Raw genomic sequence first — 72,089 nt, forward strand, 5'->3', positions numbered from 1 at the left:
TGTAGCTTCAACAACTCTTCTCAAGAGCCAATGCAGGTTGTTATTATCTCCAGGCTTCCAGGCCCTGGAGCAAGAGCTCAATGACCATTTATTGTCTTAAATAAAGTTTCCACACATCTTGGTTTGCTCAGGATCCATCCACTTTACACCTATTGTTCTGGCTTGCCGCTCAATCAACTATCCTGCCCCTTTCCTTCTCCAATGCATCCTGTTCTGTGCACTAAATTAAACAACCCCTCTAACCATAAGGGTACCTAAAAGTTTGAAAACACTTAGTATTATAAGCTGAATTGTGTTCACCCAGGTCAGAATGTGACTGTATTTTGAGATAGGGCCTTTCCAGAAGTAATTAAGTTAAACTGAGGCTACTGGGGGGAGGGGTCCTCATCTAATCTAATGTCCTCATAAGAAGAGAAAATTTAGACCCACAGAGGGACATCAGGTGTTCACCCATGTGTACTGAGGAAACACCATGTGACGTAACAAGACACAACAGGGAGGCCATCTGCAAACCAAGGAGAGGGGCCTTCAGAAAAAAACAAACCCATTCACACCTTGGTATTAGACATGTAGCCTCCAGAACTGTGAGAAAATACATCTTTGTTATCTGAGCCATCCAGTCTATAAGATTTTTGTTATGGTAGCAGCAGGAAAAACACACCAAAAAAACCCCCACCAAAACAACAAACAAAAAACTACACTTGGTAAAAAAAATAAAGTACAACCAATCTAAATACTGTTTCCTAAATATTCCAGTCCTCCAAGATGAATGCTTATATCATTTTCCAAGATACCCACTGTCTTGATTTTAGACTGTTGGGGTTCTTCAACTACATCCTAAAGGACTCGACTTCATGTCTTCACAGGATGTTTTTAGTTTTCATACACTGTGGGTCTATAACACCATTCTTAGATGGAAGACTGACAAGAAAGGTCACATATGGCCGTAATGGGTAAGGCCCAGTTCCTACCATCAAGGAGCCACAGACTGATCGAAGAACATCTCATCTCCAGGCAGCTCATAACAGTGAATTTTATGAAGGCTCAGTGCAAGGTCACTAAGCCAGCCTGGAGAAGAGTTTAGTACAGGTGCCTGTGTAAGTGGACAGTGAACAGGAACATTCAGTCAAGGAGTGGTGGGACAAGGATTTCCTGCAGAAGAAACAATGTTTTTAAAAAGGGAGGGTGGTCCTAGGTGATGCAGTTGGTTAAAGCATCTGATTCTTGATTACAGCTTAGATCATGAGCTCAGGGTCATGAGATCGAGCCCCGCATAGAGCCCCGTTTGGGTTCCTCTCTGGGAGTAGGGACTGCTTAGGATTTTCTCTCACTCCCTCTCTCTCTACCCCAACCTGCCCCCTACCCTCCGCTTCTGTGCATGCTCTCTCTCAAAGACAAAAAACAAAAACAAAAACAAACAAACAAACAAACAAAAAACCACAAAAAAAACCCAGAGAGGTAAAAGAAAAACCATGTGGTTTCTGGTGCTTTCGTAGCTTCCTTCACCCTCAATTTTAAATCCAGTCCTTTGGCTCTGTCCTCAGAGGCTAGAGGGCACAGCTGTTATCTCTCATTTTTCTAACCCTTTAAATATCTGAGGATTTTAAAATTATAAATTCTGTACTTTCAGCTTTTCTCTTCCCAGACTAAGTAACTTTGATCTGTCTAGTGTATTCTCCAAAATTTTAAATCCAGTTCATACACCGGCACCCATTATCCCTACCAATGTGTGCACGTGTGCATGTGTGTGCACACACGCACGTACACTCACACAGGGGCCAAAAGGGCCTGCAGTTCACCAAAAGGCTTTTGAATCTAAGAGAATGTATTTGCACTATCCTCTCACAAAGTACATCTAGATTAAGGTCACATCCATCACACAGCTATGTGAACCATCAAGTCATTGGTATATTTTCTTCATTAAGTAGAAAGCAACAGAATCAGACTGACATAGATCAGTCATTCTGAGGGATGACTCTATATGCCCAGAGGAAGGTATATTCCCTCCTCCACTTCTGACAAGTGAACTAATAATCTTTCCATTTGTGGGTGTTTGGAAACATCAAAGAACTGAAATAGATCAGCCCCACTGATACACTATCGTTCTTCTAATCTTATATCACAGCATAAATACAACAGCCCTTGTTTTCCACACAGATTCCTACTTCTTTCACACCCAAGCATATGCTAAGAGCTCTCAAACAACACTCTTCCTCCATCTCTGGGAGGTGTCTTCAAATATTTTTAGATCACCAAACAGAAAACAGAGGAGGATCTGCTCCTTTACTCAAGGATAATCATTTTCAACTGTCTATGTGTATTGCAGATGGAAACCAATAGATCGAAATAAACATATTTTCATTCTAAAATTGGCATCTGCTCTGCTATAGTTAAAGGGTGCCACGATTGTGTTTGAGAAACAATCACCAGGAAAGGCCATGTTGCTTCCCAATGTTCAGACCAAGTGCTCATGGAATAAGGTCAAGAGCATTAAAGAACTAGAGGAAGAACACTAGCCTACTGAGCTAATGGGACCACATGGAGACAGGAAATGCTCAAAAATCATGGTGAAATGTATGACTAAAAAGTCAGGTCTAATAACCTACAAGGAGGAGATCGTTCTCCTTGGAAAGAACCCAACAAGAAATGATTGACTGTGCATAGTCTAACACTGTGCTGTATAAGACAGTAGCAGCTAACCATATGTGAACAGCTAGAAATTCAGTCCGTCGGTTGCACTAGCCATACTTTAAGAGCTCAACAGCCACATGTAGCTAGTTGTTCTCATATTGAGCAACACAGACAGTAGAAATTTCCATCATTTCACAAAGTTGTTTTGGACAGTACTGGTCTAGGAGGTTCTGTTTAACTATTAGGTCAGCACTATTTTAAACATTAGGTCTTAAAGAGATGATGGAGAGCTCAACATATCTGCCAAATGTGACGATCCATGGCAGAAAAATGCGATGGAAAGGAGAAAATATTCTACTCCTGGGATGAGCTAATATGATATAGTATTGGAATTTTATTACAAGAAATATCCCTAGATGGGGCGCCTGGGTGGCTCAGTGGGTTAAGCCGCTGCCTTCGGCTCAGGTCATGATCTCAGAGTCCTGGGATTGAGTCCCGCATCGGGCTCTCTGCTCAGCAGAGAGCCTGCTTCCCTCTCTCTCTCTGCCTGCCTCTCCATCTACTTGTGATTTCTCTCTGTCAAATAAATAAATAAAATCTTTAAAAAAAAAAAAAAAGAAATATCCCTAGACAAGCAGAGAAATCTTGGCTACAATGGAAAGGATTTAGTAAATACTACTATCTGAATGTCTCATCACACTCTTCTAAACATTCCACAATGTACCAGCCTCTCCTCATCCCTTCGGGGCCCCAATATTCTGCTCTTTTGAATATGCAACATTTGTGAACATGTGTTTAAATAAATAGACACCCCAATCAAAATAGAAAAATGCAGACTCTTCCCAGTTTATAAAAAAAGGCAAGAACTTTATTTTAAACAAATCCTCAGTTGTGTGTTACATCATGTCCATATCTAAATCAAAAATCATAAATGATAATGCAAAGGAAATAGAGGGCTTCATAAAAGCAATTATCCGAATATTCTTCTTGGCCAATGCTTGAACTAAATACACAGCGGATGTGAAAGGTAGTGTATGGCACTTAAATAAATAAGAGCAAAGAGAAGGAAACATATTCACAGTCCAAAGAAACAGGTTTTTGAACCTTTGGTATATGTCTCAAATAAACATCCGTAAACACGTGTTTGCCAATAGTGTTTCGTTCCAGGTTTCTTAAGCTAGGTCTTGTGTATGTGTTTCAGAAATAACTGAAAAAATGATAAATTGAGATTCACATGGGCTGATTAAGGTCTCTGGTGTGAGCACACAGGTAAATTCAAACCATGGCAAAATGATGTGCAGCTGTGTTGCACAACGGAACTATGTAAGAAAATGAGTGAAATATACCAGTTAGAAATTCTGTGGCTCAGGTCGACACCCTTGATATTAACAATAATGACAAAATATTTTTAATGCTAGCCAAAGTCCACAAGCTGGAAGGCAGAAATATCCCAAAGCTCATAACCACATGCCTAACAGTGCAACAACCATCTCACAGAAGTGTTATAGCTGCATATTCCAATCCCTCCCTCCCACCCAAACCCTGCCCCTAATAAACAGCACCAGTGCAGTTTGAGTTAGAAAATTGGAAATACTGAGACATTCCGAAGGTTTTCATAATGACTAAGGGCTAGTCGGATGGGGCTTTAATGGAAACCTCTGCCGTGGCCATTCTCCAAAAAGCAACTCCCTGTAATTCTCTCTAGCTTGCAGATAAACCATATTAGGTATACTGTAAGGCCAGATTCAGAAAAAAAGCTGGCATGCTATCCTGGGTTGAGGGAGAGGGGCATGCTAATAAGGGAGGTACATGGAAGATGCCTCAAGGATGTTTGTCCTGCATCCCAGGATGAAGAGATGTGTTGAGACAGGTCACACATTTTGTACCAATGAAATATTTGTCTCATGCCATTTACCAGGATATAGAGCTCAGCAGAGCTAGGTCCTACTTGGTAGCTGTTCAGGTACACTGTTGTCAGGATCAGACTGGGCCATAAACAAAGAGGGCCCCAGGAAGTCCTACTTATTCATCTCATCACTCTAACCCCATGGTTTCGGTAGGAACCGACGGTGTGATGCGTGATCATGTTCTGCTTGCTCTCCTCTTCCATTGATGCAAGGTCTTCTCTTAACCATTTTTGTCCTACATCTCAGTGGTAAATGAAGGCAGGTACAGTCACTCTCTGAGCGCTCATCTGCCTCGGGGCTCCTTTTCATTCCCCAGGCCTTCCCCCAAACTGCCCCTTTACACATAGGCAGAGTCGCTGGACTGAGTCCTGCCAAAATTGGGAACACTGACCCGGGGCAGGTCCTTGTTGCGGATCTCATAGACTGACTTCCTCTTGGCCTGGGCCCCTCGCACAGCCAGCTTGATCTTGCGCCATCCCAAGTGGTTGAGTTCAGCCAGGTTGAGCACAACACAGATGCCACTCACCGCAAACATGAACACTAGAAAGACAGTCTTCTCGGTAGGCCGGGACACATAACATTCCACTTCCTTAATGCAGGGGTAGCGGTCACACTCATACAACCCTGGGACACTGAAGCCATAGAGAAAGTATTGGCCCACCAGAAACCCAATCTCCAGGGCATTTCTGAACACCACTTGGATAATGTAGAAGCGGGAGATGCCTTCCTGCCTTCGGAGCTTGGATCGCGCTGCGGTGCGCAGCCCTGATGGGTGTGGGGTCAGCTCCTTAACCTCTAAACAATCTGGCTCCGTCTCCTTACTGGTGTTCTCTGTGTTCTGCAGCACCCCATTGACAATGGCATTTTGCAACTTCTTATCTTCTCGTTTGCCACCACCACTGGCTCCACTCCCAGTTCCTCCAGGACCCCCCATGGACTCAGGGGGTTCCCTGTCCAGGGCCAGGAAGACAGTAGAGTAGCGGCGTTCTCGCTGCTTAGCGGACTGGTGCACAGAGTAGGTGATGAAGCAGAGACTGGGGGTACAAACCATTATGATCTGGAAGACCCAGTAACGAATGTGGGAGATAGGGAAGGCGCGGTCATAGCAGGCCTGGTTACAGCCGGGCTGCAGGGTGTTGCACACAAACATGGTCTGCTCATCATCGTACACCGTCTCCCCCACAATGGCCACAATGAGGATCCGGAAGATCACCACCACAGTCAACAGGATCCTGAGCAGGGGAAGAGGGAGGGAGAGAGGTTCTCAAGGGTCTAGTCACTGACTTAAGAAACCCCGGCTCCTCCTTTCCCTGCTCTGGTGTTTGCCAGTCCTTTGACTGGGGAGCTGTCCAACTCTGTGTGGTACTGAGCTGGGAATCTAGGAAATCTTTTTTGGCTCTTCCCTTAATGCTGGTTGCCGGTAGATTGGAAACACTTCATAATACAAGGGTCTCAAGAATGTATATACCTCCATACACTAGATGTGGTGTATGGAAACAGATAGATTTCACCTGCATACATGGAACATACAGAGGCAAAAGGCACACCTTCATTCTGGATATGGCAAATGCACATGGAATATCTGAACAGAGAGTACATGTTTCAAAGTCTATACACAGAGTGTGCATATAACTATCCCAAGTGGATATTTAGTTTACCCTCAGTATAAATATTGAACTTAATGCTTTATATGAACAGCTATGAATAACTATCCACATATATACATATATATATACACACATATATATAGTGTATATACATATGAGTACATATATTATATATGGGAAGACATAAAAGTATCAATTGGAAGTGTGGTTTTCTGAGACCTTAAGTTTAACAGACAAATCAGTTTAGCTTAAGAAATATTTTGGGGGGAAACATACATCTGCTCTGAAGAAAAAATCCATCTCCCTATTTGCCCTTCTCTGTCCAAACACAATCTTGCCTTCCTTGTAGATTCTATTTAGGGAACCGGATGGAGATTGGCTCTGACTCCGGAGAGTGGGGGTACTACGACTGAGCCGACAACTCCTTTCCTAATGAGAGAAGAATCAACCCCCCGGTGGTACTTCAGGGGGAAGTGATGGAGAGCTGATCAGGGGCAGCTGGGGGAGGGGGATCACTGGACATGGGGTGCACAATTACTCAGGGACACAGGCGCACGGATGGAAGAGGATGGGAAGGGGGCAGTGGATGGGTTGGGGGCTGTCGGGGCTCGGTCTGGACGTGCCAAGGGACTCCCGGGGTAGCCCGACGGGGCCCGCTGACGACCGGCTCAGCGCCCTTACCTCCCGATCATAGTGGAGTGCTGCTGCACCGCGGCTTCCAGCAGCCTCTCCAAGATGGTCCATTCCCCCATCGCTGTGCATCCGGAGGCAGCAGACAAAGACTGGGCAGCACCGGGCACGTTCCCGCTCCTGGCCCCTCCCTGGGCCGCACCTCCCGACTGGGAGCGCTTGACCCCCGATTAAAGAAGCAAACAATTTCTTTAAAAAAAATCCAGGAATCCCCTCTCCCTTTTATTGCACTTAAAAGAGGGAAATGAGGAAAGAAATCGTAGCGATCCCGGATCGATGGGGCAGCTGGCGCGGTGGGAAGAGCGGGCACCAACCTCCCGCGCCGTCCCGGGATCAGGTCTGGAGCCCGCGGATGCCGGGGAGAGGGGCGGGGCGGGGGTGGCAGAGTGCAGGTCCCCGAGCTCTCGCCCGCCCGAGAGAGGTCTCAGCCCCGGGGTTGGGGGCCAGCGAAGGGTCCGGGCACCAGCCCCCGCGCCTAGCACTTCAGCAGGCACCGGGCGCTCCTGGGCTGCCGCCTGCGAGGCCCGGGCGGAGCGCGCGGAGCTGGCTGACAGGCTCGGGAATCCGCGGCCGCCGCCTCTAATCCTCCCTTAAGTAGACTCTGCCTGCGTCACGCCAGGTCGGCGGAGGGGAGCCGAGCGCGGCGCGCGGCTGTCGCTGCGCGCTGGAGCCCGAGGGGCAGGGGACGCGCGCGCGCGGGGAGAGGGGGGCAAGAGTCCTGGGGACCCGGCGGGGAGTGGGGCGACTTCGGGAGGAAGGATCGCGGCGCCCCTAGGGGCTTCTCGAGGCGCACAGGTAACCTCACCTGACCGCCAGTCCCCTGCAGGGGTGGGGGGAGCCGGGAGCAGACGCGTGGGTGAGCGGGGAGGGGCGCGAGTAGGTCGTGTGGCCTCTCTACGTGCGTCCCTCACCTTTTTGCTCTTTGTCTTCGGGGAGACAACCAGAACTCCCTCTCTAAATGGAGATGCTGGTTGGGGGAAGGTGAGTGGGAGCGACCGCAGGACACCTTTAAATCTCCTTTGGAGACTACTGAGTGTGAAAGAGTGAGCCTGCAGTTCTGTGCTTCCGTGGGTCGGATGCTCGATGATCGGGTGAGGGAAGCTCGAGGAGAGTCCACGTAGGCCAAAGCTTAAATGCAGGTTTGAAGCTGTTTCTGGGGAAGGGTCTGTGCACAAGTCTCTACCTAGGAAGTGCCTCGCGTGGGCAACTGGGTGGCAACGATTTAAGGTCTGGCTTCCCTCCGCACAAACGCAGATGCTCTGCTACATTTTTAAAAGAAAACATTTATTTGTTTATTTGTGTGTTTATTTATTTGCTGATGGAGGTACTTCTTAGGTTAACCTTGGTCTGAATCTGAATTTAAGGAGGCCCGGTACTCCATTGCCAGAAACAATACCGCTGACAACCTCACCCCATCTTTGCTTGGCTTATCTGGCCTTGGCTTTCTCCTCTCAACCAGCAGATCCTGGTTTCTGTCTTTAAATTTACATTTTGTTGTCAGTTCTATCCAGAGCAACTGCTTAATTGGTTGCTACAAAATAGAAACAATCACACCAGGCTGTTAATTAGCTCAAGGGTCAGTATTACGAGACACAGTAGTTGGGAGTGATTCATATAAATGTACCCAAAGCACACCGGGTAAGTGGTTGTCACCCTTTTAAAAATACAACTTTGTACAAGGGTTGCTAACTCATTCTAGGAGGCTTCATTATCCACAGGGATCATAGCACATAAGTGTATTACATAAATCACACCATGCTAAGCTTTCCGTTCGAGAGCAACCAAGATGTTTGGGTAGCAAGTGGCCCCGGGGTTAGGAGGAAGGGTACCAGGCATGGGCTTGAGTCCACTCACACTGCACTTTTGTGTAAAATAACTTCCAAGGCACAGCTCAATATTCAGTGCAAGAGGGATCAGTGAGATTTCTCCTAGACTGGACACCTTTACCCCAGGGAAGAAGTTTTTCACTGCAGAGAAGTAAAACAGTCTACTAAAAATGGGAAGGGTATAGGTATAGGGTATAGGGTATAAACGGAACATAGGGGCTAAGGCAGATGCCCCTTCTTTCCTGCTGGGCAGGGAAGACACACAAAGATGAGGATGGATGTATATTCTATTATCCAATTCACTTCCAGAAGGAATGGCGATCCCCCTGCTCAGACTTCCCCCCTGCTTCGTTAGACCCTGGCTCCCTATGTTCTTTTCTTTGGCAAACACTTTTGGAGTAAAGGATCTTAGACAGGGGTGAATAAGTGAGACAATCTTGTAGGAAATCTTTCTAGCATCTCCAAATGTCCTAAAATAAGCTGTACAACTCAAAATCATTATTTCTATACTTGTGGCTATACCAAACCCTTGTAGATGATGCTCCTAAGGCCATAGAATGCACGAAATACATTTTAAGTATTGTTACAATGCAATTTTCAAGCCCCAAATTATGACATTCGTTGGTTATTTTAAAATAGAGCTTAATATGTCATATAGATTCAACATGTGAACACACATATAAACACACATACAGGTTCTCTATGTAGAACCTGTATTTTAAAATACTCATCTGTTAGATCTAGTGGCCTGTTTTTATATGAAAACCTTCTCACCACCACATCTTGAAAACAATGAACTGTTGTTGTTTTTTTTAATACTCATCTATTCATTAGAGAGAGAGAGAGAGAGAGAATGTGAGTGGAAGGGAGTGGAGGGAAAGGGAGAGAGAGAGAACTCTCAAGCAGACCCCCAGCTGATCAGGGCACCCATCATAAGCTGATCCCAGGACCTTGATATTATGACCTGAGCTGAAATCAAGAGTCGGACACCCAACCAACCAAGCCACTCAGGTGCCCTGAGCTGTTTTATTTTTTTTTTTTTCCAAATCACTCATAGGTTGTTTTACTTACTACATTGTGTTTCCTTTTTTGAACCTGATCAATGACACGTTCAATTAATAATTTGCCCCAAGAGTGCTGCATTAAATATGGAGAGGTTCTGTGTAAAGCCAGACATTTCTGAATTTCCTCAGAGGGCTATCTCATCCACTGATTCTCACTGTCTCAATTCCCCTCTGATCGAAGATCCCCACTAAGTCAACTGGGAAGTTTGTTCCTTTAACTTTTATTTAAAACTCCTCTTCCTCTACAAAAGTCATGGTTTTAGATGAAAAACAGTGGAGTTCATAGAATAAACCTGGTTGTACAAAAGACCATTTGGGGGGAATGCATTAAAAAAACAGGCACTGGAGTCCTACCCCAGATCTGTTAAATTAAAGTCTATGGAAGTGAGATTTATGTATCTGTATTTTCATTTAATTGTTGCCAATGACTTTGATAAAAATAAAAAGTTGAGAACTTTTGTTTCTGTGAGTATTTAGGGCAGAAATGGTCCTAGAAATCAGGAAATCCCATCACCTTGTTTCACAGATGTTAAAATCGACCCCCAGATTAGGTGGATTACCTAAAGTTATATAAATAAGGGAAAGGCTAAAAAGAAAAGTGCTATTTAAATGTCCTAAAGAAGAACACCAAATAACTTAAAAGGATGGAAGATATGACCTTAGAAGAAGGAAAAGGGAATTAAAGTGGTTTGGATCATGGGGACATGCCAACCAATAAGTCTCTAAAAGAAAGTAATATCTGGATTGTTGGCCTTGCAAAGGCCAATATCTCACTAAACAGTAATTTCCATTAATAGAACAGGAAAATATTCTCCGCAGCTAGTGGAGAAAACTATAAAGGCACATAGCAAAGGGTATGAATATTCTAAAAAGAGGAGAGAATGAAGAATTACTGACAATGATTCAATTTACTACATGGATGTATCTGGATTTGTTCTTATCCTTATATGTGCTTAGAATTTCGTTTTCTTCTTAACCACAGATTCCCAGATGAACCTGTTAGCTTTTCATGTTCAAACATTTGGTAAAGGCACCCCCCACTCCCCAGCACTTTGTTGAAGGTGTAAGAATGAAAGTGAACCCACTGACCTCTCCTTTACTGGGCTGTAAATTCTTGGGGAGCTGAAGGCATACCTTACAGAGGTCATGGTACTTTCCACTGTCTTTAGCATTGTGGAGACTTATGTGAAAGAGCAGGGTGGCTTCTCTGGCTCTCTATTCCCCTCAACCCAAGAAAGCTGCCCATTCCCCGAGTAGAGGTGGATCCTGACTCCCCTGTGACCCTAAGTTACATTCAAACTGAGAGGAGAAAATGTTCCCTTTTGCCAAGGGAAAGTCCCTACACATCTGGGGCAGCCTGAGCCCCCTATTAGAAAGCTGTTTTGCTAACCACCAGCCCCCTGTTCTCACTTGGGGCTGCTTTCACTCATTGTGGTCCCAACACCTACTTCACTAACCCAGAGAATGATGCGGAGCTTGCAAAACTTGCTGCCCTATCAGAGAGGCAAGGCAGCCCAGGAGACTGACCACAGCCCTGAATGCATAGATCCCGGGCAGCGCCAGTATCTGTAGCCTCTGGGATTTGTTTGTCTTGGAAGGGACTGCGTTCAGTTTGGGATTGGTTTCTGTGTTAAAGTCCTCCACATTTCATTCACAAACAGCTAGGATTAACTGAGCTTTATCTCCCCCAGTGGTCTACATACATCTGTTTCCTAATGAAACCGTCAAATTGTCTTCTGAGGGAGCAAACCCAACCTGTCTTGTGAGACTTTAAAGAACCTAAGTGGCCAATGAAATCTACAAATCTTTGCTGCAAAGTGATTTCTCTCTCTCTCTCTCTTTTTTTCTTTAAAGATTTTATTTATTATTTATTTGACAGAGAGAGAAATCACAAGTAGGCGGAGAGTCAGGCAGAGAGAGAGAGAGAAGCAGGCTCCCGCTGAGCAAAGAGCCCGATGCGGGGCTCAATCCCAGGACACTGAGATCATGACCTGAGCCGAAGGCAGCGGCTTAATCCACTGAGCCACCCAGGCGCCCCTCTCTCTTTTTTTCTTCTGTGGTCCCTTACCCATATGTAAGCCCCAGCCCAGATGTTTAGGGAAGCACTTCTGTTTTTGCTGTCCAGACAAAATTTACAGAGTAATAGTTCCTGTAGGAGTAAAGTTGTCCAAACCACTTTTTAAAAAAGATTTTATTTATTTTTTAAAGATTTTGTTTATTTAAATAAATCAATTTTTTAAGATTTTATTTATTTATTTTAAGATTTTTAAAAAAATTGTTTTTAAAGATTTTATTTATTTATGTGAGAGGGAGAGAGAGAGAGAATGAGAGGAGAAATGTCATCAGGAGGAGCAGACTCCCTGCTGAGCAGGGAGCCAGATGTGGGACTCAGTCCCGGGACTCCAGGATCATGACCTGATCCTGTCGCTTAACCAACTGAGCCACCCAGGTGCCCCAAACCACAGTTTTAAGTAGCTCTGCATATGGTGGCTTGCTGTGTGGCTTACGACTTCCCAGAGCCTGTTACTGTCAAAACTGTTCCTCAATCTCATGGTCTCAAACACGAAGCCGTGTCTTAGCCTCAGGAGACCATGTAACCAGATAGTGGGGAAATAAACCATCTTCTGTGTGTTAGTCCTTTGAATAAAAGGGTATATGTCCCTTTTAAGAAAATCACATGTACAAATTTCCCCATTCCTCACCCACCTTGTATGTAGAGAATATACCTATGTGGAGTAATATCTCAGGGATTAACATAATATGACATCGTGGCCAGAGCAGATGCGTGAAATCACAGCAAATAAATTAACACTCCATTTAGAATCGAATCGGCCCTGCTGACACATCATCTTTCACGTCTATGTCAAGTCGTGATTCCCATTCACATCAGGAGCTTCCCAGGGGGGCTTATTAAACCTGCAGGAAGAGAGTTCTTTTAAGTCAACACTATTCAAAAGTCACTCAGCTACAGTGCAGAAGAGCCTGCCTGGGGTCTGGGCACCCGCCTCTTCACACTCTCATTGTCTCTGTCCAGCCAGCGTCCCTGCCAAGCAGGATATAGCTGGGCTTCCAGCTGAGTGCACTTCCAGGCTGTATAAAAGAGATGAGGAAATTGTAAGGGAAATGCACATGGGTAGAACCTGCCCCTAGCAGATTTGTTAAGCTGGAGAACAGAGGCAGGTTTCCACATGCTTCTCTCCTGCATGCCTTCCATATCAGTGTGCTGCTGTTCAAAGTTGGACTCATCCTGATGCTTCATATCTGTAGTCAAGAAAATTGTGTGGAATTGATATTTATCCCAAAAGGGATCTTCTTTAAGAGCTGGCGCTTATTTTCAAGGTTATTTCTTGCTTTCGTAATCATTCTTCGATTCTCCTGGTCGCCTGGTATCCTGACCCTCTGAAGTCAGCCAATTTCTGTTTTTGCCAAGATTCTGGGGGCTCAGGGATTACACAGCCCAGAGGCTTTTGTGATTTTCTAGCTCTTGTCTACTTAGCTGCCTTCTGATCACTTTGGGGCACCAAATCCGAGTCTGGTATGGAAAGCCTCTTGTTTCTGGACCTGGGGTGAGACTGGAAAGAAGCCATCACTCACTCACTACAAGCCGCAGGTTCCTCACTGTGGTGTTTTGATAGTCAGCCAAGGATTTCCCAAAACCACAGACTCCCAACTTGCCCGTTTGGTCTGGCTCACAATCTTCGCTGGTCTCCAAAATCCCACACTGAAGTTTTCTTTTTGTTGTAAAATCATCATTCCACCTGACTATAGACTTCCTTTGGTCCTATCTCCCATCCCTGGAACTCCCCTTGAGTCCTCAAGCTGGTGACCTTTGAGCTTCCCATTGCGTGATTTACCCACTCCCCACCCCTCACGTCACCACCGTAAATGGAAAGTAATCCGATAAACAAGCATACCAGGGTGTTAATAACTGATAACCACTTAATGTATTATCCTTCTCAGAGGAATTATCCTCATTTAACTTGTAAAGCCTTCATTCAAAGAAATAAACATTTCTGGGTAGTTTTCCAAACATCGTATTGAAGAAGAGAATAGCTATTTGGGGGTAAGCGATGTTCCGAGCCTCCTCAAATCACACCACACAAGTACTTGCTTCTTTTATTGATCTGTAGAGTGGTCCAACTTGTGAAAATACAGGAATTACATGAACACAATGGTTCTTAAATTTTACTGCGTGTTAGGGTCACCTGGAGAGCTTCGGAAAATCCCGATGCTTAGGTTGTGGCACACAGACCAATTAAAGCAGCATTTCTGGAGGTGAGCTCAATGCCTTGATTTTTTTTTTTTTTAAACTTTCCAGGTGACTCCAGTATGGAGTCAGGTTTGAGCACTAGTGCAGTAATACCCACCACCAATTTCTTAGACACAACAGCCCTGTGGGAGCCCAAAAAAGCAGGCTTTCTCCTCATGCTGGGAATGGTGCTTCTGGACATAATGCCAGAATTTCATTCTGAAAATGTGTTCCTGTGGTTCTGTAAGTACTTAGTATAATCCACACGGGCTAAGTAGTTAGTTGCTAAACTGCAAACACCCATCTCATTTCATCTCAGTCCGCTCCTGGCCATCTGCTCCTCATATTTCCAGCACAGGGCCATGTGTGTATTAATGAAATGATTGCATCCGATTACATCTTTCATTTGCAGCACAAGAAGAACAACAGCCCATGTGTTTTGTTCTCTAGCATCACTGTTTCTTTCATGATGTCAATAATTAAGTTACTCTTTTCTATTTCACGCAGAGGTGGGACAGACTTCCTTTAAGGTAAGAGCGTACATCAAATACGTTGTTGTTTATAATAAAATTTCAATTCTGCTGCCCATTATCTATAATATAGATATAATATAGATATTTCAGTCAAAAGCATAGACTTCCCCGGGTCGGATACTTGTTAGTAGTCTCCATTTCAAAAATGTACTATTATAGGGGTATCTGGGTGGCTCATTCGGTTAAATGTCCGACCCTCAGTTTCAGCTCAGGTCATGGTCTCAGGGTTGTGAGATGGAGTCCTGATTTGGGTTCACAGTTAGCTCAGAGTTTGCTTAGGATTCTCTCTCTCTTCCTTTCCCTCTGCCCCTCTCCATGCTTTCATGTGTAATATCTCTTTCTCTCTCTCTAAAATAAATAAATAAAATCTTAAAAAAAAAATGTCATGTGGGGCGCCTGGGTGGCTCAGCGGGTTAAAGCCTCTGCCTTCGGCCCAGGTCATGGTCCTGGGGTCCTGGGATTGAGCCCCGCATCGGGCTCTCTGCTCAGTGCAGAGCCTGCTTCTCTCTCTCTCTCTCTCTCTTTTTGCCTGCCTCTCTGCCTGCTTGTGTTCTCTGTAAAATAAATAAATAAAATATTTTTAAAAAAATGTCATGTAATTCAAGTTAATAACCAAGTTGTGATAATTGGTATACAAGCGAGATCACCTAAGATCACCAAAGAGCTGAATTAGTTGCTGTTTTCTCGAGTTTCTCTGCAAAGGTCAGATGGTGAGAAAGCCTTGTGCCTGGGCTGTATTTTTCTGCCACTGTTTGGTGGAGTAGGGAAGTGTTGGGGAAAGGGGACTCATTTCTTAGCCTAAATTTTTAATCACAGTCTTTTGTGTTGTTGCAGCAACCAAAACCAAAACGGTTCTCCCTCTAAGGAAATTATATAACGCCAGTTGTTTCAATAAAAAGGAAGTTTTTCCATCTTGTGAGATCTGAAGGAACAGAAATGAATGAAGAATGGACACAGAGAAATAGGACATTGTTCACTCTATCAACTAGTTACATTCTCTCCTCCTCTTTCACGTCACTAGAGTAAACATTAAAAAAATCAATAAATAGATATAAACATATGTACATTGTTGCAACCAAATTCCACCAACCCGTTAATAGCTGATCTTTGCACATATAGATTCTTGGCACTCACATTCATGTTTGTTCAGTGAAGATTTACTCACTGCCTAGTACGTGCCAGGGGGATACGGTAGTGAGTAAAATGATATAGTCCCTGACCTCATGGAGTTTAAAATCTAGTAGGAGAGATATATACAAATGAACCAATTGTCATGCGTGACTTTAAAGATTTTATTTATTTATTTTTTGACAGAGAGAGACACAGCGAGAGAGGGAACAGAAGCAGGGGGAGGGGGAGAGGGAGAAGCAAGCCTCCCACTGAGCAGGGACCCTGGGATCATGACCCGAGCTGAAAGCAGACGCTGAACAACTGAGCCACCCAGTCACTCCTGTCATGTATAATTTTAAAACTGTGATAAGTGCTACCAATGGATAGCTCTTGAAATATTCAGCCCTGAATATATGATAGGGCAGGGAGGGGCTGCCCAGCCTTGTGGGTAAGGGTTGGGGGACGAAAGGCATTCTTCAGCTGAGATCCAAAGGAAGAGTAATTGTAAACCAGGTGAGAAGGGTGGAAAGGATGAGTCTAAGCTCAGGAAACGTAGTGCACAGACCCTGGAGTAGGAGAGAGTAGCACATTCAAAGAACTGTGAAGCCTCGAGGGTTGGTTCATACAGTGAGATGCAGAGGAGGCTTGCAACAGGCTGGGGAAGGAGGCAGGGGTCTCATCAAACAGAGCCTTATAGGCTAGGGTAAAGATATTGGTATTTTTCCTAAGTGTAAAGTGCTACTTTCAAGAGCTCGAGAAGAGGCTAGTGACATGATTAGGGTTATTTTTGTTGTGTTTTGTTTTTTAAGATTTTATCTATTTATTTGACAGAGAGAGAGAGAGCACAAGTAGATAGAGCGGCAGGCAGAGGGAGGGGGGAAGCAGGCTCTCCGCCGAGCAGGGGGCCCCATGTGAATCTCTGTTCCAGGACCTTGAGATCGGGACCTGAGCCGCAGGCAGCCCCTTAACCGGCTGAGCCACCCAGGCAACCCTAGATTTGTTTCCTAGAGCTCAGTGCATGTGTATTAGAGAGAGAATAGATTGAGGCGGGTACAAAAAAGCAGGTGCCCAGAAACGGGATGACAAACCACTGGTGAAGGGTTAACTCAAGTCACACCCACTCCCACCCTTGCCTTCCCTCAGGGACTATGGGACTACACCAGGGAAACAACTCTGGTATTGAACCATGTGTGTTCTCAGGTTAATGAGCTAGATGACTTCTCAGGAACCATCTTGAATTCATACTCTTCTTTAATTATGTAGGAAATAAATAGGCCCTGATTGTAATGGTCAGCATAAATACCTCCATGATTAGTAGAATCTTAAGGGCATTACTAATTGTGATGCCTCTTTCAAACACGTTAGTCTCTGAGCACAGTAAACAAATTGTGGAATGCAGCCCCTTGGCACTGCGCAATTTCAAAGAAATAGGAAGAGTGGGCCTCCCAATTAAGGAGGACAGGGTTCCTGTGCAGCTTTTTTTTTTTTTTTTTTTTTTTTTTTTTTTTTTTTTGCCCTAGAAGCTTCTGTTTTGCCTCAGTCCTACAGTTCAGCAAAGACGAGAAAAAAGCTCAGGTGGATGGTAGGGCTCTTTGAAAGAGGAAGAGGACATTAGTATTTGGAAATTTCCTGTGATTTTGCCCATTTCTTTTGAATGATATATTTTTTTTAAAGATTTTATTTATTGATTGATTTGAGAGACAGAGATCACAAGCAGGCAGAGAGACAGGCAGAGAGAGAGAGGGGGAAGCAGGCTCCCAGCTGAGCAGAGAGCCCGATGCGGGGCTTGATCCCAGGACCCTGAGACCACCACCCGGGCTAAAGGCAAAGGCCCTACCCACTGAGCCACCCAGGCGCCCCTTGAATAATATTGTTTAAAGATGGCACCATTATCAAATGAAACTAAGGAGATCAACACTGCTGTTGATAAACAAATCCTGGGGAATGGAACACAGATGAAAGTTGTTTTCCTAGGAGAATATAAATATATTCCAAATTTGGTGCCATAACTCAAACTATTTCTGAGAATCCTCTTTTAGAATTGTCTCCAGAACCCCTTGTTAGCATGTAAAAAGATTCTCATTACTTGAAAAAAATCACACCTCGTTTTTTACTATAAGCTGTATGAGCCAGCCTGATTACTCAATTTATTTTCATTAGAGGCTTCTGAAAATACATATTTTAATGAATCTGAATTTAAAAGAGGGGGGGAAATGATTTGCACCTGCATCGTGTAGAGTTTCTTGGCAACTGTGAGCTGGGATTTGGGTTCCTTCTGCTTCTCCAGCATACAAGTTGGAAGGTTTCCTTGTGTTATCCATAAATATCCAGTAACTTTTGGTTTTTTACAAAATCAAATTCCCCTTCAAAGAATGGGTTTGCTATCACTGAAGATATTCACAAACCTCCTTGGCAGGCCCAGAATAAATACAATGAGCAGTAGGTGAGTTCCTGAAATGCTCTGTTGCACCCATAGGTCACTGTGATGGCCCACATGGGTGGCCTCGCTCTGCTGCCTTCTCCTGACTCCTGCTTGTTCCTCCAGACTCAGTCCAGCTATGCCCTCTGGGAAGACCCTCTCCTTCCCCACCATATCCCCTGCACAATTTCGTTAGGTGCTCCCAGCATATCATTTTCCATGCTGAATAGTTATCGTCCTCACCAATAGACCCTAAGCTTATCCAGAGCAGGAGCTGTTTTATTTTTTATTTGTTTTGCTTTTACCTTTATATCCTTCAGCACTGAGCACAATATCTGGAATGTAATAGGCACTCGAATATTTACTAAGAAAAGTAAATACTTAGTACTTAAATGCTTCATAAATAGAGCAGCCATAGAAAACTGGTCCAAGAGATAGAGGCTTAGCATGCAGGTTTTTCCATGGCCAGCAGAATCCATCAGTTCTCTCCTCAGACAACCACCTTCTCAGGAATCCTTTCTGATCTTAACATTTTTCTTGTTAGGCTTTGTGTCCCTTAGGGAGAATTTCTTTCTTTCCTCTGTCTTTCTTTCTTTCCTTTCAAATTCAACTTAGTTAACATACGGTGTAGTATTCATTACAGGAGTAGAATTTAGGGATTTGTCACTTATATATAATACCTAGTGTTCATCACAAGTGCCCTCCTTAATGCTCATCACCCAATTATGCCCCCTCCTCCACCCACCCCCTCCCTGGTAACCTTCAGTTTATTTCCTGTAGCTAAGAGTTTCTTATGGTTTGCCCACTCTTTGTGTTATTTTATTTTTCTTTCCCCTCCTGTATATTCATCTGTTTTGTCTCTTAAATTCCACACATGAGTGAAATCATATGATATTTATCTTAATCTGACTGATCTATTTTGCTTAGCTTAATACACTCTAGTTCCATCCACATTGTTGCAAATGGCAAGATTTCATTCTTTTTCATGGGTGAGTAATATTCCTATATTATGTGTGTGTCTGTGTGTGTATGCCACTATATATATATATATATATATACACACACACACATATATATATATTCCATATATATAAAATCACTTTATATATATGTATATATATATATAAAGTTATATTTTGTGTGTATACACATGCATATATATACCACATTTTCTTTATCCATTCATTAGTGGATGGACATTTGGGCTCTTTCCATAATTTGGCTATTGTTGATGCTGCTGCTATAAACATTGGGGTGCATGTACCCCCTTTGAATTAGCACTTTTGTGTATTTTGGATAAATACCCAGTAGTGCAATTGCTGGGTCATAGGGTAGCTCTATTTTTAACTTTTTGAGAGACCTCTATACTGTTTTCCATAGTGGCTGCACCAGCTTGTACACCCCAATGGTGTACAAGTGTTCCCCTTTCTCTGCATCCTCACCAACATCTGTTGTTTCCTGAGTTGTTAGTTCTAGCAGTTCTGACAGGGGTGAGGTAATACCTCACGGTGGCTTTGATTTGTATTTCCCTGATGATGAATGATGTTGATCATTTTTTCGTGAGTATGTTAAGCATTTGTATGTCTTCTAGGGGGCACATGTTTCTAAAGAGATAATGACATGATAGCATGAAAGTTTGGGGCTTAAATCCTGCTCTGTAGCTGGTTTCTAGTTGTACCATTTGGGTTCAATTATTTAGGCTTTCTGAGTGTTGATATCCTTCACTGAAAAATTGATAGTAGGATCAGTGGGTTGCTGGGAGGATTCCATGGCACACAGTGAGTGCTTAATAAATGTCAGCCTGTACTTCCCCCTTTGTGCTTCCTCAGCACTTTGCACATATCCTTTCAGCTTCCTTGTCTGCCTCCCTCCTTGGATTCCTAGTCAAGGTTTGTGTATTTCATCTTCCTACCCCAGAACTTATGGGAATTGCTCAATCATTGTTTGTTCATTGAATACTATCTTTCATTTTAGAAGCTTAGAGATGTTAAAATGACCCACTGAACTCATTCAAGTAGGAAATGGCTAAGCCAAGAACTGCACACAAGTCTAATGGTTTTTTTAATTTAATTTTATTTATTTTAGACAGAGAGCATGAGTAGGGTGGGGAGGGGCAGAGGGTGAGGGAGAAGCAGACTCCTTATTGAATAGGGAGCCCAATACGGGGCTGGAACCCAATGTGGGGCTCAATCTTAGGACCCCAGGATCATGACCTGAACTAAAGGCAGATATTTAACCAACTGAGTCATCCAGATGCCCCATACAAATCTAATTCTTTAGCCAATACGTTTTGGTCCAACTGGATGAAACCATGAAATCAACATATACATGTATCTATGAAATAACATCTGTGCCAATCTACACAAAGACTGATCAAGTATTAGGCACAATCTAACCTCCTTTAATGGAAGAAGAGGATTCAGTATTCTTGTTCTACCATCTTCCTGATATAACTATATTATAATTTTGTTGAGCAGATAGAGTTTACAATGTATTGTGTAACTACCATTCCCAACTTAGTCTTGCAGAGTTCCATAATTTCTCTTTTTTTGGTGCAAAATTTTATTCTCCCTGGTCTGATCATTTTTGTTTGGTTGGCTTATTTTTCCAGGGTCTTCTTATCGTTTCTTCAGCCCCAAATTCTCTGTCCCAGTTACCTGTCAAAATACTTGAATACACCATGTTCTGTCAATTACATTTTCTTGGAGAAATTTCTTCCAGAACTTTTGACTTCTCCAATCTGGACTGATTAGAGAAGTGAACAATTGATGTACTAGGAAGTACCTTCACCATCATCCTGGGAATTCCAATCCCCTCTTTCCTGTGTGCAAACGTTTGCCCTTGTTTTCTTCTTTTGTAGGAGACTATTAGTTTTCTGAGGAAGAGCCCTGGGGAAGAAAATGTTGGAGACCTCTGACATCTGTAATTGACTTCAATCTCCTGTTGCATGGTCATTTCCTTCAGAATGTATAGGCATCTCTCTGTGGTCTTACAGCTTCCAGTATTATATCTGAAGTTCAAAGACATTCTCATTCTTGCATTCTTGTGTGCAACTTTTTCTTTAGAGGACTTTTCCAGATATTCTCTTTGATCTTAATGTTCTCAAGTTTCAGTCATTCACCTTAACGTCCATCTTTTCTTCATCTACTGTGCTAGATATTCAGAAGACCCTTTCAATTTACGAGCTCATGCATCTCAGTTGTGGGAAAGGTTCTTAGATTATTTTGTTGATGATTTCGTTCTGACCTTCACCTCTATTTTTTTCTGTTCTCTTCTGTTAGAATTTATTGGATATTGGTTCTTCTGGACCTGTCATCTACCTTTGATCTTCCTCTTTAATTCTCTTTGTTTTGCTTTCTGGGAGATTTCCTCAACTTTTTCTTGTATTCCTTTTATTTTATTTTTAAAATTTCTATAATCATAATTTTAATTTGCAAGAAGTTTTTTTGCACTGTCTTGTATCTTTCTCTCTCCTCCACTCTCAGGATAATAACTATAATTTTTGAGGTTTTCTTTTCCCTCTGTGGTCTAATTTCTCTTACCTTCCTTTTTTTTTTTTTTTTTTTAAAGATTTTATTTATTTGGGGAGCCTGGGTGGCTCAGTGGGTTAAAACTTCTGCCTTAGGCTCGGGTCATGATCCCAGGGTCCTGGGATTGGGCCCCACATTGAGAGCCTGCTTTCTCCTCTCTCTCCCTGCCTGCCTCTCTGCCTACTTGTGATCTCTGTCAAATAAATAAATAAAATCTTTTTAAAAAGATTTTATTTATTTATTTGACAGAGAGAGACATAGCAAGAGAGGAAACACAAACAGGGGGAGTGGGTGAGGGAGAAGCAGGCTTCCCACCTAGCAGGGAGCCTGACCCAGGGCTCCATCCCAGGACTGGGGTCATGACCCAAGCCAAAGGCAGACGCCTAATGACTGAGACACCCAGGGGCCCATCTTCTTAACTTCTTTTAAAGTTCATTTTTTGTCTCCATGTTTCTCCTCTTGTATCTTCTGACTTGTAGTGGTCAGGTCATGGTTAAGAGTGAATGAAGCACAATGAAATGGACTGGAAACTCTAAGTGTAGTAGTGGGGCTGCTGACTGTGGGTTCCAGGATAGAACAGGGTTACAGGCATCTGGTGGGCGGATCCCAGGTTTACAGCTATATACCCTACATGCCCAGGAGAGCCCCCCACAGCAAAGACTTATCCTCCCCAAAATGTGAGTAATCTTGGCTGAGAAATCTGGGTATCTCCTCAGATCATTTAGTTAAAAACCTCTGATTTGGTTTTTTGTTTCTGTTTTTGTTTTTGTTTTCTTTCTTTGGGGCTGGTCAGATTCTTCCACTAAGTATCCTTCCTGGGGTTTTAGACCTGGCTTCTAGCATTCTGGGGGCCAGGGACAGTAGTGAGCTGGCGGTTTTAACAGTCAGAGCGCAAATGATGATGTGTCATCATTCCCTTGGCAATATTGTCTCCCCATGGTCAGCTGTGACTAAGTTCCCCGACCCCAGAGACCCTCTCCAGAGATTAAGCATCCAGTTTTCCACCAGCATGGAGGAAAGGCAGTTACTTGGCTGTTTGGAGTGGGGAAGGAGATAATAGAATTTAAATTTCTTCTTAAATGAACTTTTAAGCAATCATCTTGGTTTCAGCTCTATCGTTACCCTTTCTTCACTCCTAGTTCCTAAACCTTTACAAAGTGGAGAAGGGAAATGAGTTTCTGCTGAATAAAATAGTTGGTACTCAGCTTTTTCTACAGCTGATTGCTTAGATAGATTATCACTTATCTATCTGCTTTCCAGTTTTCAGTTCTCTTTATCTTTATAGATTATGTCTTCTTAAAAATCCCTTTACTATCCTATCAGTGAGATCTCAGAAGAGCACAAGAGTAAAGGCATGTGCTCCCCCATCTGTTCTGTGGAGGTCCCACAATTGTATTTTTCATGTTGAAGCATTCATTGGAATTCTCCAGTAAGAAAAGCCCAAAAACAATGCATGTATACTGGATTCAAGGTAAAATGTCTGCATTCTGTTAACTTTTTCATGGCCACTTTGCAGGTGCATGTTACTAAATGAGTTTTGATGTCAGGGGTGGATTGGCTATTTTTTGGTTTTGTTTTTGTTTTTTCTCTTAAAGAAATCTACTGACTACAAAGACAAGAAGCTGATTTGGAGCCCACATAATCTGCAGGATGCAGTATGATAAGAGCCAGGGGGAAAAAAATTTTTTTTTAAACCTAAACCCAAGAGAAAACAAGAATCTAAACATAATCTGCTAAAAATAAAATAGCAGCGTGGACTAATTGACTAACTGAAATTCTGTGTGAACAGAATTCAGATTTCTCCAGCTGACCAGATCCTCAAGCAGCTGGAAAAATGATGTTAGCTCAGTTAGCTCAGTGTCACTGGCTGTGATCTCTCTCTAGAAATCTAATTTTCACTGTGGTTCTTTGAGATCTGGTGACTCTGAAGGGGACCAGGATTGCGCTCTGGATTTCCATCCCAGGCACAGATGCGGCTCTCAACGCCAACTGGAGCATCATTTGCATAAAAAAAAATCTGCTTTGGAAGCCGAGAGGGGCTATAGCCACACTTCCCAAGTACAGTGGGTGCTGGCTATGATTCTTCCACACTTCAGCCTCAAGGCTCACATGAAGGCAGACGTTCCATTCCGTCACTGAGGAGAATTTCTAATATCACGTAGAAAGCAGGATTAAAGACCCATTTGCATTGAAGTTTTGCAAATAAATGCAGCCCTGAGTAAGTGAAACCTGAGCCTAGAGTGACGTGACTCTTCCATTTTGATATCTAAGGGAACTACTTACATGGTACCATGGCAACGGTATCACCTTCGTGGTTCTTTCTCCTGAAGAAAATCTTGCAGAAACATGATCAGAATACATGAAATCTGGCACTGGTTTGATGGGCTGGTGGTCAAAGTGCTTCATGTTTTACTGTGTTTCATTGGGTACTTTTTAACTTTTGAGAAATTATCCAAGTAATATTCAGCTTAGAAGAATTAGAGCACGCAAGTAGCTGAAGGAAACTACCAGTTGTTTCTCCATCCAGATATAAACACTGCTGTGCAGTGATTTTTCTATGCCTATATACTCAAATATATTAGAAAGTGAGAGCAAAATATGTTTTTGAGACAAAGAATGAAAGGGTTTCCTCTTTATAGGCCGTCACTAAAAGAATTATGGAGAACTATCAATCAAGAAAGAAATGTAATATGAGAAAAAAAATTATGGAAAAAGGCAATCTTGTTTTTAAAAGTAAGTATATACTGTAAATACTTACTGTGGGCAAAGTCGTGACAAAAACAAATAAAAAAACCAACCTTAACAAGAAGGAATAGAATATAACTTTTGATTGGGTTGAGTTAAATGTATATTAAATGCTTAAGAGAAACACAAATGAATAGAAATGGAATCTAAAACTTCCAGATTAGTAGAGAAAACAGCAATTCACTAGAAGTCATTATCTTAGTCTGCTCAGGCTGCCATCACAAAATACCATAACTGGATGCTTTAACAACAAAAATTTATTTTCTCTAGGTTCTTGGAAGTCCAAGATCAAACTCCTGGCCTATACAGTTCCTAGTAAGGGCTCTCTTTCTGGATTACAGATGACCACCTACTTGCTAACGCCTCAGATGTAGGAGAGAGAAAGCAGGCTCTCAGCGTCTCTTCTTATAAAGGCACTAATCACATCATGAGGACCCTATCCTCATGACCTCATCTAAATCTCACTACCCCTAAAGACCTTACCCCCAAATACCATTACACTGGGGATTAGGGCTTTAACATATGAATTCTGGGAGGACACAAACATTCAGTCTATATTTGTCAGTAAAGGAAGACAAGGAAACCAAACCAAACAAAAAGATAATAAATTTTTAAAACCACAAAATGCAATGATAGAAGTATCAAAATCTGATTAATTCATTTGATGCATACTATCTAGTAATAAAAATGAATGAAATTGATCTTCATCTGTATCTATATCAATGAAAATAGATCTCAAAAACTAAATGTTTGTTGAGTGAAAAAAGCTAGACGCTGGGTGGTAAGTAGAATATGGCTTAATTTTTAAATGTAAACTACAGGAGACCATGGCTCATATTTTCTACAAGGATATTTATCAGATATATGGATATTTGGGAAATGTATAAAAATCACAGAATCAGGGGTGCCTGGATGGTTCAGTCAGTCAATTAAGTATCCAGCTTTTGATTTAGGCTCAGGTCATGATCTCAGATTTGTGAGATGGAGCCCCATGTAGGGCTCTGTACTGAGGAAGGTACCTGCTTAAGATTCTTTCTCTCCTTTTCCCTCTGCCCTTCCCAGCACCCTCCCTTGCTCACAAATAAAACAAACAAACAAAAACCACAGAATCGTGCGTCAGAAGAACAGGCACCAGTTTCAGGAGAATGGAAAAAAAAAAAAAAACCAAGGAAACCCAAAAGCCAGAGAAGGGAGCTGAGGAGGAGTACAAAGGAATTTGGTACTGAAAAAAAATTTCTTTTATCTGAAAAAATTTTAAACACCTGTATGGCAGCCTAATGTTAAGTGTTGAAGATGATACAATGAGCAGAAACAGACAGGTTTCCTGTCTCCCAGAACTAATGGTCAGAAGGGAAGGCAGATGTTAAACAAATAATTATTCTTAAAGACATAAGTTATAACTGTGGTAAATTCAAGGAGGGCGGTGGGGGAGTTCAGGAGTGGGGAGGAAGGTAGCATTCTAAATAGAGAGATGACCATATGCAAAACCCTGGCAGTGGGTGTAGACATATATAGGGCAGTAGGGCTGCAGTTGGGAAAGAAGTACAAGAAGGGGGTTGGACAAGAAGAGAGGGCCACACCATTTAGGTCTTTCAGGCTGCTTGAAGAGCTTGGTCTTCACCTTTAAAGCAGCTCAGAGCCATTGAGAGGTTTTATTTGGTAGGGAGAGATTGATCAGAATTGCAGTACTAAAAGATTGCTCTTGATTCCGTGTAGAGAGAGGATGGGGGAGCAAGATATGTGTGGGAGTTATTGTAGTGTCGGGTGAGACTGCGACTGTGAGGAGAAGGAGGAGGAGAAGGTGAAATTCATTCCACCAGAATCAAGAGATTTTTTAGAAGAACATTCAAAAGGACTGGCTGATAGATTGGCCATGAGAAGTGAGGCAGAATGAAGTGCAAAGATGAGTCTCTGGCATCCCTGCGTGGCTTTCAGAGACGTGAGAATAAGACCACATTTGGAGATGAAGATTTTGAGTTTGCTTTTGGACAAGTTGAATTTCAAGTGCCTCTGAGCACCAGCTAGAGATTCAAGGAGGTAATTGAATATAAATGTTTGAAACGTAAAGGTGGGAATCGATCTCTGGGGTCATGGGTAAAGTAACTTAGGGAGACACTGTGGCATGGGGAGATGGCCCAAGTCATTGCCCTAACAACTTCTGCTATAGCTGGTAGGTGGAAGGTGAACCTGCAAAGTATACAGAAGAGCTGTGAGTTGGAGGAAAATCAAGAGTAAGTCAGGAAATAAGGTATTTCTACAAGAAGCAGTCAACAGTTGTGATGAGGATTGAAAAAGGCTCTCTGGACAAGGCACCATGGAGGTCATCAGAGCCCTTCACAAGAGCTCTCTCAGTCGGGTGACAGATTGGAGTGGGTTGAGAAGTGAATGGGCCCTAAGGAAAAGGAGACAGTCCTTCTGAGGGGTCTGGCTATGGAAAAGAGAAAGAGAACAGTAACTCCAATGGAATATTGGGTTGAAGCAGAGCGCTTTCTAATGGAGAGACTTAAATGTGCATGTTTGCTGTAGGAAATTGAGGGAGTTTCAGTCTCTGGCTTATCTTCTCTTTTTGAAGTTGGGGGCAGGTCACAAAGGACAAAGAGGAGTTGGAGTGAAAAGTAGGAGTAATTGAAAACTTAAGGCAGAAGGTTTTAAATGGTTACTGATTACTAAGTATGTGCTCTATATAGACACTTCACCAGTCTTCAGCCTTATAGGAATTGTCTTCTTATACAGGGGCAAAAATGTAGGCTTTCTCCTACGTTATAAGGTCTTCACTTAATTCACTTTAGTTTTTTTCTCCATAGGAGCTCTGCCCCTAGTTCAAATTCCATACTGCACTTGAAACTGGAGATTGGGAAGGGAAGGCTAAGTCCTGTACATAAAGTCAGAAACCACCTAGAGCCATTCTTGGGAACCTGCTGGGTGCTGTGGTCTGGTGGAACAGGAAAAGCCTGCTGAAGTGTGGAGGACGTTGATAATGCAGCAGGGCTACATCTGTCTGCTTGGAGTGGCCTTGGAGAGAGGGACAAGACCATGAGGGAAATAAGTGATTCCTCCCTCCTGGTCTATCCCTCCCGCCACACTCATGCACTCCACCTAAACATTGACTTTCTTGGTCCAATCCTAAGAAGTAAAGTACTAAGAGGGAAGGAGGGGTCTTCGTGTTTATTCCTCATTTACTAATGACATTATCCAAGGCTCTGAGTGAAATCCTTGACTTCCTTGTATCCTGGTTTCTGTCTATGACTCCGATGCCTGGTTCCTGCAGGGGATGTGACAGACAGCAAGACAAGAGAGGCTCTCTTGGGTACCTCAGTCCTCACCCCTAGAGTTTAGTTCCTTCATCTGTGAAACAAAGGTTTGGACTAGGAGTTCTTGGGTTCCACCCAGCTCTACCCTTCCATGTTCTCTAAAGGTGGGTGAGATAAAAAGGGAATGGGGAAGGGAACTTTGAACTAAACCAGATGACACGACTGCCTCCTCCAGAAAAGGCACAGTGCTAGTGCAAGCAGAATTTGTGAGGTATGCCTCAGATCTCCTTCCAAACTTGTTTTTCCCAGGGGTTTCCTGAGGCCTCCCATAAAGTTGTCCATCGAACTGAAATATTCACAACTTCATTTACCAGGAAGGATGACTTCAATTCTGCCTGAAATCTCTGCATTTGGTAAGGTGGAACAAAGAAATAAAAATAAATTACTGAAGTAAATGAATGGATAGTACTATCTACGAAAGATAATTTGGAAACTAGGTGAGGATACAACAGGGTCTGTTTTATTATTGTCATTACTTTTATGGATATTTTCCATAAAATTTCCAATAAAATTTGGAAATTCCAATTTCTAATAAAAATTGGAAATTCCAATTTCCAATAAAATTGTTTTGTTTTAAATTTTATTTATTTATTTGACAAACAGATATCACAAGTAGGCAGAAAGGCAGGCAGAGAGAGAGAGGAGGAAGCAGGCTTTCTGCAGAGCAGAAAGCCCGACGTGGGGCTTTCCCAGGACCCTGGGATCATGACCTGAGCCGAAGGCAGAGGCTTTAACCCACTGAGCCACCCAGGCATCCCTCCAATAAAATTGTTTTTTAAAAGAATATCTGAAAATTGGGAGTTGTAAACCAGTAATTTTCAAATATTTTTTCACCATGATCCCCCAAGACCCCCACAAGAAACAAAATAAAACAAAATTTATGTTACAACCTAGTGCATACACATAAAGACTAAAAACAGAGTTCACAAAACATTATTTACCCCTCACTATAAACAGTATACTCTGATGTTTTCTGTGTTCTGCCCTGCTTGGTTCCTTTTTAAAAAATGTTGGTTGGAGCCTATTCAACTACTTTCAAGACTCATGTAATGGCTCATGACCTACAGTTTGAAAAACACAGTTCTAAACAACATCAAATCATTCTGGTGGACAACTGAACACTTGCCTGTTGACCTGACCCAAGAGAAGAGTCATGACTGTTTGAATGGAAGAGAATGAGCAGTTATGGCTATTTGCCTAGCCTTCCTGGAAATGTCAGACCCTAGTCTGGCAAGAGGGTATCACTTAACAAAATGAGAACGTTTCATAAGCTACTTCTGCTTCCTGTGCATGACCCAATTCCCCGACTTTTCTTACATGGGCTTATTTATTTATTTTAAGATTTTTATTTATTTATTTGAGAGACAGAGAGAGATAGCAGGAGAGAGCATAAGCAGGGAAGAGAGGGAGCAGCTGAGCAGGGAACCCAACAATGGGCTCAAACTCAGGGCCCTGGGATTTATCTCAGGACCTGGGATCATGACCTGAGCCAAAGGCAGACACTTAACTGACTCAGGCACCCAGGCACCCCCTTCTATGGCTTTACTGGCTTCTAGCATTTGTACTGCCAATCAGCGGTCATGGTCTGGGTTGCTTCTTCCCCACTCGTCTCCTGTTTCTGCCTTCCCCAAGGCACAAGCTAGTCCTCAAATATTTTTCTTTTCTTTTTTTTTTTTTTTAAGATTTTATTTATTTATCTGACAGACAGATTACAAGTAGGCAGAGAGGCAGACAGAGGGAGAAGCAGGCTCCCCGCTGAGCAGAGAGCCCGATGTGGGGCTCCATCCCATGACCCCCGGGATCATGACCTGAGCCGAAGGCAGAGGCTTTAACTCACTGAGCCACCCAGGCGCCCCAAACATTTTTCTAATTTGCAAGGGTTATGCATTTATATCCTGTCTTGTCTCCTCACTTCTAATCCGCTCCACATTGTAACTGTCCCCCCCAAACTCAGTGTCATTGACAGAAGCAACAACTTCTAAAGAGAAGGGATAAGGACATAGCTGAGATTTGCTTTGTCCTTAAATCCCATTTAAGTACAGGTCAGGCCCGGCAAGCAGGGAACAGAGACCAAGAGGCTGCATCTGGAAAAGCGAAAGTCTAGGGTACGTTTGACTACAGTATTTAAGAATAAAGTGTCAGCTCTTCAATTGTTCAACAAATAGCAATCAAGTGCCTCTTGTAGAGGAAGACAAGAATTTTGGGACAGAGTCACCAAATCAAAGGACATCACGAAAATACAGTGTAGACAACACCTTGATCTACTGTAAAATAATAATAACAATAATAACCCTAGGGATGCAATTTTATAACATTTTATAAAGGAGTCTAGAAATCCAGGGGGATTACATACGGGAAATGTTCACTGACAGGAAACCAGCATCTCCATTGGATAAATTGCCTCCTGCAAAGTTTGTTTCCTCTGCTCATGCCAGTGTTGCTATTTGCACTGAGTGGAAGGGCATTTCCACTTCTCCTGCCACAAAAGCTGTATTTCTTTCAATATTAAGGTTAATGAGGGCTGGGGCCCTGTAATCTACATGAGTAGGTTAATTCTCATGTGTCCTAGATAGTCGAGAGAGAAAGAGATTTAGAACTTGGGCTGGAGGGGGTTGCACGTACTGCCTGCAGGGAATGCACGCAAAGAAGCAACAAAGAGCACCCCACCGAAGGGTCTCTGTACCTCAGCTCCTCTGGCTGTACGGTAGAGATGCCCAACGTGACCCCACCCTCTCCTGTGCCTGAATGAGAGGGGCCAGTTCATAGGTATAATGCTTTAAGTGTTGATTGTATTACAGTCACAATATTCTGTCAAAATTTGGAGTCCCTGGGTGGCTCAGTAGCTTAAGCATCCACCTCTTGATTTTGCCTCAGGACAGGATCTCAGGGTCTCAGGTCAGGCTCTGCACTCAGCAGGGAGTCTGCTTAAGGATTCTCTCTTTCCCTCTGCCCTTCCCACCTGCTCACACTCTCTCTTTCTCTCTCTCTTTCAAATAAATAAGTCAGTCTTAAAAAAAAAAATCGGGGCGCCTGGGTGGCTCAGTGGGTTAAAGCCTCTGCCTTCTGCTCAGGTTGTGATCCCCACATCGAGCTCTCTGCTCAGCAGAGAGCCTGCTTCCTCCTCTCTCTCTGCCTGCCTCTCTGCCTACTTGTGATCTCTGTCTGTCAAATAAATAAATAAATAAAATCTAAAAAAATAAAAAATTCCTAACTTTCCCCCATAGGGTAGGCAAGGTTTTAAGAAATATTTTGTCAAATATTTGGACAAATAGGACACCCATTTTGAATGTATTTTTGGAAGTAGAGATGTGGTTTGAGTTGATTTCATATCCTGTTGTCTGAGGCATGGATGGATTTGCAAGAAGCCCTGAGAACTGTCTTCATTGACAAAGTCGAAAGCTCAAAGTTGAATGTTACAAAACATTACAAATGAATGAGGCTATTCCTACCCTTTCATTCCAAATGATAATATGTTTTGCCCAAAGGCAAAAGAATGTGTCTTCTATACAGCTTTTCGCCCCGCTTGGCTACTTTTGACATTGTTGTGATGAAAAAGGGGAGGGCAGGGAGGGCAAGAAAGGAAAAGAGATGAACAAGGGACACCTGCTCCTGAGCCCTCACAAAAAAGTCCTCGCGGTTACTATCAAATACTTAGATTCTCCAGTTTTCTAAAAAATCAGGGTTGATAAATGGAATGATGTGGGATTCATTCCTTCTGACACTGTCTGGCTCTGTGCTAGACATGATGTGCTAGAAAATCCTGTTTTTTTAAAAAAAGTTTAGTAGTAGAGACAAAAAATAAGTAAGCTAACAATTTTTTTTAAATTTTTAATTAATTTTTTATTTTTTATAAACATATATTTTTATCCCCCGGGGTACAGGTCTGTGAATCACCAGGTTTACACACTTCACAGCACTCACCAAAGCACATACCCTCCCCAATGTCCATAATCCCACCCCCCTTCTCCCAAACCCCCTCCCCCCAGCAACCCTCAGTTTGTTTTGTGAGATTAAGAGTCACTTATGGTTTGTCTCCCTCCCAATCCCATCTTGTTTCATTGATTCTTCTCCTACCCACTTAAGCCCCCATGTTGCATCACCACTTCCTCATATCAGGGAGATCATATGATAGTCGTCTTTCTCTGCTTGACTTATTTCGCTAAGCTAACAATTTAAATTACGATTAGTATGAAATTCAAGAACAGACAAAACTAATCTATAGAACTATATATTGGCTGACTGAACATTAAAAAAAGAAAAACAACTAATCTGTAGTGATATAGAAAGGGTTGCCTGGGATGGAGGTGGAGAGGACTGAATTTGGAAGAACAGGAGGGCTTATGAGAGGGGATGGAATGTGTGCTATATCTTGACTGCGATGGTGGCACGGGGTATACACATTGGTCAAAACTCATTGAACTGCTTGCTTACAATGGACATGTGTTATTGTATATAAACCATGCCTAATAAAATTAAAACAAAGATCATATAAGATGTGCTACAAAGGAAATGAACCAAGCGTGGTGGTGAAGCAGGAGTCTAACTTGGATGAGTGTCTCCAGGAGTCTTCTGTGCACTGTGGAAGTTCTTGGCCATGAGGAGGCAAGAGGCCTGTGCAGAAGGAATCCCACGAAGAAAGGCCCTGATGGTTTCCCTTATTTTTCTCGCAATAGGGAACTTTAGTAAAACGAGATCATAATTCTCTTTTTCCCTGGAGAGAAGGAATATGTAACTGGATCATCTCACCAGTCCTTCTAGATGTGGATACACAGGAATAAGAGCTAAAGGACATGAGGTGTCTTTTTAAGATGAAGAAAATGTTCCAAAATTGACTGTGGTGATGACTGCATCTGTCTGTGAATATACCAAGAACCAATTAAATTGTATACTGTAAATTGCTGAATTGTATGGGATGTGAATTATATCTTGGAGGTTTTGTTTAAAAAAATAAGAAAAACTAATTCAATGATGAGGCAGGCTTGGGTGCAAACTTTGAACACAGAGTAAAACAAAGTAAGCCGGATGGGACCTTCATTTTTACCTCCTGAGTGTGCTGCTCACATGTTGAACCAACAAGATGAAAGTTCCGATAGATCTTCTGCTTCATTCATATGCCAAAGAAAAACACCCTCCCCCCCTCCCCCGCCAATTGAATAAAATTACCTGATACCAGATTTCTGTTTCTGATAGTTTGGGACTTTGGGCATCCTGAACAACCATCCCACGTGAAATAACTCAGAGCCCTTGAGCCAAGCGAAATCCTGGGGAGGCCAGAGTCGGAAGCTGGTGCTAACAGTCAAAATAGGCTCAGTGCCGTGGTAACAAACAAGCTCATGGGTCACTTAACAGTATTTCTCACTGATGCTTTGGGTCTACAGGAGACACCATTCATTCCAGTCTTATGGAGACCCAAGCTGATGGAGGCTTCAACTCAACATTGTAGTATCGCATTGTAGTAGATTTTCAATTCCTGGCATCATGCTTCTTTCTCTTAAGAGTTTGGATATATATTTTATATTTTATTTCCTCCCTATTAAGATTTATATTTGGAGTAAATACTCATCAAGTTCTTTCTGCTGAAACTCTCATCCCTCCCAACCTACGGTTTTCTTTTTAAAAACTGGAATCCTCATACTGTATTTCAGTGACAGAGCTCCCTTTTATGTATTAAAATCAAACCAGTTATTATAACACAATGGAATTGACACTCCAGAGGAGTGGGTATAAAAGAGAGTGTGGCTACCCTTTACTGTAAGATTTAAACAGATTTAAAATAAGTTGCTTCAGCTTGAGAGGAGGCTCAATGTGCTATGAAAAGGGCTTCCTATGTGAGAATTCAGAAAGTCAATTTAGATATTTTTTTAAGAGGCTCTGTAATATAAGGCCACTGTGATTATTAATTGAACTCTTTGCAGCCTGCGTCCCGAAGTGCTCTCCTTTGGCAGACGAAGGAGAGTCTAGCTTTACGTTCTCAGCCTATGGCGTAGGTGCTTCCTGAATTCTCTAGTTGCTCTTGGATTATTGAGCAAGGATCTCTGCTCACTAGACCATTCTGGACCCAAATGCCAGAGTTCACCTTCTTCTTTAAATATTATTCAGTGGATCCTTTCTCAGGAAACATCAGCAGATGTTCTCTCATATCAAATCTGAATTTCCACACTTGTCTTTCAATTCTTATGTGTGCACACATACACACTCATACATGTGTGTATAATGTATAATATATACTACCTATACTACATGTAAATAAATATATGTAAGTGTAAAAATGTTAATCAATAACAACAATGATAGAGCACTAATTAAGGTCCTACTATGTGTCAAGGTCTGAGCATAGTATCAGCTTTAACCCGTTTCATTTTCACAGGAACTTTGTAGAGCCGTTCTATCATTGGTTGGGTTTACAGGCAAGAACAGTGTCCTCTTGTGTCTCCAGAAGCCATGCCCTAGTCCTCATCCTACTGGATTTTAGTCTCCCTGACTGCTGCCTCCCCACACATACTTTCTGCTCCAGTCAGGTCTCCCTACCACTTTCATGTCCCCCAAACCACTCTCTGCTCATTCAGTCTCCCTCCTTTTCTCTCAACCCCTTAACACTTTGCAAGAGTCAGGGCACATGCCATCTTTGGATGATGCCCTCTCTCCGTTGTAGGACTGCAGCTGCATTTGGATTACCTTGAAATTTTAATTTCCTTGAAAACACATTGTCCATTCAAGCCAACAGCCTGGGGAGCTTCTGTGGTTCCTCCGTCTTCTTGCCTGCCCCATCCAACCCACGGCATATCCTGTCCTTTTTGCTTATGAAAACCATCTTTGTTTTTTGAGAGAGAGATTTTATTAATTTATTTGCCAGAGAAAGAGAATGCACTAGTAGGCAGAGCAGTAGGCAGAGGGAGAGGGAAAAGCAGGCTTCCTGCTGAGCAGAGAGCCACGACCTGAGTGGAAGGCAGACCCTAAAGGACTGAGCCACTCAGGTGCTCCTGGGAGCATGATTTAAGTTAGTCCCTCTGTTCTGAGGTTCAGAGGGGTTAAATTATTTACTAAAAAGACACTCAACTAGTCAGTGGCAAAACCAGGATTTGAACTTAATCTTTCTGATTGAAAGCTCATGCAACATCAAACCTTCAGGTTAGTAAGATGATGATGATGATGATGATGATAATAGATACACAGAAAAGTATTGTTAAATTATGGGTGTGTTCTCTAGTGGGAAAATATGTTCTAACTTTCCCCCAGGAACATAGATTAGGTAACTGACATGTTAATTAGCATGGTCTCATCTCTAAAGAAATGCAATAAGTTAAGGGTCATCAAGATATGAGTGGTAGGGAGAGTGTCCGTGGTGACCAGCACTGGGTGGTAGATCCTGGGGAAAAAAAAGTCCAAAAAGTAGATCCTAGAGTTAAAGGTGTTTTGGGAAAAATGTCACTATTGTGCCTATGTCAGATTTGCTTTTTAACTTCCTACACGATGCCTGCTGTCTCATACGTTACCCTACATGATGTCTACCCTGTCATCCAGTAGTATTTCCAAAGTTCTTCAAGCAAACCTGTTGATCCAAGGCCTTGCTTACACTTCACCACAGAGTCCATTTTTCATCTACTAGTAATGCTATATTGTAATTCAGCTTGACTGCAACTTTTCCTTGGGTCTGTTTCTTTCTATCTCCTCTCCCCAACCCTGATTCCTTTGGGAGCTGCTGTGAAACAATGCAGAGCCATAAGCAAACAATCCTGTTGGGGGTCCCGCACACCACCCCTGCTTAGCTCTCACTTGACTCAGCTCTCCTTGGTCAAGCAGGAGAGAGAGCCCAGAACCCCAGCGACAGAGAGAGCTGTTCTTGAGCTGAAGCTCTTTATCTGCCTGGTCAGTCTTGCTCACATCCATTCATTGCACACAGCTGAAGGCTGAACTCCTTTGACTTTTGAGCTCACCAAGGACCCAGAGTATACTTTGGTAATCTCTCCAAGAGCTTTTATCCTGTAGCTTCCTAATGGGAGTTTGGTTGTCATAGCAACAGCCAAGCTGTGCCCAAAGGAGAAACTCCTTGTATAATGAGCCCCAAAGACCTTGGGAAAATAAATAAAGGAAATCTCATTTACAATGGAGCAGGGAAGCCCTGAAGGGGGAGCTCTCCGGCATGCACCACTCCTGCAGCCTGTGTCACCAGGGGAAGAAGGAAGGTAAGAATCACTCCAGCACAAGACATTTTTCACATAGGAATTTTGTCTCCTGCTTTTCAGAGAAGGAAAGAAGATCCCTCTCTGCCTCAGGAGCATCGCACTACCTCCCACTCGCAGACAGTGAGAAACCACAATCTCGATCTCTGGTTCTTTTCCAATAAACTTTTTTGTTCTAAGCAATCCTCTCCAATTTCCTCCTAAAACCCAATAAAAGCTGACCTTCCTTTTGTCCTTTTGGGCTGGCTGATGGTTCACCATATCTTGCTTGTCCTAGATTGCAATTCCTCTGTTATTTCTGAATAAACTCAGGACTTTTGGCTGAAATAAAATTACTCTCTTTGCTCTATTAAAGTTAACAAACTTAAATTGATTATCGATCTTTGTTGGTTTTGGCCTAAAGGACTCAAAATTTCTTCAGTACCTTCCAGTTACTAGGAAATATTTATAGCATTTATACCATGTTAATCACAAAGTGAATCTGACTTATTTCTTCTTAAACACCAGGCTAATCTGGTTATAGAGTGACTGTTAGGTTCCTGGGTCCCTGGGCCACAGTAGAGTCTGAAAAATATCTAGCCAGTCATGTATACCATCATCCAAAGCTTCTCAGTCTCACCCCCCAGTTTTGTTTGAATAAAGTCATTGCTCCTCCCAAGACCTTCTCATGGCCTGTTAAATCAAATAAAACTCTCAGACTAGAAGTTGGAGCCCTTACCCACAAACTACTAAATTTTCCCTCCTGGTCTAGCTCATTAAGTATGGTGTTTATGCCATTTCTCTTTCATCGGAGAACCACGCCTCCCTTACTTAATATCGATCAGTTCCCATGGTAAGGATGGTATGATTCAGTCCTCAAACCTGGCCAGACTGAGGCTTCCCTGGAATTTTTGTCAGAATCACCTAAAAAGATACCCTTTTGGTCCAGTCAGTGATAAGTTGCTAGACCATGAATCTTGGGGCATCAAGCCCAACATGCAGGAAAATCTTATGTTAGTTTGCTCAGGCTACTATAACGTAATAGCAGAGCCTCTAAACTGAACTCCTGAAGCCCAGAAAATGTGCTTTGATTTATCTTTGTATCCCCTGCACCTACTACTGTGCTTGGTCCGGAGTCAGGGATCAAGAGATACTTTTGGGATGAATAATATAAAGGCACAATTATGACCCTGAATAATGACATTGGCAACATTACTAAAGATGTCTGATGAGCCCCAAATACTCCAAATTTTGAACCCAGACTCCAAAAAGGTATGTGATAAAATGCCCCAAGACCATGACTAAAACTTTATGTCTATAGGTTTATATTTATAACTTTACGAGTATAGCTGAAGACTGAAGTTTTATGACTAAAGATGGTTTGAGAAGCACCATTAGATTCGATGTCAGAAAATCTGGCTTTCTATCTTGGGTATCCCACAAGCTGTACAACATTGAACCACTTGCTTCATCTGTCTTGATTCCCTCACCAATAGATAAAAGTTTAATTACATCCATTCAAATGCTCCAACGGTTCATGAACAATTAACTTGAAAATAAAAAATTTTCGAGCTTCCACAATCAGGTGGAAATTTACCAGCGCAAATTGATTTCCTAAGTCATCAGCTCCCACCAGCCTGCCCTGCGACTTGTTTGCTGGCTTCTGCCCTACTTCCTTCTGCTGAAATTTCCTGCCCGCTCTTCTCACCTCTGTAATTCTTAACCATTCTTCAAGACCCAGACCCATGCCCATCTCCTGGAAGCTTCCCAGATCGCACACATTGGGAGCTCACTGTAGAGGGTGTGAGCCCTTCAGGGACAGAGCATGACTGATTCTTTTGGACGCTGCCCCCAGCAGTTCCCAGCCCCCGCCTCAGCATACTTTGCAGAGAGTCCAGCATGAAATAAAGGGAATATTGTGGCTTCCCACTCCCCTTCACCTCTCGGCAGATTTCACAGCCTTCACTGCACTCAACCCCACAGCCCAAGATTTCAAAGATATGAACAGCCCAAAGACCTCTGTCGCACAAGTTAGTTACTGATGAAGCAAAAATATCTGGCGCCTGTTTCCTCACAGTTATTCCGAACATGCACAGTGGTCTTGATCTATTTTGGGAACATTCGGAATGGGACATGGCTGGACCTAAGGGTCAGCTGGCTCCCATGTTTCACCATGGAAACGCATAGCCCTCAGGAGGACAAGTGAGGAGTCTAGAATTGAAAATTGAAACTAACTTATTTAAAATAATCTTTGACCTTCTCATTACTAATATGTACGTTTCTACAAAGTTTCTACAAAGCGACGAAACAACTGAAACATATGCTGCAACAACTTTCACTGTCATTCACAGCGACTAATCCCAAAGAATCGTGAAATCCGATTTCGTGTGTCTCACCGATGCAGAGTTAAAGCTAATCTACTTTTCAGATGTGACATATATTCACGATTCCATCCCAAAGTGTAAAATTGGTATTTAGTATGGTATCTCTCGGCTAAATGTCACACCAATTCACCTGACGCGCTTTGTGGTACTGATGTTACAGTGCTCCTGGGGGCAAAGCCACCAGTATAGGAATTCACAGACTGAAGTAAGCCTACACTGGCCCTACCCCATGCCTCCCAGAAAAAGAAAGGAGAGGCTTTTGTACGTTGCAAGTCCTGGTCTGGTTTATTTATATAAAGCAATAAATATTAGAAGCACAAATAAATTGCACATGTGTAAACAAACTGTACAATGATTGATGAGAGATAAGGGAGGGTGGCTCGGAAGACTCCAAGAAGCGTAGTACTGTCATCCTGAATGTAGACCACGAGAAAAGGCACCTTAGAAGCATTTGCGATGGACAATGGAGGGGCCTGCCTCATCGTACTCTTGCTTGCTGATCCACATCTGCTGGAAGGTGGACAGGGAGGCCAGGATGGAGCCCCCGATCCAGACAGAGTACTTACGCTCGGGGGGAGCAATAATCTGTGGAAGGAAAACAAAAGCTTCGGGTGAACTCTGACACTCGCAGCAATGAATCAAGCAACATGTTAGAGAGAGTCACAGAAGAAAACGTGAGATCGGAACTCACTGTAACCTGAGATATTTCCTACCAAAAATTAATACGGCGGAATCAAGTTTTATGCATTTTCTCCTGTCTCATTCTGTCCATTATCAAAGACTCTACAAAACAGAATTGCCCCACTTCTCTGAAGTAGAGTATACTGCGGCAACAAGCTAAATGCGTGATGGAGGCTAGCCCAAAAGTTGGAGACTTTTAAAATGTGTTCAGAGATTTAGGGTATTTTTTTTCTTCCAAGATCTATTATTATCCACTGCTTGAAAATGTTTTTCAAGTCTCTTCTCTTGGGAAAAGTGCTAGAAAAGCTAAGAAGTAAAGTGTAGAGGAGACGGGAAGCACAGTGCAAGTTCCGCACGCAGTCCCGAGACCCCGCTTTGCCTCTCCCACCCACAGGCAAAGATCACTCTTCACCTTGATCTTCATGGTGCTGGGAGCCAAGGCAGTAATTTCCTTTTGCATGCGATCGGCAATACCAGGGTACATGGTGGTACCTCCAGAGAGGACATTGTTGGCATACAGGTCCTTGCGGATATCAATGTCACACTTCATGATGCTATTATAAGTGGTTTCATGGATGCCAGCAGATTCCATACCTAGAAATCAGTTAAAAAAAGAAAGAAAGAAAGAAAGAAATCACAGTGCACTCGGGCCAGGGGCCCAGGGGCGGAGGGAAGAAAACAGGATTCCTTTGTGTTCATACACTGTCGCCCATTTGTCTCTGAAACATATGTTCTTCTTTAAGATATAGTGCAAGGTGTGTGCAGAACAGGTGTCTCTAACACTGCTGACAGTTCATCTCCAGCAGACTATGAAGACACAAACCACTGCGTTCAGCACCTGTTTGGCGTGAACACCTGAACACATGCATCAGATGTACGGAGATATGTTGGAAAGGGTGAGGCACAGATTAGAGTTAGATTAATGCAATTTTTATTTATGGGCTAAAATCAGATCCGGTCAAGCTTCCTCTTAGAAGTCATTCCTGAGGCAAGATGGTCGGTAAAATACTAGGGTCCAGTTATTACCAAGAGTCTGAGTTGGTTGTGTTTAATGATGAGTGACTTCAGAGGAAGTCCAGCTACTGGGTAATGGACTCACTGCAGTAAGTCAGCACTTCTGAGGAATCATTCCTTTCCTGCAGATACAGATCAGTCAATTACTATTCTGTCTCATTCTTTATTTTGACACGAAGTCAGTGTGTCATCCTTTGTCATATCACTACAACAGAACAGGATGGCCATCCCTTTTATGAGCCATCAGGGTCTGAGGCTGAGTGGGGCGGGACTCGAAACTCTGACTTCTTTCAACACAAGAGACCCTTAATCCTTCTTGACGAGAATTGATTTTACTCCGGGGGACCCCTAGATGTCCAGGGAAGAGCTCTGCCCCTGCCCCAGATTACCACTCACCGATGAAGGAGGGCTGGAATAGTGTCTCGGGGCAGCGAAAGCGCTCGTTGCCAATAGTGATGACTTGGCCATCGGGCAGCTCATAGCTCTTCTCCAGAGAGGAGGAGGAGGCAGCTGTGGCCATTTCATTCTCAAAATCCAGGGCAACATAGCACAGCTTCTCTTTAATGTCACGGACAATTTCACGTTCAGCTGCAGAAATAAAGGGTAGCATAGTCAAGCTTTGAAGAATGAAGTCAACTGTGGGGGCGTAGGTGGATTCTCTGGTGGAGGGAAAAAGCAGACACGATGCCGCAGCCGATCACACACACACACACACACACACACACACACACACGTGTGCACGTACCGGTAGTGACAAAAGAGTAGCCACGCTCAGTGAGGATCTTCATGAGGTAGTCCGTGAGATCCCGGCCAGCCAGATCCAGACGCATGATGGCATGGGGCAGAGCGTAGCCCTCATAGATGGGAACGTTGTGAGTTACACCATCTCCAGAATCCAGGACGATGCCTGTCAGAAGAAACAGACAGGAGCCAAGTAAATCCCCGAAAACACCACTGCTTTAGTGGTGTCAAAGCCCACTTCCAATCTTGGCTAAAAGATACTCGCACTGGGCATGGATCCAGATCAAATTAGATTCCTTACACACAAAGAATAAAAATGAGCATAACGAAGGCTCAATCGGAAGCCAGCAACAGCTCACCCTTTTAAATATTATAGTAGAAAAATTTCCCCAGGACACTTGCAAATGACCATCCCTTTCATCAGCCATTAGCACATTATGGGAGCATCCGGGCGTGTTCTTCTTGCCTCCCACATTCTTCTTTGACTCGGACGCCGTAGGGAATGTCGGTTCTCCTTGTGGACAGGTGCCCACGGGTAGTGTTAGTATGGAACACATGCCAGTGATGGTTACACTGCAAGTTCATACATCATGTAGAGACTTAATATGTGGTCGCACATACTTTAGGAGAGGTAAGGCTCTAACTCCCATGTGCTTTCAACTTGTAGAAATGCATGTGATCTGAAGCTATTGTTACCTCCCTCTCTTCTCAGGGACACCTTTCCCTGAGTCATAGCCAGGTCAGTGACTTAGGAATGTGGTGAGTCAGTGACTGTCCCCACAGCCCAGTCATACCTGTGGTACGGCCAGAAGCGTACAGGGACAGCACTGCCTGGATGGCCACATACATGGCAGGGACATTGAAGGTCTCAAACATGATCTGGGTCATCTTCTCGCGGTTGGCCTTAGGGTTCAGCGGGGCCTCCGTGAGCAGAGTGGGGTGCTCCTCAGGGGCCACGCGGAGCTCATTGTAGAAGGTGTGGTGCCAGATCTTCTCCATGTCATCCCAGTTGGTGATGATGCCATGCTCGATGGGGTACTTCAGAGTCAGGATACCTCGCTTGCTCTGGGCCTCATCTCCTACGTAGGAGTCCTTCTGACCCATACCCACCATGACGCCCTATAAGAAGAAAAAGACGGGGAAATCAAGCTTCCACTATTTTAGGAATGTAACGAATGCCTTAGAAATGTACACCTAACTGCCCAAGTCAAGGAACATCTTATAGATATCAGAAGTAATAAAGAAATAGAATCTTATCCAGTTTAAAAATACTTAAAATCAATCTAGTACCTTCCGTCTCCCCCCACACACTCCCCAGGTACAATTCTGTCCTTTAATCTCTAACTGGGGAGAGGGGAATGAAGCTATTTCGCCAAAGAAGTACAGCCTCACCTCATTTTAAAAATACCATAATGCCTTCATTAAATTATGAAATTCATCCCCCATGTCAACCAGAATATAAATGACTACACTGTGGAATGACTGAATTAATGACACATTGTATTTCTCCTAAGAAAAGATTTTGACATTCATCAAGTAAACATAAAAAGATGGGCTGCTATGCCATTATCCCTCTGCCCCGGAAATCCAGATGGCCCAGCACTGTCCAAGGGAGCCCATCGGCCACCAGCACGACACACACAGCTTTCCTCCCTGGCAGCCTGTCCGGCGGAGTCAGAGAGCATTGGCATTTCTTTTAATAAACAGGGTGGTATGTCACTATCACCATGGCACTTGCTGCTTCTGTCACGGCTGGCTTCTAAAAATGCAACAGCCAGGAAGCAGAGAGATTTAAGTCCTTCGGGAGCCCAGCGAGCTGACTGTGAACACGAGGGAGGAATGTGGGTTGGGCCCTGGTTGGTTGAGAGGAGTTACAGTGTTACAAGTCTTGAGCAGGACTGACAAGGGAGGCCAGGTTAGAAACTGAAGCCTGTAAGGGTCAGAGAAGACACAGTAATAAAAATGTGGGGCAGGAGTGGAGGAGGGAAGCTGCTTGCTTTTCCACACAGGGGTGGGACCTCTGGAGGGCTGTGTCCCTGAGAAGTAGAAGGGGGACGTGTGTACGTGGTTGGTAGTATGCTGCTGGTGGTGTGACGATTGCTTGTCTGGGCTTGGATTTCAGGCTAATCCATCCTTCCCGAGTTTGACCTGAGCAGTTCATGGAACGGGATGGCCAGGTGAGACATTTACTAGATGGCTGGACTGGACATTTACTAGATGGCAGGCAGGAGTGGGGCCCGGGACAGGCGGGAAGTTTACCTGGTGGCGCGGGCGGCCCACGATGGACGGGAAGACAGCCCGGGGCGCGTCATCCCCCGCGAAGCCGGCCTTCACTAGCCCAGAGCCGTTGTCGCACACCAGAGCAGTGGTCTCCTCGTCGTCGCACATCCTGGCACAGCTTCAGCGGGGTCTGCAGGTGGACAGCAGGGCAGCCTGCGCTCAGTGCCCGCGGTGGCGCTGGCCTTCTCGCGCCCCGGGGAGGGTACAGAGCAGGGAAGGGAACGCCTGCGGTCTCCCTTCCCCTCGGGGCAGAAGTAGCAGGGTAGGAAGAAGCTGCGGAGACCGAGGCCAACGTGCGTGGTGAAGGGGAGAGGGACTCACCCAAGTTGCCTGGCCAGGAGTCACCCTCTGCCCCGGGGTGTAAGGAGGTCCTCCTCAGCCCTTCACGGCTTTGCCTTTCCTCAAACTGAGAGCCCACCTGGGCCTCAACCACACCCCCATGCCCCAGCCCCAGCTGGAGGGAAACGCGCATGAGAGCAGGGACCCCAAATGCCGGGGGCGGGAGGCCGTAGAGCTCGCGATCTGCGCGCTCCTCTCCTGTGACCGCCAGGTACCAAACAAGTTAGAACCCCAAGGAGAAGCGTGGTCTCTTTTTCAAAGACGTGGCGGCGCGGCCGGCTCGGGGCTACGGGCTCGGGGCGGGCTGTGGCCGGGTGCGGCGCCGGGCGGGGCGGGTGGGCGGGCGCTGACTCACCGTCCGCGGGTCGGGCTCGGCTCGGCTCGGGCAGCAGGCGCTGGGTGCCCGGCGCGGGGCGCGCCGCTTTATAGTGCGCTGACGGACGGGGTCAGTTGCAGCAGTCGGGGGCAGGGGTGGGGGGCCTGGTCGGCCACCTTGCCTTATTTGGTCGCCTTCGCACCACTGAGGAGCGCCGAGGCCATTCATGGAGCCAAGGGCAAGGGAGAGGATCAGCCAGGGGGCTCCCAGACCATGTAAGGAAGGGGAGGGGGCAACCAGGGGGATGGCCAAATAGGGAGCTAGGGAGGGGCAGGCGGTGAAGGGTAGGGGGCAGGGGAAGACTCAGTGACGCCAGCTCACCTCCTCCCCCTTCTTGGATGGAGGTGCACCCTGGGTGTGCTGTGGGTTTGTTCCTCACAGTCCCGCCAGCCCTAAGACAATAAGCCACATACAAGCCAAAAGGCTTGGCCCTCTGCCCTCTGCTGAGGGGTCCTGACAGCTGGACCAGGGCGGCAGGGGAGCTATAGCAGCTTCTCATCTTCCAGGACAGAGAGCTGGATGAATAGAGTCCTGGAAGCCCCCGTGGACCCCAAGGGCACCACAGCAGCACATTTGTGGGGGTGGACAGAAAAGGGGGCTCCTGGGACAGGTCACCCTTCTGGTCTAGTCCTCACCAGCTTGGATGACTTTACTCGGGCTGCTGAGGCCGTGCTCCTCTGGGTCAGAAAACAGAGATTAACCAAGGCCACCTTGATCCCCAGCTCATGGGTGGCTTAGGGTCTGGCTAAGGAAGAGGCTAAGAAGAATTGGAGTGAGAACCTGGCCAAGTCTTGCTGGAGAGGGGGCCAGGTTTAACCCCAGCATGAATATCAGGTAGCTCTCCTCCTGCTGCCAAGGCTTTGCTCAAACTCAGACTCCTGTCTCCAAGCCAGGAAAGGATGTCCCCCTGCTGCCAAAGTGAATGAAGGACCAAATGCCAAAAGCAGCTTGTGCACTTGCTGGTGAATAGATGAACATCTGTAAACTGGGGGACAGAGGCCTTTTTTCCAAGTGGAGACAAGACGGAAAGAGCAATATTCTGGTCAAGAAGATAACAGCAGCTTCAACCCAATGAACGCATCACAGGACCAGGACGGCAGAGTTAGGAAAACAGAGTCTGGCCGCCCCACCCCTACGTCCTGAACTACGGAATGGGAATTGGCGAGATGCCCAGCTGATTCAACTATACATTAGAGTGTGAGAAGCAGGGCATAAATGATACGAGCTCCTTCGTGGAAACAGATCTAGAAGGATCTTGGGACTTCGGAGAAGGGGGCAGAAAGATGACATGAACTGGGGAGAGGGGAAAGGAACAGAGAGACTTAAGGACACAGATCACTGGTTTGCTCTAGGGTGCCCTGTATTCTCTGTTCTTAACTGGCACTTTGATTTTTAATGCTTGTGTTTTCCCTCCCGCTCACACCAGTTAAAAATAGAAAACTGGGCACAGGCATTCATCTCTAGAGTGGTCTTGGATTGATATGCTGAGGAGGTCTACTGATTAGATACTCGCCCAGACTGGGGAATGTTGGGCCCTCCCCACTGAGCTCCGCAACCATGTTTGGGTTGGTCTGGAGAAGAAACTGTGGGGATAGCCGGGCGATGGAGCCAGGAGAGGGGTTTGATGGGGGTCATGCCCTGCCACCCAGAAGGCCTTTTAGAAAGAAAATGCCCATTGACAGGATGCAAAGAGCAGAGCTGCCTCAGCTCATGTGGATGCAGAAGAGCCAAGAAAAAGGAGAAATGGGACCAGGGTACAGCCAGACAGCCCTGAGTTCAAGTCCTGCTTCTATCCCGTACAGTGCATTTGGTTTTGGGCAAGTCACTTCCCTTCTCTGAGCCTCAATATTCACCTCCAAAAAAAGACACAATAACAATTACTCTTTTCTGGCAGGGGTCATTACTTACCAAAATAATTAGGAGCAAGCGATAGCATCCACACGGAAGATAAAAAACAAATTGTCACTATTACAATTCAGCAACTCAGATACTCTTGGAAGCAGTGGTAGCTTACTCTTTTGAAGAACTAGGTCAATTTCATTCATTTATTGACTCAGCAAATATTTATGGGACAAGAGCTGGGCTAGTCACAGGAATACAGTGATAAATAAAGCTGAGCCGGGCAATTACAGGAAAGTCAGGGCCACTTATGGGGCATGCTGAGATGAAAAAGGAGAGAATCACGGGGACAGTCATGAAAAGAGGGATCAGAGAAACCCTTCTTGAAGAATATCATTTTGTCATCGTTAAAGTAGAGTAGGACTGAAATTCATGAACATTTGCATGGAAAAAAGTTCCGACTGGGACTGGCAGGTGGTAGATTGCCACGTTCACTGCCATTTGCGCAAAGGGAGCTCCTTGGAATACCCGGCTGGTCACTGAACACTGAAACTATTGACCTGGATCCTCGGCAGATGTTTCCAGGGCTCAGGAGGCAAATTCCAGTCCACCCACCTTGGAATCAGTCTGCCCTGGTGGAGATGGACAGGTCGGTAGAGCACAGAGACCAGTCTTATAAGACAATCTCATCCCTTAAAATATTTTTAGAACAGTTTTCTTTCTTTCCCACCTGAAACCAAATGTATTTTCATGTGCATTCCACTTATGGTAAGAAAGAACACGTTTTCCCCTTAAGGCCGTATGATAGTTCAATATTTGTTAATTGTATTCTTGCCCAAATTCTACCTTTTTAAACTCTGAACCCTACTTTATATATTTTTAAAATACAAGTTGTTGGGAAAGTAAGAGGCAATGACTATTTTCGTTTGATACAGTCTTTAAGGGATCCATTTAATTTGAAAATTAAGATTGGCTTCTGTCACATTGACTTAAGTATGTAAAAATGAGTTATCCTCTGTGGTATAGTCTAGATAGTCCTTTTTGTTTAATTTTTTAAAAAAAATTTAAAGAACTTAAAATTTATCCTCTTAGCCATTTAAAATTGTGCAGTTCAGTCTTAGGTACATTCACATTAGTGTGCAACCAATCTCCCAATTGTATTTTTTGATGCAATTTTTGAAAAAAGTCACTTCAAAAGCCAGGAGAGGCTGCATCCCGCACTTGGAAAAAGACTGGTCTGTATCCTCTGAGGCAGGGAACCAGTGGGCCTCGGGGGCCTCTTTTTTTTTTTTTTTTTTTTTTTTTTTTTACATTTTTTTTTTTTTTAATTTTTTATAAACATATATTTTTATCCCCAGGGGTACAGGTCTGTGAATCACCAGGTTTACACACTTCACAGCACTCACCAAATCACATACCCTCCCCAATGTCCATAATCCCACCCCCTTCTCCCAAACCCCCTCCCCCCGGCAACCCTCAGTTTGTTTTGTGAGATTAAGAGTCACTTATGGTTTGTCTCCCTCCCAATCCCATCTTGTTTCATTTATTCTTCTACCCACTTAAGCCTCCATGTTGCATCACCACTTCCTCATATCAGGGAGATCATATGATAGTTGTCTTTCTCTGCTTGACTTATTTCGCTAAGCATGATACGCTCTAGTTCCATCCATGTTGTTGCAAATGGCAAGATTTCATTTCTTTTGATGGCTGCATAGTATTCCATTGTGTATATATACCACATCTTCTTGATCCATTCATCTGTTGATGGACATCTAGGTTCTTTCCATAGTTTGGCTATTGTGGACATTGCTGCTATAAACATTCGGGTGCATGTGTCCCTTTGGATCACTACATTTGTATCTTTAGGGTAAATACCCAATAGTGCAATTGCTGGGTCATAGGGCAGTTCTATTTTCAACATTTTGAGGAACCTCCATGCTGTTTTCCAGAGTGGCTGCACCAGCTTGCATTCCCACCAACAGTGTAGGAGGGTTCCTCGGGGGCCTCTTTTGCCAGAGGTCACAGAGATGAGCAAAGGGAAGAGGGAGGAGTCAAATCCAGGCCTCTGTTCTGACCACTACCCAAAATGCTTTCCAGTCTCCTCCGACTGCTGCTCCTTAGAGTAGAATGCTAGAGCCACTTGCCACCAGATGACCAGGCTGCCTAATAGAAATTCAACTTCCCAGGTTCCACCTTGGAACACAGAATCTGCATTTAAAGTAAGTCACCACCCCTCTTCCCCAGGTGATTCACGGAGGAAGAAACTTGGCAGCCCTGCCTGACTGTTTCTGCTCCTGCCCACGGAGCTCTGCTGAATGCTGCCCAAGCTGCCAGTCCTGGCCAGGGGCCAGGTTGGCTGACCTTGAGCATCCTGGTGGGATGGCAAAGCCGGGGTATGTCCCCATGGCTCTTGAGGGCCCTTGAGGCCCTTCTGGGCAGGGACAGGCCATGAGGGAGACGTGCAGGGCAAGCTGAAGGAACAGAAGGTGGGACAGTTCCCGCTGCCCTTGCCTCGAGGGAAGCCTGTTTCGTCCACCATCTGCTGGGATCTGGAAGGGAGCGGCCAGCCTCCTCCCGGCACTGGGGGGATTAGCAGTCACTTATCTCAGCTGTTCCTCCATTGGAGGTGTCACAGTATTTACAGAGAAGCCAGAAACAGCCTGAGCCACACTTAATTCCTCCCCATGAGCCCTCTCCATCTCCTCTGTGGCCTCTCCTACATTCCTCGGTCTGGGAGGGCGGGAGAGGCTCTTTCTAGACCAGATCAGGGGTGGGGGAGCCGGCCTTCTGAAACATTTCTATTTTCTTTCCCCGGCACATTTGTTCACTCCCACTGCCCTCTGGCTGGAGCTGGGTTTCAGTTTTCATTAAAAGAAGAAAGTGACGTGACTGTGAGGGATGCAGGTGGGGGGGGAGGGGTGTGCCCACACATCCTGGTGCTCAGAATTCAATACCAACGCACGCCTTTCTCTGCCACATGCTCCCCCACCCCCACCCTGTTTGACATGCAACTGCCCCAGAGATTAGCTCTGGGGGCCGGTATTTCAATTCCAAATGGATTCAGCTCCTGGAGGATTCTGGCCATGACTGCCTTCTGATATGACAGGACCCACAGTGATGAACCATTTAATGAGATTTTGAAAAGGAGGACAAAGAAAGGGGGCAGGGGAAACAGGAGGCAGAAGGAGTTTTTCTGGATCCCATGGACCTAACCATCTATAAGCCACACTTCTACTCTCTTCTATCCCCGACTTAACTCCAGGAACTCGTGAAAGGATTTCTAAGAGGCTTTTTTAATTCCTTAAAAGGACTTTGCCCTCCAAGAATGAAATGCTGATGTTCACAGGTTTCTGCTTGGTAGGTGTTTGTCTTAGCTCAGAGTTGGCTTGCTCCCCATGCTGACAATAACTCTACTTAATGGGGTTTCAGTTTTTCAGGTGTCTCCTGGGGCAAGCCTGCCTTGACTGGAGAGCCCGGATGTGGAGTTGCCCAACCTGAGCCTGAGCGCCATTCGTGCTCACACAAGTGCCAGAGAGACTGTGTGGGTGAGATCTGCAAGCTCAGAGACACCAGGTCTTTCATGCCCCTGCATACTGTGGAGTCCATCTCCACCCGAGGAAAGGTCGGGCACACACACGACACCCATGATAACAGTAGTCAGAGTACCAATCACTAACATTTATTGAGCACATAGTAGGGGCCATGTGCAAACTTGAGACTCTATAGGGGGCATGGTCCAGATGGAACTTTCTAGAAGATGCAAGAAGGACTGACTGGCAGCTGCAGCAGATGTGAAACTGCTCTTTGATGTGATGTCACCAGCCTATACCGAGGGGCTGTGTGAGAAGTATACCACCTCTGTCGCAAATGACAATACTACAGCCTCTATTGCAAACCTGTGGTCACCAGGGTTCATCAGAGGACCTGGTCTCCTTTATGAACCTCTAAGAAAAATTTCCTTGCTGGCTCTGATCCCAAGAACAGCAGCAGTTCTGTTAAGTACCTGGCTTGTTGTGATCTTATAGATCCTGAATCTAGTGACTCACCAGGTTTTTCTTCCGGCAGGGGCTGAGAAAAACCTTAGAAAACCACACATGTGGCCCATTTGTTAACATCATTACAAATCATTATGATCCATTTTATGTACCCAGTTTGACTTTTCACTTTTTCTTTGTCTTACATTTTTCACTTTTGTCTGTCTTTCTAAGCTGCCGTAAATCCTTTGTGGGACAAAGCAAAGGATGGATGGGGCGCCTGGGTGGCTCAGTGGGTTAAAGCCTCAGCCTTCAGCTCTGGTCATGATCTCAGGGTCCTGGGATCAAGACTCCCATTGGGCTCTCTGCTGCTCAGGAGGGAGCCTGCTTCCTGCCTGCCTCTCCGCCTACTTGTGATCTCTCTCTCTCTCTCTGTCAAATAAATAAATAAAATATATATTTAAAAAAAAAAAAAAGAATGGACAAACCAGCAGGTAAGATTCAACTCTGGGGACAGTGGGGAGAATATTTGAAATTGGAATTAGACTGATCATTAATTACAGGTGACCAGGAGCCCCAGATGACTTGGGGATGTCTGTAGGTTTGTTTCATCCCAGTGAAAAGTATAGTACTATTTTAATTTGCCCCTTAACATCGTGGTAGGTATAGCTGTAAATCTAGACTAATATTTTCCCCACCACAAAAATAAGATGTGCTTACTGTGATAAACTAGAAAACACAGACCAGAAAAGTACAAAGGAAATGACATGTCTGGTTGAGTTTTTTAAGGCCTATATTTTAACTTCCCTAAAATAAAACTAAATGTGATATAAAATTCATGAGGCCTTGGCTTCCATATCGACTTAACAGCCGCTGGACTGAGGAAAGCTAGCCTCCTGTTCTGGTAGTTTGCAAGAATGTCCACTTGTTCTTCCGAGAGAGATGCAATGCAAGGAATTTACATTTAAAACATTTCTTGGTTTTATTCTTGTAATCTAAATTATCCCTGGCCAACAGCTGGAACCAAAGAATGCCAATTTGGGAACAGGGTCTGCCCTTGAACTGCACCATCCGTATCTCACTTATATATTTTAGAGAGCAGGTGGTATTTTCCAACTCAGCTGTTGAACTCTTTCAAAATTGCCATCTAAAAACAGATATCCTTTTACTAACATAAAACTAAGCCAGATAAATACGTTGCTGAACGCTTTGTCTTCATGTGGGGGGGTTGGAGAGCTATTTGTTTTGGGGAACATGTTTACAGCGATTATATGGTCAGTATATCCAAGTTCCTCTTGGTTAAGACTACAGATAACCAATTCTCTTCCCCCCCCCCACAGCCTCTAATTTAATTTCATAAATTAGAAAAATAATAAAGACAAAGGCTTTGCCTAAAGCCAGTGATCTGTATTAATTCAGGGAAGGAAACAGATCGTGCTTCCAAAATAAAAACAACTGAAAAGCCCTTCCAAGCCTTTGCTTGAGTGTGAATGCCGGCACTCGCATAAATAACTAGGACTCGGTGCTTCTGACATTTCAGAGACGAGCCTTCAATAACTGAGAAGGGAAAAGCGTCAGCTGTTAAACCATGATATAGCTTTGAAAAATGATCAGAAAAATCTCGGGCATGGCCCAAAGGATGTAACAGAGTAAAGTATTACATCACCACAGAAATGCCTGCAAGAACTGGATAGACCTCAGGTGAGAACATTCTTTATGGATGAACAGTTAAATTCTATTTAAGTATGTAGTTTTCCGGGGGGAGAGTCTAGCTGCTGTTTAATATTAGAGCTCCAAATTTCTAAGTGCCACACAAGATTCATGCCGGGTCCATCTCCCCACCAGTGGATACAGCCATCTTCTTTCTGGGTCCTCTGTCCAATGGGAAGAGAGTCCAGAACTCTTCTCCTGAGGTGCAAAAAGGAACACCTGAAACCCTAAACCAAGCTGATCCTTTAGACTGGTGTCATCAATCATTTGGGATGTCCACCCAAGGATCACATCCTTGTACTGCTGGGTCAAGATGGTGGGCAGGGGTGAGGAGAGGGAGCAGGGAGTTGATGTTGGGAGAGTAACCTACAACCCCTATGCCCTTCCCCTGAAACTGGACAGTGTTAAAGCAGAAACACATACAGGTACTGGCACAAGGGCTGACACTTTGCTTTCACACTGGGCTGTAGAAAACCTAGTGTCAGCTCTCCACCTCAGGGACGTGGGCCCCAAAACAGTAATGGGAAAGTCAAAAGCGATCCCAGGACACAGTAAGCTTTGTTTATGAGAACAGCTCCAGTGTTCTAAAAGTGCCCACACCTTAACTATCAAACCCTAAAATATTGAAACATACATACAACTCTATGTAGTCTGATTTTTCTTTAATCTGGAAGCTGTCCTTTATTCTGACTCCATAGGAAAAGTTAAGTGTTAAGTTTGCCTACTTTCTCACCTGGAACACATTTGTGTGAATCAGAGAGAATCGGTCATGAAGAGGAGGCTTATTGCTTGTTTCCTAGATTGCATAGAGATGTCACATGGATAGGTGGAGGACAATTTTCCAAAGCCTCTGATTCAGTCGCAATCACATAGACAGAGTTTCAGAACCTCAAGGTTGGTGTTGAGCAGCAGCTAAGAACGAACAGTTGCCCTTTGTTTCTTCAGATATTTGTGGGTGGAAAGGCTCCAGATAATATTTTATAATGTCACCACACTGAGACTGTGATACCTCTGAACACACCTTTTCCTCCAAACTGTGGCATGCTACAAAAATGTAGTGCCTGATTGTTAGAGCCCACATCATTTCCAGGAAAAGATCTTTTACTGTCCTTGTCTCTCTGAACAGTGTTTTAAATTCTCAGCATTGACCAAAAAAGCATCCTGTTCTCAGTGACTGACTTTGAACAAAGGGTTTCAGATAATTTCCCTGGGAAATTCAGGCTTGTCTTCACCTATGTGGAAACTTAAATATGCCCTTAGTCTTTCATTTTACGAATCACTTAGAGCAAAATTTTTCAGATGAAGAAATTCATTGTTTTCAATAAGCATTATTTTTAACCAAATAGAATCAAAATAGTGATGTTTATCATGAAAATGTAGCTATGAACAGGAGGAAAGATCCAATTTTTAGCTAAATGGGGTTCCTTGAAATCAAGATGTGGTTTATTTAATCTGTCCATTTAATCAATATTTATTAAATGCCTTCTCTAGGTAAGGCATTGTACCACGTGGAGCAAAGAATACTACGAATGAGACAATGTCTGCACACCGAGAAAATATGTACACTATGTTAATGGTACCTAAACTGCATCATCCACCACAAAGATCTGTGTTAAGCAGCATGCAACAGCATACAAAGCTATTTCACCAACGGGGATGGGGATGTTGGAAGGAGGGAGGGAGTCCTTGTCATAGTGCTTGGGCAAGGCTTCACAGTCAATGGATTTTACGCTGAGCCTCTATGGACTAATGGATTCAACGGTTCCCTCCCACCCAACCCACACCAATGTGGCATAATTTTGCAAATGAGTTTCAGAAGGGGACAGGACTACTGAAGGCCAGGATTCGAAGACTTAAAAAACAGCAACAAATCTGGAGCTTTAGTATAAAACTGGCAAGCTTTAGTATATTGTGCTATATTTGTGAAATTAGTTTCTTTACCAATCATTGTTCAAAAAATGCAGAACGTAGATAAAAATACGTTGTTCCCTCTTGGAATGATTACAGGGTGTTCAACAGGCACCCACTGAATGCCCACTACACAGCCCATGCTGTACTTCTGAGAAGGTTCCATGTGGAATCAGAAATAAGCACACTACTGAAGGCACCACTGAAATAGCCTTTGCAAGTGAAAAGTCTGTGTGGGCGTGCATGTGTTTTAAAGGGCAGCTGCGTCTACTCTTCCTGAATTGAAAACTGGAGCAGACTTGAGAGAGAGATCTTCTCCATTTACCCCATGTCATTTCCCATGATGGAGCGTAAAAATCTCCTGGGACTGAGAAGTTTCAAGTTTGCTTGCACGTAGAAAACTTTGACTACTGAAGCCTGTTTCTAAAAATCTAACCAAACACACCAAAACTTAACAGAGTGCAGGGTGTTGAAAGGCAAGAGAGCAAGGGACCCGTTACAGTTCCCGTTTTATATTTATGCATTGTTTAATATTTTTCCAGAAGCATGTGTCAATTTTTGTAAATATCAGGAAAGAGAGAAACAATCTAATTTAACATCCTCTTGCTTGAAGTCTGGCACATTTTTGTCTTGCTTACCCAATGGGGGTTTCTAGAGAATAATCTCCACATTCTTGAAGAAAGATAATTGCATCTCTAAGAGATGTTTGGGATATTTTTTCATTGATGGTGCTATTTTTATTTTTTTTTAAGATTTTATTTACTTATTTGAGAGAGAGAAAGAGCATGAACATGGGGAGAGGCAGAGGGAGAGGGAGAGAGACAAGCAGACTCCCCAGTGAGTCTGGAGGATGACACAACGGCTCAGCATACAGAGCTGTTCAATACAGAGCTGCACAGACGGCTTGATCCCAGGACCCCGAGATCATGACCTGAGCCAAATGCCAGATGCTTAACTAACTGACCCACCCAGGTGCCCCCAGTGGTGCTGTTTTAAAAACTGTCCTCCTGTTTGGTTCATCATCTGACTCTGCTTCAAGATGTCTATGTGCAATAAAATCTCTTTTAGCCAGATTGGTTAGGTACTGGGTTTCTGACACAGTGGAAAACAACCATTGTTTAGAGAATGAAACTCGCCTGAGTACACCCACACAAAACTACAGAGAAGATAATGTCATTTCCCTTCGTGCTTCAGAAGTTATTTACAGAATAGTCTCATTTTGAACACAAATTCTTGTCACACATACACACATATGCACATCTCCATATCAGACATAGAATATTGACAGATATAGAATACGGAGCTAAACTAAAATTATAACTTTTTGAAAATGATAACATCTTGAAAAGTTGCTTACATGAGTTAACTGTTGGCATCGGCATGCCCGTTAGCTATTTATTTCTCTTAAAAATCAAGCACAGAGCAGACCTCTGGTTCTAGCCAAGATGGTGCATTCCAGGTGCTCCCTGTTATGACTGTGGACAAAATATATCAAACAAACATAGGAGAACTCAAAGGAGGAAAGAAGAAGGTGGATTGCTTGGGGACTTTGGGACTTGAGAAACAACATGGTGGTGAGTCTAGTTTCCTTATTGGCTCCCGTATATCCCAGGCTGGGTGCTAGAGTGGCCTCCAGCCTGGGCCGCCAATCGGCATGGATAAAGTAAGCTACAAGAAAAAATATGTTCTTTCCAGTCAGAGAGCCAACAAAGGAGTGGCCTCACCATGGAAACCATTTTTGGCCACCTGCCCTACTCTGTCCAAAGATTAATGCACTAATAGCAAAACTGCCCCCTCCCCCAGTTTCAATGGCACAGAACAGGGAACTGATTTCTTCCCCACCCACCACCCTTGCAGGATCAGGGGATGGTGCTCCAGGTCTGCCCAGTCATGCTAGTGGGGCTGACGGACTGATCTTCCATTTTCTGCCGGTTGGAAGCAGGCAGTGCTCCTAACCTCCTATCAGGGTGGCAATGAGGGCTCCTTATGGTGGAATGCTCCTGTATTTTGGCGGCCGTATGAATCTGTGTGTGTGTGTGATAAAATGGCCTTGATCTAAATAGACACACAGACAGATATGAAAACTGGAGGTGTGTCAGTATGGCTGATGGGATGGATCAATGTCAGTGTGCTAGTTGTGATATTGTACAAAAATTATACAAGTTGTTATCAACAGGGGAACATTGGATGAAGGTCTATGGGATCTCTGGATTATTTTGTACAATTGAATGTGTACAATTATCTCAAACTGTGAAAGTATTAAAAGCCAAGTATAAGTGGTGCAAAGAATTCAGTTTTTTTAGTTTTCCAGTCAGTTTGACTCTGGGTAAATTAGTTCTTATATCCAGGTGATCATAGGTGACAAAATTTACATAGTTGTACTAAATATATCACATGCCCTATATTTATAGCAGGAGCACTGGCTGGCCCAGTATAGATCTGGCATGCGGAGTTAGGCGCCGTTGTGCTGAAGAGGTTCCAAGGTCCATGGGCATGTCTGATGACTCAGGTGCCGATGACAGTAGGCAAACCACAGGGTGATGAAAGAGCCCAGAAGGAGAACTGATACCTACTTAAGGAGGAATCTGGCCCAGTGAGTGGACTCAGCAACAGGACCTGCAGATTGGAGAGGAGGGATGCTTCTGATTAGTAGTATGGTAACCCTTGACAATGTCCCAAACTGAACTACTCCAGGAGCAGGTGAACACTTTGAACCAAAAGGCATATTTTGCAAACAAAGAGAGCTGCCCCACACCACTTGGAACATGAAGGCCTCAGCTAGGAGAACATAGTAATCGAACAGAATGTAGAGGACGGGAAGTTAGTTACCTGCTCTGGTGCAGATCCACAGCTGAGCAGTGACTGATGCTTCCTTAGCCTGAGACACAGCTCCGGAAGGCAGCCATGAGGGCTGGCTGTTGGCGGCCAGGAGCAAGCAGCCAAGGCCGTGCAAATGAGGGGCCAAGTGGATGGGGCACGGTGGAGGCCAGAATAACATAGTCCATACCTGACCTTGAGTGTCTGTGAGATGCCCCCCCCAGGGGCCCCTGGAAATGCAAAAGAGGCAGAACCTCAAAAAGGCAGGAGAGTGTGAATGCAGGGAACAGTGACGCCCAGTTTTACAGATAGAGGTTATCAAGCAAACACAAATGTAGGCCAGTTGTTCTCAACCTTGGACACACATGGGGCTGGGGTGGGGGAGACACAGAGTTGGAGTACGGGGCCTGTCAAAAAACAGTGGCCCTGGTAAAGAGTCCAGTTCTTCGGCTGAGACCCACAACAAGCTCCACCTTAGTGGGTAAGACAGATGGATAGTAATCAGATTCTTAGTCAGCTCGGTTCCAGGATAGTGTAAAGCGATTGGCCTTACCCTGTCTGTTGAAATCAAAAGGAAATACCCTCTGGGGGAATCTAACTTCCTATAGAGCTTTACGTTATCTCTGCAGTTTTTCATACACCGTGTCTGGTACATACAAATAATTAAGGAGTATTTGGCGAGACTACAAAATTGAAAACCCACCAGAAAAAAAATGGACAATGGAAGGAGACCATCGGGAGCTCTGGTTCCTGAACTTACCTAACCTACATGTCAGATATGTTTAAAAAACAAACAAACAAGCAAACAAACTGACTAATATGCTCAAGAAAAATAGCAAAATAGAAAATTTCTTCAAGGAATGGGAATCTATTAAAAAGAATCACATGACATTCTAAAGCTGAACATGTAACAAATTAATAACACAATAGATGACTTTAAGAGCAGATAGAACAGTTAAAGAGAGGAATTAGTGAGTTTCAGGGTGGGTCAGTAGAATATAGTCAGATTAAAACAGACTGAAAGAATACATGGCTGGTTTATCATTTAAAATTCAGTTCATATAATTTAGCACATTCACAGAATATAGCAGAATGATTGTACTATCTGTCCAATATGTGGAAAACACATTTGATAAAAGTTAACATCTATTCATATTAAACATTCTTAGCAAACTAGAAATAGAAAGAAAATCTTTAATCTAATAAGGAGTATCTACAATAAACTTACATCATTATATTTTATCTCTTGTTCCCAGAGACTGTGAATAAGATAGATGTTGGTTGGGGCGCCTGGGTGGCTCAGTGGGTTAAAGCCTCTGCTTTCAGCTCAGGTCATGATCCCAGGGTCATGGGATCGAGCCCCGCATCAGGCTCTCTGCTCAGCAGGGAGCTTGCTTCCCACCCGCCTCTCTGTCTGCCTCTCTGCCTACTTGTGATCTCTGTCTGTCAAATAAATAAATAAATAAAATCTTTTTTTAAAAAATTAAAAAAAAAAAAAAGATAGATGTTGGCTCTCATCACTTCTATCTCCCACTATACCAGTGCTCCTCGACAGAGCAATAAGGCAAGAAACATAAATCAAGGGCATAAGAATTGGAAAGGAAGAAACAAAGCTGTCATTAACAGTGAGTATAAAAAATTCAGAAGGATTTATATCCAAACTATTTAATTTAATAAGTGAATATAACAAAGTGAATTAGGGGACAAGATATAAGTTAACTTTATCTCTACATGCCAATGATAAACAAGTGAAAAGATAACATTTGAAATACGCCATTGACCATAGCATCAGAAAAATGCCATACCAGGCTTAAATGCAGCTAAAGATATAAAAGACTGTTATGGATAAAACTACAAAATATTAGTGCAATAAGTTAAAAAAGAACTAAATAAATGGAGAGACATGTCACATTTATGAGTCAGAAGATTCATCATTATAACACAGTCCATTAACCTACATTGATTTTTAGATTCAATGCAATCCCATCAAAGTACTAGCAGTGCGAGTGTGTACAGAAATGCTGCTTCTAAAATTATACAGAAATGCGAAGAGCCAAATATGGCTGAGATAACCTTAAGAAACAACAAGGCTGAAGGACATACACCACTAGATAGCAAGAGTTATGATAAAGCCAAGATAACAAAATGCAGCTTTTGTGCAACTTTAGAAAAATAGTTCAGAAACTGACCCACACATTAATGTATAATTGATTTTGACAAAGGCCAACTTCACCATACTGAGAAAGTGATGACCTTTTCAATAAATGCTTCTAGAACAGCCGAATAACTATATGAAGAAAACAATGAATCTTGACCTCATCCCACACCATATGCATATTTCAATTCTAAGCACATTGTACATCTAAATGGGTGAGTTGAAAGAATTAAGCTCTTAGACTATAACACAAGATAATATATTGATTACTTTGGGACAGGCAAAGATTTCTTTCTCTTTCTTTCTTTTCTTTTTTTTTAAGATTTTTAATTTATGGGGAGCCTGGGTGGCTCAGTGGGTTGGGCTTCTGCCTTGGGCTCAGGTCATGATCTCAGGATCCTGAGATAGACCCCATCTCGCATTGGGCTCTCTGCTGAGCGGGGAGCCTGCTTCCCCCTCTCTCTCGGCCTGCCTCTCTGTCTACTTGTGATCTGTCTGTGAAATAAATAAATAAATAAAATCTTAAAAAAAAAAATTTTTTAATTTATTTATGTGAGGGAGACAAAACAGAGAGAGAGCACACAGAAGTGTGGGGGGTTGCAGGGGCGGTGGGGTGTGTGGTGGGGGTGGTGGAGATTGCTCAGTCCTAGGACCTAGGGATCCTGACCTGAGCTGAAGGCATGCTTAATCCACTGAGCCACCCAGGCTCCCTGAGGCAAAGATTTCTTAAACAGAAACACTTGACTATATAGAAATAACAAGAACTTCACTTCAACAAAGAATTAGGGGAGAAAACACTGGGGAGAAAATATTTGCAATGCATACAACCCACAAAGGGCTTAGATTCAGACTATACAAGAAATTACTATAAATCAAGAAAAAGACAGACAAGCCAATATAAAAATAGACAAAAGACTTAGAGAGAGGCTACATAAAAGAGGATATCCAAGCAGCCAATCAACATTTGAAAGTGCACTCAGTCTCAATAGCAACAGGAAATGCAAATTAAGATTAAAATGAGCTGGGGTGCCTGGATGGCACAGTCAGTTAACCCTCTGACTCCTGGTTTTGGCTCAGGTCATGATCTCAGGATCCTGAGATCAGCCCCATGTGGAGCCCCACTCAGGGAGGAGTCTGTCTTCTCCCTCTGCCCCTCCCCACCACACTCTCTTTTTCTCTCTCTAAAATAAATAAAAATAAAACTTAAAAAAATAAAATACAAATTAAATTTGAGCTGCCATCACAGAGCACTAGTATGATTAAAATTTAAAAGACTGACTACCAAATATAGTGAGGCAAGTGTCATATTAACAGAACATTTGCCTTGCTGTTCTCTATCCCTTGACTTCAGGATTTTACCTTTAGCCAGATAACCCTACCAATTTAATCTCCAAGACTATTTCTTTCTCTCTCCCCCTTTCTCTCTCTCTCTCTCTCTCCTCTGCCCAGATTCCCTGCCAAATCATGTTTCTCCTTTTCTTCTAATCTCTGTCAGCATTCCCTTTTTAAAAATCTTTCTAGCCCAATGCCAAGCCAACTTGACTTCCAAAGCAAGAATAAAGTCCTTCCTGTGCCTCCATTCCCAGCCAGGTCCTGCTCTCCCTAACTCCTATCTTCTAAGCAGATACAGGTTGATTGTTCTATGATATGGAGATCATAAACACATGAGGTTCCTTCAGGTGTCTTTCATATCCTCTCCTCAGTGCTTACCTTCACTCTCCTTTTGAAATTTAGGCTTCCAAAGGTCAGGAACCATAGTGCGTATCTCCCCCACAGCCTACTAATGAGTGACAATGTTGAGTGAGTAAAGCTGAGAAAAGTGAAATGTCTTCTAAAATTTATTTTATCCATTTTAAAAAGGAACAATTATTCTAGAGTCTATATTTTGATTATTAAGAGTGCTTGCATGCAAACAAACAAAAGCACAAATGTAGGAATTTGGCCTTGAGAAGCAAAGGATTATATATTTTCTGAGCAATGAACTGAGGGAGAATTCTCATCTTGAGACAAATTCTGTTGTTACATTGAAAAAAAAAAATTAAGGTCCCTGTTAATTGGGGAAAGGAAAGAAAGAGGTATATAGCTTCTGCCTTGGGCTTAGAGTGCTTACGTATAACACCTTGTCAATACAATGGAAAACAATGTAACCTCGGCCAAAAGAGGTGCGAAAGGTGGAAAAGTTGCGAGTGTATCAGAGTCCTATGTTGGACTTGTCACTCCGCCCTGTCTTCATACTCAGATTCTGATCCTGTGCTGATTTATGGATTTTCCCTGGTAGAAAATAGGATGTGAGTCTCACGTCCCAAGTGAATTTGAGTTACTGGATTTAGAAAATACATGGAAACAGAGATCAAGAGTAACCAGCTCCCAACCAAACTTCTTTTCATTAAAGTGTCAGCAAGTCTTCAAAACCGATGGCTCGTATTTCACATAAATGAAAAGAAAGTCTGATGACACAAGGCCAGGAAAATGAATACCATGCTTATAATTAGAAGCTCTTTCCAGAGATCTGGTCACGTCCATGCGTGATAGAATAGAGTGTGAGCATTTCATGAGGCACCAGGAGGTTTAAAAAAAAAAAAAAAAAACAACAGTCCTCTCTTCAAGGAAAAAGTCTGTATGTATGATCAGGACAGCCTGCTACCCAACTATGCTGCCCTCAGTTCTGGAGTGTCCTCGAGTGGCGGAGAGAGTCTCTGTGAATATCTGATTTGCTCCCTTCTCCCCAGATCTTTCAGTATATTAGAGACTCTTCTGGGATTATCAAGATATTTACTTTTCCCTCTACCCCAGTAAGGGTAAGCTTACTGTATTATTAGCACAACTTATTCTTGGTTACTGAAATTGGGTTTTTTGCAAGTTGATCATCTAAAGCAAAGATTTAGATTGGAACCAAAGTCAGGTGATCCTTTAGGCTGACTTGAGCTGGAGGCATGACGAAAAAGGGTACTGGTGCCGTTGCTGTATTTCAGTGTCTGGTTCTAGAACAAAGCCATAGAGAAGAAGGCAGACTGGCACAGGGGAGGCACACTTAGAAGACTACAAGGAATCTGACCATGGAAAGGGGAAAAACATTTATGTTTTTATTACGTTTATGAGTGTCATTATGCAGGCGACCATCGACTATCCTGTCGCCATAGCAAGAGCTCTGTAATAGGGAGACCACATCTCTTAATATTCCTTTGAAAAAAGTTGAAGACACAATCCCCCAGGACTTTATCTAGGCAGTCTGTGATGGAGAAAGAGGTTACTACAGGCTGGAGTGATCAGGGAAGGCTTCCTAGAAGAGGTAGTATTCGGTCTTAAGGTCTGAGTGCACCAGGAGGACAGGAACAAGACTGGCTTCATAAACAAGAGGCACAGAAAAAGCAAAGCCACAGAGTTGTGAAAGGTCAAGAGGCTTTCAATGGAAGCTAATGAAAGTGGCCTGGCTGAAGCAGAGCCATTGGAGGATATTAAATACACGTATTATTAAACACACTTAACAGTTTAATTAAAAAGAGAGATGCATTCCAAAGCTACACTTCTTTATCAGAAACTTGTTTTTCAGTCAGAAGTAATCATAGTATCAAAAGCATAAGGGTAAATCTAAGCCACCGGAACTATCATTATAATGATATCATTATAAATTTTAAAGATTTTATTTGTTTATTTGAAAGAGAGCAAGAGCGAGCAGGGGGAGGGAAGGGGTCACAAGTAACTCTGCCCTGAGCACAGAGACTGACGCAGAGGGGTCTCAGGACCCCACGATCATGACCTTGAGCTGAAATCAAGAGTTGGACACCTATTGGACTGAGCTACCCAGGTGGTCCTATCATTATGATTATTAAATACAATATCCATGTGATTCAGAAAAAGCCCCCACCCTGGAGGAGCCCACCATCCACACTGTCTAGGCATATACCTCAGCAGATGAGAACTTACAGAGACATCCTTCCCCATGGAGCAACAGCTACCCAGTCAACTTTCTGTATTTCCCCAGTCCGGTCAGAATTTGATTGCCCACCTTATTTCACACCTTTCTATCCTCTTTGAGCCTTCAGTGAACTTCTACTCTTGAGACAGGAGTCTCAGAGAAGGAGAAGGAGTCCTAGAAATGAAGGTGTTGGATGAATCCCGGTCACTTCCAGGAGTTTGGAATGAGATACCTCTAGCAGTATTTTCTAGCATCATTTTTTAGGACTTCACTTGTCTTTTCCTTTCCTGAATTTCTCCTTCCATACTTTACACATACTAACTCCAGGGTTTTCTTCTTTGACTCGTCTACATCCTCACAGTGGTGGGCTGCTAAATTGGCTCTGAACAAAAAAACAAACCTTGGATTTGTAGTGTTTGTTGACTTCTGCGGTATAAATACTCCCACCATGGCCAATTTCTTTCCTTTTTTTTTTTTTTTTTAATTTTTATTTATTATTTGACAGTGATACAGCAAGATAGGGAACACAAGCCAGGGGAGTAGGAGAGGCAGAAGCAGGCTTCCTGCTGAGCAGAGAGCCTGATGCGGAGCTCGATCCCAGGACCCTGGGATCTTGACCTGAGTTGAAATCAGATGTTTAACGACTGAGCCACCCAGGCACCCCTCTTTTTTTTTTTTATGATTTTATTTATTTATTTGAGAGAGAGAGAGAGAGAGAGAGAGAAAACAATTGGGGAAGAGGGAGAAGCAGGCTCCCCACTGACAGGGAGCCCGATGCGGGTCTTGATCCCAAGACCCCAGGATCATGGCCTGAGCCAAAGACAGACGCTCAAACAACTGAACCATCCAAGTGCCCCCACCATGGCCAATTTCAAACTACTGCCAGCTTGAAATAGTCAACAATTAACCCGAGAGGCTGGGAGCTGGTTCTAGCACCGTGGGCTGCCTGCATTGCACTGTCTTCCCTTCTTGTTCCTCAGACAGCTCTTCCCGTGGGGCTCTACTCTCTGGCCTTTGTAGGCATTTTGTGCTTGATAATCGGGTGACAGCAGCCAGGATCAGCTGTCTGAGTGTCCTTAAATCACTCACCGTAGACCTATGAGCTGCTAAACCACATACTCTCCCGTGCCACGTGTTAGCCCTCACCCTTCATCTCTTGTGAAGTTCCGTATACTATCAAGACTTAGGGAAGCACAATAAGCCTCAAAAAGCCTCTTCCCTCTTCAGCAAAATTCTTGTTCCTTAGCATTCCTTGTTCCTGGGCACAGTTCTTTTGTGTGCTTTATGGGAGGCAACTCTAATCTCTTAGGCACTCCCCTTCAGTACTTGATAAACATCAGTGTGTATGCAAATACCTGGATATCTTGTTAAAATGCAGATCTGAATTCTGGAGTGAGGTGGGCTTTGAGAGTGAATTTTTAATGAGTTCAGAGACCCTGTGTGTGCTGCTAGTCCAACGACTTCACTTTGAGATCAGACTCGATACCGTCTAAGGTCATTCCCAGCTCTGGTTGGAGACTGTAGTAGCTCCCGCCATAGGGAGTCTTGGGCTTTTCATTTGTACTCAACAGTTCCGAGGACTCTGGTGGGATCTCCTAGGCTTTCACCTTTGTGACTCCATTGTCCTCATCTTTTGCCATGTCTTGACTCAGTTCTCAATTCCATCCCATTCTGGCAAAGTCTGTATCCTCTGCTCCTCTCATGGTCATCTTCACAGCCTCTCTCCTGTCCACCCTTTCCCTCCCACCAACCCACCTCCCTTCCTAGCTCATCCTCACTCCCAGGCTAACACTCCCTGCCCCCAGATCCCCGATTTAGTTTCAGCAGTGCACTTAGCACATACGCATTTTTAATTGGGTCTCTTTATGTGGTATCACTTTTCCCTTTGTGTTCTCATGCGCACGATGTCTATTTACACCCTCTCTTGAGTCTTCAAGAATAGAAGTCACGACTTTCCTACCTCTTTCCCTCTTCTTCAAGTCACCTAGGTCACCCCAGGAAAATGACATTCACAAGTATCAACCAGTGTCTTCTGCTGTCTCATCTTCCCTATTCCTAAGTTCTGCCTTAACTAAGTGATGCACCATTCCCTATGTTGCAACCTTCTTTTTCCTCTGTCCTGTAATATCATATAGACCCAAACGATCTCAGCTTTGTCATATAAGAAGGGAGCATAGAGTTAAGAGTCCAGACATTGGGACAACAAGGTCCTGCCTGAGCTCAAATTCCACTTTCACCTTTTATTAGATATGCATGTACATGGAGGTGATTTTCCCTGTCTTAATTTTTTTTTTTTTTTTTGTAAGAAAGGGAATAGCATGAACAAACCATCCCAGCAGTCTCCTATAGTCAGGGGGGCACTGGCCCTCATGGAGACTTTGTGGCTTGTGATCTTGCTTGCCAGGCCTCCACAGTCTCAGATAATGTGGTTTAGGACCCACTTACTTTTTAATCAGGAGGAATTTAGAGTAGCTCAGCATCAAGCAGGACCTCATATTTTTGTTCTATTAATAGTGCCTGGGTTCTGGCTTGATTCTTGGAACCTTATTGCCCAGATCCACTACTGGTTTTTATCCTCCTAAGTTGCTGAATAATGTACTTTCTTCTCCTGAGTCTCCCCATTCATTAATCTACCTACTGTGTATCTGCTAATATTCCAGAAACAAAGATTTAAATCCTCCTCTTGAGTTCTATTTCAAGACTGGGTCCTCTCTTTCCACAGCCAGATTTCCCTAATGACAACTACTGAGCAAGTGACACATTTTATCACTCCTGGGTGAGGCTTCCCAATCCTCCAGGAGCAACAGTTGAAGATATCACCGTGGTTGAAGGTCTCCAGGAAAGATGCAACTCCTACAGGCACTGGATAGAACCATGTGTTATTCCCATAGAGAAGAGACAGAGCAAGTTCAGCTTCAGTGGTGGGTACTGGTCCCTCATGGCTGGCAGGTCTTGTCCTGCAGCTGACGTCTGCATGCATCCTTCTCACGCTGCGAGAGAAAGACCCAATTCCCTCCCACTAGGAATACATAGAGTAGTGGTGCATTGACCAGGTGCTATATGACACACCCACTTAAGCAGAACAAAGAAGAGTGCATTAAGTCTAAAATAGGAAACTATACTCCCACACGGTGTGATCAGCTCAGCACAAGCTGTAGGTGCTCTTGATCTCCTGGTAAGGAGTTCTTCCAGGGCCAAGGCCCATTCTTACATGACCAGGCAGGAGTGGAAAGACTGCATGCCTTTCTCATGCATGAGTGACTGCCTTTCTCAATGACTATCTCCCAGAATCATGAGACTCTTAAAGTTGAAGGAGGTCTTTGGGGTTATTCTATCTACTTCCCTATCTGTACCATTTGCCCGTTGTCTACTCTGTAGAATTTGGTTGCCAGGCATCAGAATGCAGCTCCATTAGCTACCCCAATTCCTATGCTACATCTCACTTAATCCACCCCGTTACCAAACACCTCTGTGTATGGTGAAAACAGCTAGTGACTTGGAATTCTGACACACGAGAGACGGAATATGCAGACAGACAATGGTAAGACCACATATGACAATAGGACTCTAACCCACAAATTCTGCAGCAACCAATCCAGGAAACTAAACCTCAACTTAGGTCACAATCAATCCAGAATAATCAGGTCTTGGACAGTGACTACCAACTCCCCTATTTTTTATCCCTGCTTCCAAGTCAGGACCAACCAGAGTTTGCTAAATATGCTTTCCAAACCAATTACATAAGATGACCCACTTCTAGTTAGCCAGCCTCTAGCTTTCCCATGTCAAAACCCTCCAGTCAGAGTATACCAGAAGCCTTCTCTTTATTACACTATACAGCTTTTCCACTCCCCTACTTGCCTTTGAGTCTCTGCCAAATGCCAGTGAAGGTGGCTGACTCCCTTGCTATATATAGGTAGCCATGAATAAACATCTTCTGTTTGTTCTCATTTGAATGATCTTCATTCATTTCCATACACTGGTGGACAACAAGTTAAATGAATTTGGAATCATCTCATAGGTCATGGACTTGGTGAAATGAAACTCATAACTACGGTACCTGGGTGGCCCAACTGCTTAAGCGTCTGCCTTCAGCTCAGGTCATGATCTCAGGGTCCAGGGATGGAGCCACATGTCGGGGTGGGGGGGGGTCCCTGCTCTATGGGGAGTCTGCTTCTCTCTTTCCTTCTGTCCTTCCTCCTGTTTATGCTTTCTCTCTCATTCTATCTCAAGTAAATGAATAAAATCTTTAAAAAAATTTTAAAAAGAAACTCATAATTAAAACATCTTGAAAGTAGTCTGAGGAGAATAGAAGTGCATTTTTTAACCTTTTTCCCAGTTTGTTGAGTCATAATTGACATATAACATTGCGTTAGTTTAAGATTTATAACAATGATTTGATATATGTATATATTGCAAAATGATTCCCACATTAGGTTTGATTAACATCCATCACCTCACACAGTTAGGATTTTTTGTCTTGTGATGAGAAATTCTAAGATCTATTCTCTTAATGACTTTCAAATACACAATATAGTATTGTTAACTGTAGTTATATATAATGCAGCAAATCTTGAATATTTGAATAATGTACATGCTGTACATTATATCCACAGAACTTCGTAATCATTTAACTGAAAATTTGTACCTTTCAACCACCTTCACCTATACATTCCCCCCACCTACCACCCCCTGCTTCTGGACTACTAATCTGTCCTCTCTTCCTATGAGCTCAGTTTTTTAAAAATTTATGTACAGATGAAACCATACAGTACTTGTCTTTCTCTGTTTGACTAATTTCACTTAGCATAATGCCCTCAAGATCCATCATGTTGTTGCAAATGACAGGGATTCCTTTCTTATGGCTGACTAATATTTCGATGTATAACTAGATCACATTTTCTTTATCCGTTCATCTATTGATAGACACTTAGGTTATTTCCATGTCTTGGGTATTGTGAATAATGATGCCATAAACGGAGGGTGCAGATATCTCTTCAAAATAGTAATTTCATTTCCTTCAGATATATATCCAGAAGTGAAATTGCTGGATATATTGTAGTTCTATTTTTAATTTTTTTTTTTTTTTGAGGACTGTTCATACTGTTTTCCATAGTGGCTGCCCCAATCTGTTTTCCCATCAAGAGGGCACCAGGGTTCTCTTCCCTCTACAGTCTCTCCAACACTTATTATCTCTTTTCTTTTGGGTAATAGCCATTCTAGCAGGTATGAAGTGATCTCATTATAGTTTTAATTTATATTTCTTTGATAATTATTGATGTTGAGCACCTTTTCATGTATCTGTTGGACATTGCATGTCTTCTTTGGAAATTGACTATTCAGTTCCTCTGCCTAATTTTTTGAAACAATATATTTATGTATTTTAGAGACAGCGGGGGTCAGGGGGAGGGATGGAAAGAGAGGGAGAGAAATACTCAAGGGGACTTCTGCTGAGCATGGAAACTGATTAGGCTCCATCCCAGGGCTCTGAGATCATGACCTGAGTTGAAATCAAGAGCGAGACACTCTACTGACTGAGCCACCCAGGCGCCCCTCCTACCCCTAATTTTTAGTTGCATTTCTTTTTTGGTGTCATTTGTTTTGCTCTTGAGTTGTGTAAAACTGCATTTAAAAATTATTTAAGTTGTATGGAAATTAATGGTAATGTGAATGGCCATACAACAGAGAAAATTTGGCTAAGGGTAAAAGGAAAGAGAAAGACACATGCTGTTTCTGCAGGATATGCTATAGACCACCAAGCCAGATTAAACATAAAGGTAATATTTTCATAATATAGGTTATAAATCTGGCAAAAAGACCAATTTTAGTAAAAGATGTAACTATGGTATATCTTCTAGAAATCAAATTCTTTTCAAAGTAGGGAATCAGATGCATTTCCACTTGCTTTGCTAATATAATAAAAACTATAAAACCCAAAGATAGTGTGGAAGGGGGATGGAATCAAAGCTAATAGTTATTTTCTTATCAGAAAGTTTTGAAAATATGGGAGGAACTGAATGAATTGAATTGACTTGAACTGGAGAATGCACAGATTTGCAAGCAACAGACTAGAAAAACAGCTGGAGGGCGCCTGGGTGGCTCAGTAGGTTAAGCCGCTGCCTTCGGCTCAGGTCATGATCTCAGGGTCCTGGGATTGAGTCCCGCATCGGGCTCTCTGCTCAGCAGGGAGCCTGCTTCCTCCTCTCTCTCTCTGCCTGCCTCTCTGCCTACTTGTAATCTCTCTGTGTCAAATAAATAAATAAATCTTTAAAAAAAAAAAGAGAGAAAAACAGCTGGATCTAGATAGAGTTTTTCTAGAAGAGTCTTACAAAAATCAGATCACTGTTGGAGATTTAACAGCCCATTTTTTTCTTCTATTGAGCATTACAGCTAAAAATATCTTTACATTTACATATAAAGCAGTGAGGTCTAAAGTTATGTTATTTTAGCATATGGTCCTATTTATTTCTGAGATGCTAATTTTGGTAGATACTTTAAGCAGTTAGTGCAAACATTGAAATTAAGAAAATCCATCACCTACATTCTATTAGAGCTAATGTTTTTAAATCGTCCATACTTCATTTTAATCAACTTTTATTTTCTGTTGTCCTATTATCACTTTATTGAATCAACTTACGAAGCTTGTATTTAAAAAACAATGTTGCTTATGATTTCAGTAGTTCAGTAATCAGTCCTCTCTAACTGGGATGGAAAGAAATCAATCTCGAGGTCAGGGGTCAAGTCTTAGGTCATCCAAATGCATCTTTCAGCATGCATGCATTCCAGAATCCTAGCTATAACTGCACTTTAAGGGGACAGCCACTGATATGAAGAAAAGATATTATAAAAAGCATCTCAGATCATATCTGCACCCAGCAAATTATTAACATTGCAGACAGAGTTTTTTTTTTTTCACTGAAAGATCAAAATTATTCTATTTTTTTTTTTGACAGGTAAATACAGTTTGCCAAGTAAATATTTGCAGTCATTAAATAAATATTGGGATGTCAACTATGCCTAAGAACGGTGCTTGTTACTGTAAAAACAGGCTGAAGGGAAGATGGAAAATTTATTTTCCGTTTCCCAGTTTTTAAAATGTATTACCTGTAAATGTTTCTCTTAGAGGCATCCAAACTGTGTATCTTAGAATGCCATAAAAATGGCTACATTTTTGTTCATTTAGCACAAGTTCTTTGAAACTTTGGCCCAATCAGTTCAACTTATAAATATTTCTCTGATGTGTTCTGGGGGGCTTATGTAAGCTGGGAAACTTGGTAGAAGGTAGAAAGCACACCCTGACAGATGGAAAATGCTGATTTTTGTGAAGAGTTCCCTGCTGTCAGTACGTGAACATCTGGGTGTCTGAGGATATACACACTAAGTTGTTACCTTTTCCACCAAAGTCTCAGTTCTCTGTGTGCACACAATACTGCCATGATTGGGAGGCTATTGACTCGAAATGCACCATTGATTCAGTAACAGACATTTGTGAAAAAGAAAAACCACTCTATAAAATGTACACTTTGTTATAAATGTTAAAATAGAAAGGTACACCTTAGAATCCAGGTATTAGAATATTCTCATACACATGCATGTATAAGCATACATAATACATTTTTCTCCTAAGCATACCTATATATATGTTCATCTCTTTCTCTCCCTCTCTCTCTTTCTCACACATACACACACATACACACATGTGAATGCACGAAAACTTCCACTATCACGGTAGATATATTTCAATCTCCCATCCTAACTAACACACGCCATCCGGAGAAACACACTTTGCATGTAAGCGATGCAATTCCACAGTTTGGGTGCCATTTTTCATGCTTTAAATATTACAGTGCAAATGATGATTTCAGTGGGACAATATTGTGGGGAGTTTAAATTCACAGCAGTTGGGAGATTCCCAAAGTATGTGAAGAACTTCTAAATATCACACGTGCACACAGTGACTAAGTATAAATAATAAAGAATGATCTTTTTAAAAAATATATTTTATTTATTTGTCAGAGAGAGAGAAAGACAGAACACAATCAGGGGGAGCAGCAGGCAGAAGCAGGCTCTCCTCTGAGCAGGGAGCCCGATGTGGGACCCAGTCCCTGGACCCTGGGATCATGACCTGAGCTGAAAGGAGACACTTAACAAATTGAGCCACCCAGGTGTATCAATAAAGAATGATCTTAACATTTGTTTTCATTGTGTTTAGAACACTTAAATCATATTACAAATGAAACTGCATTATTTCTATGTTGATTTATATAATTTTAATTATTTAGGGCCAATCACTTTCTAAAACTCTAAATAAACTAAGAGGTTATATGTGACATTTTGAGGGGAAAGTTAAACATGGCTCCTAACCACAGGAGGAAAATACAAGGCAAAGGATAAAAGATAAACAAGAACAGAAGATGACATAGCCATCTGTCAGCCTCCCAAAGGATATGTTGGTTTTCGTGACGGTGTTTCCTGTTTTCTTTTTCAGTGCTTTACTGGGCAGCTTGCTGCCAAGTTAGCAACAATCAGGTATAGGTTTGAGACAGATACTATTGATAATAACTAACTGCCTTTAGGTATCCCTAATATATATCCTGGCTTATCCCAACAGATTTTGGACAGTGGTTAAAACTCCAAAGCACAGATTTAACCCCAGAAAAGAATCTCAAAGCTACTGAAGAGAAGATAGACTTATTACATACACATACACATACACATATATACATATATTTCAAATGGAAGGCAAAAAATTGTATAGACAAAATTATCAGAGAAAGTAAAGACTTCTGGTTCCAGGGGATAATGTACCAGGATAATCTTAAACTAACCCATGACAAGCAACTAGAAATGCCAGATAAAATAAAGTAGTATTTTTCTAAGTGTATAGAAGTCTCTGTAAGAAACAGAAATCCTTAGACGCTAAAAAAGAAGAGGGAACTGAAAAACTGAGAGGTAAGAATGAGCTCGCTACAAATAATCCATTTGAAAATGGGCAGAAGACATGAACAGACATTTCTCCAAAGAAAACATACAAATGGCCAACAGACATGTGAAAAGAAGTTCAACATCACTCAGCACCATAGAAATACAAATGAAAACCCACAATGAGATATCACCTCACGCCTATCAGAATGGCCTAAATAAAAAACACAAGAAACAATAAGTTTTGGCAAGGATGTGGAGAAAAAGGAACCCCCAAGCACTGTTGATGCAAACTGGTGCAGCCACTGTGGGAAATAGTGTGGAGGCTTCTCAAAAAATTAAAAATAGACCTACCCTATGATCCAGTAATCGCATTACTGGATCTTCTTTTATCCAAAGAATAAAATCACTAATTCAAAAGGATACAAGCATCTCTACGCTTATTGCAACATTATTTACAATAACCAAGAAATGGGAGCAACCTAAGTGTCCACCAACAGATGACTGGATAAAGAAGATATGGTGTATATATACAAGAAATAAAAGAAAGAAATCCTGCCATTTACAACAACATGGGTGGATCTAGAGAGTATCATGCTAAGTGAAATAAGTCTGTTAGAGAAAGACAAATCCCATATGATTTCACTCCTCCATGGAATTTAAGAAACAAAATAAATGAATGAACAAAGGGGAAAAAAAGAGAGAAAGAAAGAAATCCTAAAACAGATTCTTAACTACAGAAAACAAAGAGATGGTTACAGAGAAGATGGGTGTAGTACAGGTAAAATAGGTGAAGGGGATTAAGAGAACATTTATCTTGATGAACACTGAGTGATGTATGGAACTGTCAAATCCCTTTATTGTACACCTGAAATGAATATAACACTGCATGTTTACTACACTGGAATGAAATATATATATATATATATATATATATATATATATATATACACACACACACATATATAAAGAATGTGCTCGATAAAGGGGCTGTTCTAGAAAATAGCTATCCCTTGCAGTAACCTAAGAGCTTGAGGAATTTTTCCTTTTAGTTTAGTTGACTTAAATTTCTACAAATCTTATCTTAAAATCATAAATCTGATCTGAACATTTTTAAGTGTGTCATTTCAATGAGCTTTAAAAAATGTATAATCCATGTAACCAATCAAGATATAGAACAGCTCCACCCCAGAAAGTTCCCTTAGCCCTCTTCCAGGCAATCTCTACATCCACAGGCAATTATTATTCTGAT

General features: G+C 43.1%; 2 protein-coding genes across 2 annotated transcripts; both read right to left on the reverse strand.

Moving 5' to 3' along the window:
- Positions 1-3,479: 3,479 nt before the first annotated feature.
- On the reverse strand, positions 3,480-7,523 carry GJD2 (gap junction protein delta 2). Its single transcript, XM_004751046.2, has 2 exons — positions 6,827-7,523; positions 3,480-5,770 (listed from the first exon to the last, which is right to left on the reverse strand). Exons 1-2 carry the CDS (start codon positions 6,895-6,897, stop codon positions 4,876-4,878), a joined length of 966 nt encoding a protein of 321 aa, XP_004751103.1. The 5' UTR covers positions 6,898-7,523; the 3' UTR covers positions 3,480-4,875.
- Positions 7,524-38,427: 30,904 nt separating this feature from the next.
- Positions 38,428-43,723, reverse strand: ACTC1 (actin alpha cardiac muscle 1). The gene is made up of 7 exons (XM_045067785.1): positions 43,576-43,723; positions 42,861-43,011; positions 41,396-41,720; positions 40,606-40,767; positions 40,257-40,448; positions 39,259-39,440; positions 38,428-38,750 (listed from the first exon to the last, which is right to left on the reverse strand). The coding sequence occupies exons 2-7, from the start codon at positions 42,987-42,989 to the stop codon at positions 38,607-38,609; spliced, it is 1,134 nt and encodes a 377-aa protein (XP_044923720.1). The 5' UTR covers positions 42,990-43,011; positions 43,576-43,723; the 3' UTR covers positions 38,428-38,606.
- Positions 43,724-72,089: the final 28,366 nt, after the last annotated feature.

The sequence above is a fragment of the Mustela putorius genome, unplaced genomic scaffold, assembly GCF_011764305.1.
Source record: "Mustela putorius furo isolate JIRA1106 unplaced genomic scaffold, ASM1176430v1.1 tig00003898_pilon_pilon_pilon, whole genome shotgun sequence".
NCBI lineage: Eukaryota > Metazoa > Chordata > Mammalia > Carnivora > Mustelidae > Mustela > Mustela putorius.

Excerpts from the sequence above, each read along its gene's own strand:
- GJD2 (XM_004751046.2), bottom strand. The coding sequence starts at position 6,897 with ATGGGGGAATGGACCATCTTGGAGAGGCTGCTGGAAGCCGCGGTGCAG. Across the intron at positions 5,771-6,826 it reads CACTCCACTATGATCGGGAG|GATCCTGTTGACTGTGGTGG; the intron begins GTAAGGGCGCTG and ends TCCCCTGCTCAG.
- ACTC1 (XM_045067785.1), bottom strand. The coding sequence starts at position 42,989 with ATGTGCGACGACGAGGAGACCACTGCTCTGGTGTGCGACAACGGCTCT. Across the intron at positions 40,768-41,395 it reads CGCTTCTGGCCGTACCACAG|GCATCGTCCTGGATTCTGGA; the intron begins GTATGACTGGGC and ends TTCTTCTGACAG. Across the intron at positions 38,751-39,258 it reads CCAGCACCATGAAGATCAAG|ATTATTGCTCCCCCCGAGCG; the intron begins GTGAAGAGTGAT and ends TTCCTTCCACAG.